A 72,089-nucleotide genomic window follows, 5' to 3' on the forward strand; every position below is an offset into this window, starting at 1 on the left:
GAATGTAATTTATCATTTAAATCAGTTTCTGTACCAGTTGACTGGAGGATAGCTAATGTGACACCAATTTGTTTTAAAGGCTCCAGAGGTGATTCTGGCAATTACAGGTCAGTAAACCGAACTTCAGTACCAGGCAAATTCATTGAAATTATAATAAAGAACAGAATTATCAGACACATAGATGAACACAATTTTTTGGGGAACAGTCAACATGGTTTTTGTAAAGGGAAATTATGCCTTACCAATCTACGAGAACTCTTTGAGGGGGTCAACAAACGTGTGGACAAGGGTGATCCAGTGGATATAGCAGACTTTCAAAAAGCCTTTGACAAGGTCCCTCATCAAAGGCTTTTAAGCAAAGTAAGCAGTCATGTGATAATAAGGAAGGTCCTCTCATGGATCAGTAACTGGTTAAAAGATAAGAAACTAAGGGTAGGAATAAATGGTCAGTTTTCAGGATGGAGCGAGGTAAATAACGATGTCTCATAGATACTCATGGGGTCGTGGGAGTTTGCTAATCTGGTTTTGTAGACTTGGAGAAGGCATATGACCACATTCCCTGACATGCTTTGTGGGAAGTGCTGCAGGAGCATGAGATTCCGGTGTCTCTTTTTCCTGCTTTCCAGTCCCTCTATTCTTAAAGTGAGAGTTGCATTCGTATTCTTGGCATTAAGTTGAGTTCATTCAAGTTGGGTGTTGGACTCCGTCAAGGGTGTGTCTTGTCCCCACCCCTGTTTGTGATTTTCATGGACAGGCTATCTAGGCGCAGCTGAGATTTGGAGTGCATACGGTATGGGGACTCGGAGGTGGCATCTCTGCTGTTTGCAGATGATGTCCTTGCTTCTTCAGACTGCAATCTCCGACATACAGTCAAGGTCATGCGCCTCTCCTGGAAGAAAGTGGACTGCTCTCTCCAAGTGAGGGGGGAGCAGCTGCCCTTAGTGGATGAGTTCAAGTATCTAGGGGTCTTGTTCAAGAGTGATGACAAGTGGGCGCGTGAGATCAATGATGCAGGCACGGTACTGATCCGTGGTGGTGAAGCGGGAGCTGAGTTTTCAGACGAAGCTCTCTGTTTACAGGTCGCTATACATCCCCATCCTCATATGTCATGAACTTTGGGTAATGACCAAAAGTGTTGTACTTAAAGTACTGCACAGGATCTTTTCAGGGGGATAAGACAAAGTGCCACATTTATTGTTAATACATATATCAATCAACACTGTATCATATGCATATGATATATTACACTCAGGCACTCACATACATACATACACACACACACACACGCACACTCCATCTTGTTGTTGTTACCAACTAATTGCTCCCCTTAACTTCGCTGGCCAGGTGAGTTAGATGTGGGAGGGGTGGAGCTGGGCTTCTGTTGATCCGGATCGATGCTCTGATGTTGACAAGACAAGACCAGGGGTTAGGGTGACCAGATCGCAAGAGTGAAATATCAGGACAGATTGGGCAAGCGGGGCGGGGGGAGGGGAGAGGACGACAATGACAGACACAGGTGCACAGAGCCATGAGAGGGGGCCCTAGGAAGCTGCGAGAGGGGTTGTACAGCCCCTGCTGCAGCCCGCACCACAAGCCACAGGGCAAGGACACCTATTGAATTCAATGAGAATTTTGCATGTGAATTGATGTACCTAGTTCTGAGATTATAAAGCCAGAAGGGATACGGTAATCACCTGATCTCACCGCCTGTATAGCACAGACATAGAACTTTCCGAAAATAATTCTTAGAGGACAGCTTTTAGAAAAAGCTTTTAGAAAAACACCATGACCCTTAGTATATTGTTAATCGTTAATTACTCTTACCACTGAAAAGGTATGCCTTATATCCAGTCTGAATTTGTCTAGCTGCAACTTCCAACCGTTGGCTCATGCTCTACCTTTCTCTGCTAGACTGAAGTGCCCATTATTAACTATTTGTTCCCCATGTAGATACTTACAGTCTATGACCAAGTCTCTTCTTAACCTTCTTTTTGTTAAGCTAAATAGATCCAGGTCCTTGAGTCGATCTCTATAAGGCATGTTTTATAATCCTTTAATCAGTCTTGTGACTCTTCTCTGAACACTCTTCAATTTATCAATATCTTTCTTAAATTGTGCATACCAGAACTGGACACAGTATTCCAACAGTGGTTGCACCAGTGTCAAATACAGAGATAAAATAACCTCTCTACTCCTGCTTGAGATTCCCCTATTTAGGCATCTGGTCACCCTGTTTCTGTATGCATTTCCCCAGGTTTTTTTTGTAAAAATCAAAACTGAACTGCCCCAGAAATTCTGGCATGTGGAATCATCGTGAAACTGCTGATGAACCTTTAGATCCACTGCACAGACTTCTGCCACTTGAGCTAATGGAGTAAGTGATGGCAGAGGCAGTAGGTTGTCATCCTATATGTGATAGATCAGCTCTATAGGGGGATGAGACACTTTTTTTGCCACTGCGTTTCACAGATATCTGCTGACAGAAGAGGAACTGTGAAACTCAGGAATCCTGGGTCTATCCCAGGCTTCTGAATGGAGTGGTCTCTAGTAGTCAAAGACCCTTCTTACCTGTCCCCTCCAGTCTGTCTATCCTATTGCTGTCTAACCCGCCCCAGCTCCTCATCTGATTTCAACTGCCCCCCACTACCGCTCTGGATTCCTTGTTCCAGTTTCCTGGTCCTGTCTCACTCTCCTCTCTCCCCGCCCCCATCCCTCAGATGGGATGTTCATTCCAGACTGGCAAAATTATAAGGCTTCCCAACATTTCAACACTTCCCACTCTAAATTTTCGGTTGCTTAACTATAGGCTAGCTCTGCCTACAACAAAGCATATTCAGAACCTCTGATTAAGGGGATTATAAGTGTAGCAACCTCCATCACAGCTAGTCACCAAAGATTGAACCTGAGCCATCCAGACTTAAAAGCATGAGCTTCTACTACTTGAGTTCAAGTTATAACTCTCTTAGCTGGTAGCTATACAGTTATCCTCTAAAAATCCACCAGAGGAGGGCACAAAACACATGTTGGACAGTGAATTACAAAAGTGCCAAATATTATTATTAGACCTGCAATACTTTTCACAATGAACATCAGCAGGGGATAAACTGGGAGTTTAAGAATATTTGGAAAACAATTTTAGAATAACATTCAGTGCTGTGGTTTAAAAGAAAAAAAAAAACCTGTTAAAACTCATAACTTAGCAGTATTCAGTGTTTGAAAAAAAAACAACTTTTAGGAGCTATGGGATACAAGTTAAGAATGTTGAAACAGGAAGATGTTATGCTTAGTTACCACTTGGGCAAGGCGGCGTGCTATGTAATACTTGCAAGATTTCTCTGTAATGTTTTACAATATATAGCAGCGCAATGCTGATTCCATTGATATTGTTGAGCAATTCATGCTGATTTTATTTCAGCCCACATCTTAATAGTTTTGAATAGTGTAGATCACAATTTTCAGCTCAGTTGGTCTGAACATGCAGAGCTTTAAAACTGCTATGCTCTAAACTGTATATTAACTACAATTTTATAAACCTGCTTGTCAGAGAACTGTGTGCCACTACTACAAGACAGTGGCACAAGGCAATTCAGTGTGAATCACAGCAATGTAGGACTGGAAGGGACATCAACAGGTCATCTAGTCAAACCCCTGCACTGAGGCAGGACTGAGTAATAACAACACCAGACCATCCTTGACAGGTGTTTGTCTAACCTCTTAAAAAACTCCAATGACTGCTATTCCATAACCTCTCTAGATAATTTGTCCAGTGCTTAACTACCTTTATAGTTAGGAAGTTTTTCCTAATGTCTAACCTAAATCTCCCTTGCTACAATTTAAGCCCATTGCTTCTTTTTCCTGCATGTCCTGAGTGGGACAGGGGTGAGTCCAGGCAGTGGGATTGGGAGGAGGGAGGTCAAGGAAGTCGGTGGGTGTGTGGGGATGGACCAGGGGAAGCAGGGTGGAGGAACTGAGGGGGACAGGACTGGGAGAGTTGGGGGGGCTGAGGGGGATGGGACAGGAGTGGGATGGGGGGAGTAGGGTGGGGCTGAGGGGAGCATGAATGGGACAGGGTAGAGAGCTGTGTAGGGTGGGGCGGGGGAGACAATGGGGCTGGGCTGAGGAGGGTCGGGGGTTGGGGAAAGGGACAGGGTCTGGAGGCGATGAGACAGAGGGGAGCAGGACTGGAATGGGGGGAAGTTGAGGGGGTGGGACAGCAGGGGGAGCGATGGGGGTGGGATGATGGGGGGAGGCTGAAGAAGAGATTTGGGGTAGGGCAAGGCTGAGGGCAGTGGGTTGGGGGGAGCAGGGGGACTGTGGGGGAGGCTGTTGGAACGGGGGCAGGGACTGAGGGCAGTGAGTTCAGGGTGGGAGGTACAGAGGGGACTGCGGGGGAGGCTGAGGGAACAGGGTCAGGGTGGGGGCTGAGGGCAGTGGGTCGGGTCTACACTGGCACCTCTCAGCATTGCTGTGCTGGGAGGCAGACCTGCACCAGCGCTACCCTGGCAATGGAAGAGTCCTCAGTGGAAATGCAGACTTCATGACACAGACCCTCCTCGTCACTTCAAACCTGGTGCTGCTCTGGTCAGTCGCTAGGCTCTTGTCACTTTCAAACCCATGCAGGGTATCCGGCAATTTTTCAGTTCTCAGGTTAAGAAAAGCCTCTGCATTTTGTGAGGGCTTCAGCATTCACATTCCTACTTCACAAACTGTCTGCCTGACACATTGCTCCCAAGGCATTCATCTTTATTCATTATCGGCAGGTCCATCAGACTAACGAGCAACACAGTGGGAGGCAACACAATGGTGTCAAGGATTTTTAATTTTTCAAACCACTTTGGCCTCAACAGGGATAACAGCAAATCTGGACAGAGCAGATGGGTGTCAGGATGGGTTTGGGTATTTATTTATTTATTTTTTAAGTGAAAATGTTTGGGTCTGAGCAAAGGCTGCAAACTTCCCTTTGGAAACCTCTGCTGATCTTTTGCCCCAGGGGCTAACGACAGCCTGGAATCCGGGACAGATTTCCACATCCATGCAGGGTGAGATGATCAGGGGCGGGGGGGGGGGGAGGCTGTTGGAACAGGGTCAGGGGGCTGAGGTCAGTGGATTGAGGGTGGGGGGCACAAGGGGGACACTGCGGGGGAAGCTGAGGGAACAGGGTCAAGGTGGGGGCTGAAGGCAGTGAGTCGGGTGAGATGATCGGGGGGAGGGACTGTGGGGGAGGCAGAGGGAACAGGGTCGGGGGGCTGAGGGCAGTGGATTGAGGGTGGGGGGCACAAGGGGCACACTGCGGGGGAGGCTGAGGGAACAGGGTCAGGGTGGGGCCTGAGGGCAGTGGGTCTGAGGGGAGCCCCCCCCAGAGGGACCTGCCAGGGGGCCAGGTGAGCCCAGCAGTGCTTACCTGGAGCAGCTCCCAGGAAGCATCCAGCAGGCAGGTCCCTCCCAGTCCCTCTGGCCCCTTCCTAGGGTCGGGTCAAGGGGAGGGGGGCAGGGGTGGGGGGGGCTCTCTGCCCGGCAGTCGCTGCCTGCTGCCGGAGTCTACAGGCCCCGCCCCGCTGCAGCACGCAGGGGAGTGAGACCTCCCTGTGTGCCGGGGCAGGGGCAGGGCTGTGCTCTGCAGGCTCCTGCCGGCCAGGCGGGGGGCCCCGTGGGCTGGCGCCGCTGCACCGGGAGCTCAGCTGCGCGCTGCCCCAGGGCTCGGGGTGGGAAGGTGAGTGGCGCCAGTGGCGCTGGCTTGCCGCGGTCCCCCTCATATAGGGCGACCAGATGTCCCGACCAATGTAAGGTCGGGACACAGGACAAGTCCCCTAAAATCGGGACTGTCCCGATAAAATCGGGACATCTGGTCGCCCTACCCGGGGTCCTCTGCAAGACATCTCACATTTATAGCAGCTTCCGTCTCATGCCAATCTATATCAGATGCAAAATCTGTGTCTGTGTCAGTTGGTCATCTGTGGCGCTTCCTTCTGGGTGTTGTCTTAATGCTGCCACATTTATTTTCAAAGAGGGTGTTTTCAAAAGAAGGTGCTCGCTTCTAACTCCCAGGGTCATCAATGTCTGATCTTCTTTAGTGAGCCCACTTGACAAGTTTTATTGTTCTTGGGTCTGGCTTCCATCCCATCTCCAACTGTTGCAGCTGTCTAGAGGTGCTTGCCTTCCATGCCTTACTCATTCACACCTCAGGGCAATTGATTAAAAGGGGCGGAGATCTTGTTCTACTCCTAGGGAAAAGACTTTTTTCTTCTACCTTAATTATCCTTAGGGGCTATAACTTTATACCAAGGCTCAATACAAAGTTTCTATATAAGGATTTGAAACAAAGTTCCCATATCAAAGGACTTTACACAAAGTTGCATGAAAACAGAGGTCACACATGGATAGACCCAATACAAGGTTATATGAAGAGGCATAATACAAAGTCATATGAAAGTTATTTGAAGATGCTTAATGCAGAAATTTATCTATAAAAGGATGAGATCACAGTTACAAGCAGCGGAAATGAGGTTTCTCCGCAGGGTGGCTGGGCTTACTCTTCAAGATAGGGTGAAGAGCTCAGCTTTTCGGGAGGGCCTCAGAGTAGAGCCGCTACTCCTCTGGACCGACAGGAGCCAGTTGAAGTGGTTCGAGCACCTGATAAGTATGACCCCTGGGAGGCTTCCATTGGAACTCTCCTGGGCAGTCCCACTGGGCGTAGGCACCAAGGCCAACCCAGAACATGCTGGAGGGATTATATCTCACGGCTGGCCTGGGAACGCTAGGGAATCCCCCAGGAGGAGCTCGAATGTGTTGCGGAGGAAAAGGAGGTCTGGTCCTCCCTACTCTCCATGCTGCTGCCATGACACCTACCAGGAAAAGTGGCATAAAGGAAGAAGAAAAAGAAACACAAAGTAATGCACATTAGAAAACATAATCCCAACTATACATTCAAAATGATGGGGTCTAAATTAAAGGAATAGACAACAAGACAGAAAAATATCATAATGCCTCTATATAAATCCATGGTACACTCACAAGTGGAATACTATGTGCAGATCTGGTTGCCCCATCTCAAAAAAGATATATTTTAATTGGAAAAGATACAGAGACGGGCAACTAAAATGATTAGGGGTATGGAACAGCTTCCATATGAGATGAGATTAATAAGACTGAGACTTTCCAGCTTGGAAAAGAGACAACTAAGGGTGTATGGGGAGATCTTGGCAAACAAGTGACAATGCCTGAACCACTATTGCTTATTGCTAAAAGCAGCCAAGTCAGCAGGCCATAAAATGGCCATACAGCAGCCTTAGTATAACCAAGGCAGGAGGGAAGGGGGTTTTGGATGCCACAGAAAGGGCAGCTTGACCTTCCTGCTAAGAATGTTGAAATTGCTGATATATGTATTTTAGAAAAACAGGAAGTTTGTCTATATGTGCACTCAAGAGCCACACTCAGCTTCGGTAATTATCGAGTGTTGGGGGTGTTTTACTAACCTGTTGTGGACGTAAGTGCTTGAGACTAAGTAAAATTTAGCTTTTAGTGAAAGCACTCTTGTGTTGTCCTGTTTGTGCCAGCCATCTATCAGTCGGATGGCCATGTCTCCCATGATTTATTTCCTGTCACCACCTTGCACAGAGTAAAAGTTACCAAGAGCTTTGGGTTGAAAGAACTCCGGGTAACAGAATTTGGAGGCCCCAGTGAGGATGGTGGAGAGGAAGGAGATGGATGGTACAAACAGTGTGTAGTTTGTCCATTGCAATAGGAGGTAAAAGATGGCAGGGTAGGGTCGCTCCCTACAAGTTCCCATTTTGCAGTTCATGAGTTAATTTATGGATACATTCCATTACTGGGACTCAGAACTCAGGCTAATTGCCTGCTCGAGTGGAGAAATTATGTCGTGAGAAAGGGAAACAATTGGAAAGAAAGAACAGTTGAAAATGATGTTGGGGAAACAGCGTGACAGATTTTGTACAAGAGTATGGGGGTAATGGACCCTGGAAGTCTGGTGCCTTCATTGGCCCTGGAGCCTTCCTGCAACTCCACAAGTGCTGGGATATCTGGGTTAGTGCAGGGAGGTGGGGAGGTCCAAATGTTAGGGCAAAGAAAAAGGCTGTTTTGCAGGGATTGTGGATGGTTGCAACAACACTGGATCAGAAGATAGATTGGCTAAAAGACCAGGTGCAGAAATTGGAAAGAATCAGAGCTGAAAAGGAAAATGAAGTGATTAATTTGAAAGCAGAATCTGATGCTCTCAGAGCTACATCTCTGAAACCAAGCAGCACAGATTGTAGGAATGCAGAAGCAAGTATGTGACAGTGACAGGGTCAGTGGCAAGTTGTGGGAGGAAGTGTCTGAGTTGAAACAGCAGACCACAGATAGACCACAGCTGCAGTCAGAGCTCTTTTGAAAGATTCTCAAAGCAGAACCCAGACAGACCATGGGGAATGCTGGAGACAGATTTGTGCCCTTAAGGCTCAGTTGGGAGAGCAAAGGGGTGTCGGAGAATAACAGAGTTCTCATTTTTTGTTTGGGTACAGCAAGTCAGATACTTTATTTTCTCAAGCAATTGCGTAGAGGGAGAGAGCTAAACAGGTCTCTCAACAGGTAAACAATTACAGCAAGCATTTATACCTTTTGTTACAGACAATAATGAGCAACAGCTGCATTTTGTTTATACATAGGTCATTCTGATATCTTGTTTTACTCACTAATGTAGACTCTTAGTCTATATTCCATATTATATTATCTACACAAGTCGCAACAACTTCTCACACAGTTCTTTCCCACTCGCCTCACACATTCCTCGCTTCTACAAATCTTGCGTTATTAGGGTTACAGTTAGCTTAGCCTGACTTTTGCTAATGAACTGTCATGCATTGCATCCCCTTCCTGTCAGTTCTTTCTCTGCTTCCACAACCCCCCCTTTTGTACTACTAGTACAACAAACATTTTCAAATCTCTATTTGCATTAAGTCTTGGAATTCAGATTCTACTTCAGATGCTTCAACCTTAGGGGGTTTGATTGGATGTAATGACAATGCATAATGAGCATGGACACGAAAGGTATTACTATTATTACGTCCTTTACAACAACAATAACATACTCCTACACTAACTAACACCAACACAAACAATAATATTCCCATAGCAATAATATGATGGGGTTTTTGTACAGTCTTAGTCATAAAGCACAATACATCATACTTAGTACATAAAATAGACACTCTATAAGCTGTATGAAGGGCAAATTCACATGCTTCAAAATATATATCAAGTTGAAAAGTATGCCTTTCATACAGCTTATAGGGCAAATTTTGAAATCGATCAGGTACTAAACTAGTCCAATTAAAGGGTATCTGGAACCTAAGGGCTACTTGCAAAATTCTATCTGCAGGCCAGTAAATAATATGATTGCCTGCAGTGGTCATGAGATTAAAATGTATGTCTTGCAATGTGGTGGTTTTAACATACACACAGCTATCATTAGCTTGAAAAAGTAAGTGTCCTGTCAGGGTAGTTCCTTGTCCTCTACCCTCCCAGCAAACATAGTCATGAAGAGTGACAACTGCTCCTGGCTTCAGTTTACGGATACACTGAAGCTGTGGGGGTTCTAATGGCCAAGATGTCCATTGACTCCCTAATCCCATCCAAATGTCAGATGTAATCCCAGGATCACTGACTAAAAATCGATTGGGCATACCAGGTGGTCTAATTTCCCAGATGTCTCGGTGAATTACCCAATCCCACATGCATCCTCCCCATGGACCTGGCAGGATTCGGTATGTGGGAGCCCACAACCCCATAACCGGTCCATATGCTTGGAAGGAGCATTGAGAACATCAGCACTTCCACCCAGAAAGTCTCCAAGTATGTCTCCATGGCCACAGATCAGATGATACTCCTGATGTGTCTGTAAGGGCAGTGGGCCAAGCCTGATGCTCTAGATCATTCCAAATGGCCATTAGCTGGTCATTCAGGAAATTCTGAATTTCTGAACATGGTAGATCCCACTGCAATGCCTTCCTAGCCTCAGTGGTATTCAATACATCTCTGTCAGCAACTTCTGGGTCATTGAACTAAGGGTGGAAATAACATGTAACTCACCAACTCCAGCCTGTACCTGGGTTAGTTGTGCCCCAGAAACAAGGCCAATGGCCTTCTCTAGTTGCCCCAATTTCTCATCATGTTCTTGGTTCTTAAAAATATTCCAAACTGCTGCAGCACTATTGACCCCATCCCAAAGGGATCCGGTCAAGTCTCTCTTCTTTTTAGAGGAAATAACCTCTATTGTGTTAATCTAATGGCAGCCCCCTTTGAACAATTTGGTTATGTAGAGGTAATCTGGAAACTGGATAAGGGCAATGAAAATTTAACAGTCCCTAGTGTAGTGTTAATCACAGTCCATTGATATCCTAATACATCTCTCTTTGGTGTAGTATTATACCACATCTGTTGGTTGGACACTTTTATGTACTTCCAAGAGGCATTGATATTAATGGCATAAGAAGGGGTGTATTGCAATAAGGTACAGGTCACATTATTAGTCACTGGAATAATTTCTATGCAGGTAAAATTTCCAGTGGCAAAACAAACTCTTTGGGTATTTGTTTGATTATTCACTAATTGGGTGACCAAATACCAATAAGGGCCTCTCTCATTTAACACAGTGCAAATTTCAGGAACAGCCATCATATCTACTTCGCTATATACCTTTTGTTACAGACAATAATGAGCAACAGCTGCATTTTGTTTATACATAGGTCATTCTGATATCTTGTTTTGCTCACTAATGTAGACTCTTAGTCTACATTCTATATTATCTACACATTATCTACACAAGGTCGCAACAACTTCTCACACAGTTCTTTCCCACTCGCCTCACACATTCCTCGCTTCTACAAATCTCGCGTTATTAGGGTTACAGTTAGCCTGACTCTTGCTAACAAACTGTCATGCATTGCAATCCCCTTCCTGTCAGTTCTTTCTCTGCTTCCACAGGGGGATCGTGGCAGTGATCAGAGGGAATTGTACTGGGAGGAAGACATAGAATCAGAGGAGGATCCCAATGCCTATCCCCCTTATTGCAATTATGAGCTGAAGGACTCTGGTGAGTTCACCCTGGATCCCATCGGGCAGTCTCCATATAGTCCCCTACAGGAATCACTGGAAGAGCTGCAAAGATCTCCTCCAATGACCCCCATAGTCAATACCTCTGTCACAAAAAGGGGACCTCAGGGAGGTTAGAGAGGAACAGAGGAGCAGGTAGAGACTAGACACTTTACCCCTGACCAGGTTAGGGCAGTAGGGAAATCAGTTGGCCTGCTGAATAGGAGTACAGCCTTGAGGTGGATGGAAAGAATATCTGGCATGGCTGGATTCACTCCAGCTGTTGTGGCAGCTGTGTGCAGGGAGTGTATGTCCCCCAAGGACTTTACAGGGCTCCCTTATGATATCCAGATGCCACCCCTTACCCCTCCCCCCACCACGGCAGATGACACAGAGAAGCACATAAATGTGCAGAGGGAAGTAATACACACCCTCTTCCCGGGAGAAAGTCCCACCGTTATATTTCATCAAAAGAAGCAACAGGCTGGGGAGAGAGTAGAGAGTTATATAGCCAGAAAGAGATTGGCATGGAAACATTCTGGGCTGACAAATGTCATTAACCCAGACTTTGCAGTCCTCCCTTTCAAACATAAGAACGGCCGTACAGGGTCAGACCAAAGGTCTATCTAGCCCAGTATCCTATCTACCGACAGTGGCCAATGCCAGGTGCCCCAGAGAGAGTGAACCTAACAGGTAATGATCAAGTGATCTCTCTCCTGCCATCCATCTCCACCCTCTGACAAACAGAGGCTAGGGACACCATTCCTTACCCATCCTGGCGAATAGCCATTAATGGATTTAACCTCCATGAATTTATCCAGTTCTCTTTTAAACCCTGTTATAGTCCTAGCCTTCACAACCTCCTCAGGTAAGGAGTTCCACAAGTTGACTGTGCACTATGTGAAGAAGAACTTCCTTTTATTTGTTTTAAACATGCTGCTTATTAATTTAATTTGGTGACCCCTAGTTCTTATATTATGGGAATAAGTAAATAACTTTTCCTTATCTACTTTCTACACATCACTCATAATTTTATATACTTCTATCATATCCCACTTAGTCTCCTCTTTTCCAAGCTGAAAAGTCCTAGCCTCTTTAATCTCTCCTCATGTGGGACCCTCTCCAACCCCTAATCATTTTAGTTGTCCTTTTCTGAACCTTTTCTAGTGCCAGTATATCTTTTTTGAGATGAGGAGATCACATCTGTATGCAGTATTCAAGATGTGGCCGTACCATCGATTTATATAAGGGCATTTATATTCTCTGTATATGCATCCGAAGAAGTGGGCTGTAGTCCACGAAAGCTTATGCTCTAATAAATTTGTTAAGGTGCCACAAGTACTCTTGTTCTTATATTCTCTGTCTTATTCTCTATCCCCTTTTTAATGATTCCTAACGTCCTGTTTGCTTTTTTGACTGCCTCTGCACACTGCATGGATGTCTTCAGAGAACTATTCATGATGACTCCAAGATCTTTTCCTGATTCGTTGTAGCTAAATTAGTCCCCATCATATTATATGTATAGTTGGGGTTATTTTTTCCAATGTGCATTACTTTACATTTATCCACATTAAATTTCATTTGCCAATTTTTGTTACCCAACTTAGTTTTGTGAGATCTTTTTGAAGTTCTTCGCAGTCTGCTTTGGTCTTAACTATCTTGAGCAGTTTAGTATCATCTGCAAACTTTGCAACCTTACTTTTTACCCCTTTCTCCAGATCATTTATGAATAAGTTGAATAGGATTGGTCCTAGGACTGCCACTTGGGGAACCCACTAGTTACCCCTCTCCATTCTGGGAATTTACCATTTATTCCTACCCTTTGTTCCCTGTCTTTTAACCAATTCTCAACCCATGAAAGGACCTTCCCTTTTATCCTATGACAACTTAATTTAGGTAAGAGCCTTTGGTGAGGGACTTTGTCAAAGGCTTTCTGGAAATCTAAGTATACTATGTCCATTGGATCCCCCTTGTCCACATGTTTGTTGACCCCTTCAAAGAACTCTAATAGATTAGTAAGACACAATTTCCCTTTACAGAAACCATGTTGACTTTTGCCCAACAATTTATGTTCTTCTATGTGTCTGACAATTTTATTCTTTACGATTGTTTCAACTAATTTGCCCAGTACTGATGTTAGACTTACTGGTCTCTAATTGCCGGGATCACCTCTAGAGCCCTTTTTAAATATTGGCATTACATTAGCTATCTTACAGTCATTGGGTACAGAAGCCGATTGAAAGGACAGGTTACAAACCATAGTTAATAGTTCTTCAGCTTCACATTTGAGTTCTTTCAGAACTCTTGGGTGAATGCCATCTGGTCCTGGTGACTTGTTAAGTTTATCAATTAATTCCAAAACCTCTCCTAGTGACACTTCAATCTGTGACAGTTCCTCAGATTTGTCACCTACAAAAACCAGCTCAGCTTTGGGAATCTCCTAAAGAGTTCTCCCATCTCTCCCATCTCCCCATACCAACACCCAGTTAGGTGTAAGCTGAGTCTGTGCTCTGTGCAGGAGGAATTGTGCTGTGTCAACCTGATCACAGGACGAAGGATCCCGAGTGCTAGTTCCTGCTCTGCCTCCTGGGTGGAGCCCACCCACAGCCTGGAGAGCCAGTGCAACCCCCACCCTGCCTTAACACCCAAACTGGCGCTGCAGGGAGAGGAAGCAGCCCCAGTGCACCATGGAAAGGGAATCCAGTAGAATGAAGTGGTGCAGAGGGCTTCAACCAGCGCTCCAGTGCACAGGCTGGTGGAGAGACTGGTTAGGGTGGACGGGCTATGCTGTGCTGGAGTCCTATGTCCTTGCCCCAGGATGGGGGTGGATTTTGCCTCCATAACACCCCTCTACTCAGATTACATTTCCTCCCCTCACAATAAACAAACCTATCATAGCAGATTGAAGCAAGATCCATCCCCCTTTTAATTTCCAATTTGTGCTCGGGGTTGGATTTGAGCTCATAGTGTCTACCTGATACTCAGATTCAGTGGCCAGTGCAGTCCCTCAGAGGCACCCAGAGCCTATGAGACACAGCTGGCTTTCAACACTCTAGGGCTCTCTGCACATGCTCAGTGTGAACCCTTTGGTGTGGCAGTCATGGGAATCTCAGAGCTGATCTTGTCAAGCGAAGCCACCAGTGATCAGAATAGTGCTATGATGTCTGCTCCCCAGAAAGGGCTAGTGGGTTTCATGGGGGTAACCATCCAGTGAATGAGATGCTGGACTTTTCCCTATCCGGGAGCACAAAAACATTGGTAGAAGCCTCCACTTTTAGAAAAGCTGTTTTACTCAGGGAGCTGTATCTTGAGAACCCTTCATCAACTGGTCTCAAATTTGGAACACTAGCCGGACCCTGCTTCTCCACAAGGCACTGCAAATGTCAAGGCAATCAGAGGAATTGTGTAGATTTTAGAGCACTTAAAATAGTCAAGTTTTAAACAGAAAGCTGATCTCAACTGTAACTCTACTCAGCCAGGTGGTCCACTACAATAAGGGAGGTGAAAGCACCCCCACCTCTTCCTCCAGACATTGGGTGTGCAGCTAAGCAGGTGCCTAACTCCGTGCACGGAGGCCTTAGCACATACTCCTCTCATTGGCATCTCCCATTGGCTAGCTTAGGTGGCTTCCCAACTAGAGTGCTGTTTTTTGTAGATTGCAGTCTAAGGGTGTGTCTAAGACGCTGTAGCACTGTAGTGTAGACACTTCCTACATCGATAGAAGGGGTTTTTCCCTCAATGCAGTTAGTCCACTTCTGGAGAGGCAGTAGTTAGGGTGACAAAGAATTCTTCTATTGACCTAGCTGTGTCTACATCAGGGGTTAGATAGATGTAACTACATCACAGAAGGTGTAAAATATTTCACCGCTCTGAGAGATGTAGTTAGGCCGACCTAAGTTTTAGGTGTAGACCAGGCCTTAGGAAGAATAAGGGAACGTCTACACTACAGCAGCACAGCTAGAGTGCTACAGCTGTGTGGCTGAAGCACCGTACTGTACATGCTTCCTATATTGACGGAAGTGGTTTTTCCATCGCTCTAATTAATCCCCCTTTCTGAGAGGTGATAGCCAGGTCAATGGAAGAATTCCATTGTCTACACTGGGGGTTAGGTCAATCTAGCTGTGGTACTCAGGGCACACAATTTCTCACAGCCCTGAGGGACGTAACTAGGCTGATCTATGTTTTAAGTGTAGACCAGGACTAAGAGGGGTTTCCCTGGAGCTAGCTGGAAACACAGGGGCTGAGGGACTGGCTGACAGCTTTATGTGTGTGTGTGTGAGGCAGAGAGAAAGAGAAGCAGTCATGAGTGTGATCCTGGCAGGAAACTGAGAGACAGAGCTTGCTTCAGGCACAGGAGTCCCTAGAAAGGCAGACGTGGAGTTCTGAGTAAGGAAACTGGCTGTAGTTTTTTGTTTCTACTATGTCAGGGCACAGGAATGTGTGACTTTGTAAATAATAACAACTCCACCAAAGAAATACCTGACTCCTATAATTAATTTTTCCTGCCAATGGAAGAACCTAGAAGTCCCCAAATACTGGCTAAATGCTGAGGTCAAAGAAGCAATGGTACACCCTGAGTCAGAATCTAGACCTATGTGTTGGTGGGAAATATTTGCGGGGAGCTCCCACAGCAAAGAGCCTGTGCAGAGGAGTAGATTGCTCCTAATTGTGGACTTCAGCATATCCATCTTTGTATGCTGTGCAGTCCTCATTGTCCCTACTCTCCAAGCTGACACTTCTCTTCCTGAGTCCAACAAAACCAAAACTAGGATCCCTGGCTTGTATTTTCCCGCATCAGAACCAGTCCACACAGTGATTATGAGCTCAGTATTGGCCCAAGGAGAAAAAATGATTGGAAGAGACTGGGGCAGCTGGAATGCGGCAGCAGTGGGGATGGTAGGATTGTTCCTTTCCCTTCTGTGTTACAAAGATTAAACCTAAAATCTTTCCAGCTCTTAGCTGGTGTTTTGAAGGGGCTGGGCTGTAACCTTTAGACTGCAAAGCCATAATGCTTAGAGGATTTACCATAATATCACTCTTCAGCTCAAGGGTTGCTGCTGATTAGTGACTTGCTGCCATTTTCATGCCTTGTCACTAGCACACACCAGCTGCCTCTGACCTTAACCCAGGGAGCTCCTGTAGCCTGGCTGGTCCCAGGCTGGGGGTTACATGTTCAGCAAGACACAGCCAAGCCAAGGCTCCTCTGCACACACATTGTCACTGAAATAACTCAATGGGATTTAGTTCCCACCTAGTTTTGTTTCAGTGCAAGTCTGCATGTGGCTGTGGACACCCTCGTTGTGAATTAAGAATGTCCTAGTTCAATTGAGGACACATCTACACAGCACCTGGGAGGTGTGATTCCCAGCCCGCGTAGACGTACACATGTTGAATCTGCTGGAGCTAGCACACTGCCAATAGCAGTGCAGCCGTGGCGGCTTGGGCTAGCCACTAGAGGACAATCCAGCCCAACTCCCATCTGGATGCATACTGTGTAGACATACCCTGAGTTTAAGCATTTGTCGTCTTGTTTGTTTCTTTCCTCCCCCCTCCCCCTTTTCCTTTCATTGCCTTTTTGCTTCTTTACACCCTTCTGCTCTGGTTCCTTATCTATGTAGTTCCAGCTTCCTTCTTTTCTTATCTTTCTCCTGCTCCTTCTCCCCACCTCTCCTTTTTCTTCACTTCATTCTGCACCTGTGCAGCTGATATGAGGTGGGACAGGGAGCTCCCATTATCAGCAAAACTGTTCTCTCTGCATCAGAAATAGAAGACCAGAGATCCCAGCAGCCATGGCCTCAGTGACTCCTGTACAGGAAATCCAAGAGGAAACCAAATGTCCCATCTGTCTGGAATATCTGACAGACCCAGTGACCATAGACTGTGGGCACAACTTCTCCCGAGGCTGCATCACTCAGCACTGTAAGTCATGGGCAGAGGGGGACTATGACCATTTGTGCTACCCCAGTTGCAGAGCCCTGATCCGGAAAGGGACTCTCCGGAATAACTATCAGCTAGCAAATATAGTGGAAAAAAATAAAACAACTGCCTTTAGGAACAGGAAATAAGAATCTGTATGTGAGACACCAGGAGAAACTTAACCTGTTCTGTGAAGAGGACTGGGAAGCCGTGTGTGTGGTTTGTGAGAGATCCCTGGAGCACAGATCTCACACAGTGCTTCTCATGGAGGAGGCTGCCCAGAAATACACGGTAGGAAACACTCTGGATCCTGGTTAATTCAATCCTTTTCATTTTCAGACTAAATCTCTCAGATCCACAGACTCTCCCAGTTTACCACACTTTCTCCCTTGATCTCTGGCTCCACCTAAATCTCTCTCTATCAGGCTCCTTCCTCTGGGCAAGTGCAGGGAGCCCTGGCTACTGATGCTGCCCCAGCTTGTCACCCCACACTGTTTATTAGGGGGAGGTGGGTACTAGAGCTCTGTGTGAGCTTTCCTTGCACACAGGATTGAAGCAAAATGGGTCCGTGCTGATGCCAGGCCAGGAATGGAGGGAATGAGCTGCTCCCACCACACCCCTGACGGCCCAGGCACTGCCAGCAGGACATTCACATTAATCATGAACATAGCAGCCTTCGCTCTGCTGCATTGAACATATATGCAGGAGAGGGTTTAATCACAGATACTATGGGCTTTTCCCTAGGGTCCCATCTTTTGAGTCAGATGATTAAAACAGATTCTCGGATTTCATAAAAAGAAAATCAGCAACCCAAAAGTAACGCTCTAGCCCATATGATTGAAAATAAAAGTTTGAAAACGTGGCCCAAGCATAACTGATATGGTGATGTGTGCCTGAATCTGCAGAGAGCCTGGGCTGATAGCTCTGAGAGGAGGGAACTGCCCCATGGAACTGAATGGGATGTTCCCTCCAAGATCTACTGTTCTGGGGTCCTCATGCACCTCTCCCCAGCTGTGCACTCTGTGTGTGCAGCAGGCAGGTAGGAAGGCTGTGGGCCCAGCTCCCCACTGGAAAATACACGTGACAGGATCCAAGATGTACAATCTAGAACTGGGGTACTGCTGTGCCCCCTTAAATCTACAATGTGGGCTGTCTCTCATAATGCTTTGCTAGTGTCAAGCAGCAAATCCCTCCAGGTGCTGTCATCACTCAGGAGAACAGCATGTGGAGCCCCAAACCCAGCTAGATTGCATGAACGCTCCCAGAGCCACTCACGAATCACACAGAGACAGGCACCAGCCAATTCCTCCCAGATCCCAGCCTTGCAACCCACAGCTGTACCACCTTGCCCTGGTCAGAAGCCTGATCAGTTTAAATTTATTACCCAGTCCGTCTCTCCCTTGATGTGGAGAGGACACACACTAGCCCTTGTAACCTGAGCTGAGATTTCCCAACCACATCAACCAAAACACACTGTTTTAGGTGAAATATAAAACATATTTATTAACTACAGAAAGATACATTTTAAGTGATTATAAGTGGTAAGCACAAAAGGTCAGAGATAGTTAACAAAGGAAATAAAAGATAAGCACACAGTCTAAATCTTAAACTTTATTACACTAGGCAGTATTTAGATCAAGCAGTTTTCTCACCCCACTGGATGTTACAGTTCGTAATACACAGGCGTACCTTTTTAAGCCTGGGGCCAGTCTCTTCAGTTGAAGTCTTTGTATTCCCAGCATTCTTGTTGCTTTCAGCATAGGTGAGGGAGGAGAAAGACCCAGGCATGATGCCACTGTCCCTTATTTTATTCTCTTAGTTCACGTGCCTGGAAAATACTAGCCCAGACATGTCCTGGTGGGCTTTGCTGAGCCACAGAGTTGAGTAATCTCCCACTGTGTGATGCTTGTGTGACTGAGTCATGGAGTTGTAAATCCACTGTTTACTATTCCCCTGCTGGTCAATGTCTGGTGATGATCATTCAGTGCCCACCTGGGTGTTGGTCACCTTATTTGTCATTGTCACTGGATAAATAGCATTAGAGACTCTCAATCTTACAACATATTTCAGTAACAACCATACAGCAAAATCTCATAACTTCATACACACTAGCAATATACATATTTGGACAGAACAAGGGGTTTCAGAATATCACAATCTTTCATATGATATCCTATATGACATGCATTGTATGAAATATATCATAATTATATGATGGGGTCAATATGGGGATTCTAGGGTGCTGCTTTGAGGTACAGAGTGCCACAGCACTATACACAAATTTTCTGCTGTGCTCAGATTGCACATCCTTTTGACAGAGGCAGAGTGTACCACTATCCCCTTTCTACAATAAATTATGATTTCTACGTAGGGCTGCATTTGAACTCATGCTGCCTGTGTATTACTCAGGTTCAATGGCTGAAAAATTGCCCCTTGAGCCTCTCAAGTCCATGATTTGCTGCAAGCAAGCTAGCTTTCCACTCCCTAACCCTCCCTCTCTCTGCACCTACTCAGTGTTGTTCCTTGGTGCCTGACCCTTAGTCAAGAACCTAACAGTACAACCAAACTCTTTTGCTAATCACATTCTGAATTTTGCTCCCCCACAGGGCTAGTGGGTGCCATGCACTCTCCAAGGGCAACCCTCAAGAAAAAGAGACCATTGTGCCAGGGTCAGAACTATGGTTTGATCCTCAGCTCTGGACAAATATATATGTAACTCTTCTGCCCATCTAAGTTGGCAGCAACAAGGGCCGGGTTCTGTATCTAGGGGTTCCGTTTCAATAACGCAATGCAAAACTGGCTCGAGCCCCCACCCAGTGACCTGGGACAATTAGAGGCACCCAGGGGGTGGTATGTAAGAGGCAATATTTCCCCTCTCACAAGCACGGAGTCTGAGTGTAACAGAAAATGTTTAATAACATGAGGTAAACGACATCAGCATTAAATTGGAAAAACACCACAAACAGGATTCATAACACAAACCATGAGCAAAAAACCCACCCCAGCAAATTGGGCTGTGTCCTTTCCCTTTGGTTCTTGAATCCAGCAACCCAAAAATCACCCAGAGTCCCCAAAGTCCAACACCCCCAAAGTCTCTTGGGTCCAGCAACCACCCAAAGTCCCAAAAGTCCAACAGACCCCAAAGTCTCTGTCCCTGGTCAGTGCAGCCCCAGAGTAAAAGGGGGGGGGCACGCAGGGTGTTAAGGGGGACCTTACGTGATCCGAGGCCGGCTGGCCATTTCTCCGTGGGGTTCCACCACAGCCTTCACCACGAGCCAGTCCACTTCCTGCCATCCCACAAACTGCTCCGCTCTACAAGCTGCTCCGCTCCGCTCCCCAACCTGTGAGCCGCTCCAGCCGTCCCCACAAACAGCTCCGCTCACCATTCCTTGGGCCACTCCAACTGGCCCCACAAGGCTCCCCACCACTCACTGCTCCTCCAGTCATCCCCACAAATTGCTCTGCCAGCTGCTTAGCAATATAGCTTCAGGCTCCTCCACTAATTAACACAGCACCCAGTGATCTCAGCTCTTAATAACTTCAGCTTGGGGAGCAAGTGCACTATTGGCCCAAAGTGAATTCAGCTCAGCAGCCTGTAACGAGACTCCTAAGTGAACCAAATTTAGCTCTGACATTCAACAGTGGAGAGAGGCAAAAGATTTATACAATCTGAAGAGAAACTAGTACAATGGCATTTCAAACCCTCAGAGAGGGGGCCTATCCCATCAGTTACAAATCCCTCTCCCCATCCTTTCTCAGTTCACTGGGTTTTGTAACCCATGCCCCTTGTCAAGCAAGTGCTACTTAGGTAATGGTGAAGGACTCACTCAGTCCTTCTGTCATACAACAGTTCCACTGGCCTCGATTCACAGAATCAGGGTAACAAAACTTTATTCTTCCTGCCCCAATAACAGAGAAAACTGGGGATCCCACACCAGCCAAAGTAACCACTTTCAGTTGCTGTTGTTTCATGCCAGGCGAGTGGGTGTGCCTATGCAAACAAGATCAGCCCCTGGAGTTCTTTTCCACACTCGCCATAATTCACCACCAGATGTCAGGGTAGAGCTCATCCTGACTCTGCTTACATATAGTTCCAAACCATGGCAACCTTTGGAGAAGATATGGGGGGCCTTATCCTCAGGAACCCCTAGGACATATGATCCCAAACTTGGATTACTGATAGAGCATCACATCCCCATAATGCACAGCAAATTTCCAGGCAATCTGAGTAACTATGTGGATTTTACAGCACTTAGAAGAGTCCAGCTTTAAACAGAAAACTGCCTTAATCTGAACTATCACAGAGCTAGCACTCCGTTATGTTAAGGGAGGTGGCAGCACCTCTCACTCCTCCTCCTGCATTTCCTGAAAAACACAGCTTAGGTGCCTAACCTACTGGACTCCAAGGGGAGGGTTCCCAGTTGTGGGTCTCTAGCAGAGTCAAACACTTCCCTGCAGCCCAGACTTAGGTGCCAAACACCTTGAGGGGGGTAGATTTTAGGACACAAACGTTTATCTTCATGCCTGATAGCTCCCCGCCTAACTTGTCTTTCATGGATCACATTCTGAGGCTCCTGTCTCTCCCCATGCATTGTATAGGGACCCTAGGTGTCTCTGGCTTTGTGGATCACAGTGTTGTTCCAGTGATTTTTCTAAGCACCAGAACTCACAGTACAGCAATGCCCAAGTCCCATTTTGGATCTGGGCCTTGGTGCTGGCAGTATTGCATTGGCATCGATCAATTTATGTTTTCAGGCCAGTCTTCTCCAGCTAAGACTCTAATGCCCTTTAAAAATATAGATCCCTTATCCTTTTACTTCTCCCCCAATTCATGGAGGCTAGGTCCATTTGCTGTTTGGGGCCTCACAGCTCCATCCTCATTCCCATACCTTTCTTTCCCTACTTCCCTTTCTAGTGAATGTTTTCTTTAGATAATGATGGTCTTCCTTTGGGCTAACTAACAGAGTTAAAAGCTGAATACTCAGTGTCATGGTATTGCCAAACTAAAGTGTTCAAGAATCATGAGTCTGATCTCTCCCAGGTGTTGGATATTGCTATTATGAGATTCAATAATAATAATCAAAATACTAAATGTTGGGCTCTTTTCATTTGCCTTTCCGGTTCTAAGCCTTTTGGATGCACTTGGGTCACATTTTTCTGGTTTTTCTTTGCAGCCAGAAGATTGAGGAACTTCCTTGTTTTAGAAAATGAAAGTTGAGACCATAGGTGCCTACTCCATGGGTGCTCAGGGTCTCAAGCACCCACGGCGAAAAAATAGGGGCTGCTCAGCACCCAGGGGGCTGGCCAGGGCTGCTGCTGTGGTGGCCCTGGGGCTGCCCCACCCATCAGCTGTTGAGTGGGGCTGCCCCTCCACTTGCTTCTCTCTGCCTCTTCCCCTCCTCACTAACCTTAAGGCAGGATGGGGCAGAAAGTAGCAAGTGGCTGGCGGGAGGCGCTCGGTGGAGGGGGCAGAGTGGGAGAGGGGCCTCAGGACAGGCCTCAGGAGAGGGGGAAGAGCTGGTGTGGGGCACCCACCAGCTAAATGAGAAGTCAGTGCCTATGGTTGAAACTCTCCTAATCACATACTTGCAGGAGCTGAGGTGTTAACAGTCACGTCAATTATTGGGAGAGACAGCTAGCATCAAGAGCCCTCTCCATTGCCAGAGCAGCCTTCGTGTAAATCAGAATAAGGCCTTTCAAACACTGATTCCAGCTTTGCCACATTTTTAGCCTGTGAATTAAATATCACTCCTGAGACACACCGACTCTGCTCCTGCAAGCTCATCATCACAGCTGATGCTGATGCCCCCATGAAGCTCCATGATCGAACACAATGGGCTGATTGCAGGATCAGAGCCCTAGTGATACATATTTCACAAAAGTAGGGTGACCATGTTTCCCAAAGAGAAACCTGAGCCCCCTGCCCCATGTGAGGCTGTTGCCAGTCGCTGGAACCATGTGGGGTCCCCCTCAGGAGGCCATTGCCTGTCACTGGAACCCTGCTTCTTCCGCCCCCATGCTGGAACACTGCCTCCCCCAGCTCTGCTTTCCCCCCCTGCAGGGGGCTGGCATCTCCGCTTCCCCACCCCCGGCATGTTCCTCTGCAGCACACCCCACTTTTTGGACAAAAGTGGGCATTTGTGCCATTTGCTCTTGCCAACTGATCAAGTCAGCAAGAGCAAACAGGACAAATGCCTCCTTTTTTTAAAAAAAGTCAGGACTGCCAGGACAGGGCAAAAAAGGGACTGTCCTGGTCAAAAGGGGACGTATGGTCACCCTACACAAAAGCCTCAACAGTGTAATGTTACCAGTGGGATCATTCCAGCTGAGAAGAGTCAGTTTCAGGAAGGGAAACATCAAGTTGGTGCAGATGGGGCATGTTTCTGAGCTCATGATAGTGAACCTTACCCTGTTATACTGCCCAGAGGAAGCACGGCCAGAGAACTGTGTGGAAAGTCTCCAGGATAAAGCTAAATCTGTCTGGACTACTTCAGAGAACCTGTCACTCTGCAGTGTGGGCACAATTTCTGCCAAGCCTGCATCACCTAGGGCTGGGAGGAATAATATACAATATCTTCTGCCCTCAGTACAGAGAAACTATGCAACAGGGAAACCTCAGGCCAAACAGGCAGCTGGCAACATATATCAAAACCACCAAACAGCTATTTTACAGGCAGAAAAGGGATCAGGACGGGAGAGGGTGTGTGGGGTTCACAGCAGCCTCTCAAACTGTTCTGGGAAGAGGCTCAAACTTCTATCTGTGTGGTTTGCCATCTCTCCTGGGCTCCCCAAGCTCACATTGTGGTTCGTATAGCGCAGTCTACCTAGCAGTACAAGGTAAGGAATTGCTGTCAAGTTTTATGAGTAATAACTTTGGACTTTAATTACAGATTAATTTCATTGCAAGTTGCCTATCACAGCTATTGGTGTAACTGCATCATAGAATCATCGAAGTGTAGGACTGGAAGGGGCCTTCAAAGGTCACAGGACTGTGGAGGCCCCTTGCAGTTAAGGCAGGACTAAGTAAAAACTAGACCGTTCCTGACAGGTGTTTGTCTAACATGTTCTTAAAAACCTCCAATGATGGAGATTCAAAAACCTCCCCTGGCAATTTGTTCTAATGCTTAACTACCCAGATCATTTCTCCAGTTTTTCCAGATCATTTTGAATTTTGGATTTTTAATCCTATCCTCCAAAGCACTTGCAATCCCCACAAATGGTCTATGCCATTATCTAAACCAGTCCCCCCTTACCAACAATAGAATCTGTCTGCACCCCACCCCACCCCCATTATGGAACAGTCAAAGCTTCCTGTGATTGGTGTCCTATGGGGGGCGGGACACACTGAGATGGATCAATCAGGCGAACTGCAAAGAATGGAGCAGGAGGATCCCCAAAATGGATGGTTATCCTAATAATTAGATTCATCAAGCCAACAACAAAACAGCTTCTACAATACCTTACTGGTTACCCAGAAGCCAAAAACACAGTTACCTTAAAGAATCCAGCCTTGGGCTCTGACCCAGAGATCCAAGTCAAATATGATGAGGATTACTGAAAATCTTGTTCGTCATATAAAAAGTTATACCAGTCGCAAAGTATTGGACACATTACCCACCAGGTCAATGAATACTTCAGATCTTACCCAAATACACGCTTACCGCCAATTCTTATTAACTAAACTAAAATGTATTCAAAAACTAGAGAGATTATAGGTTAAAAGATAATGATATATACAGACTTGAGTAAAGTTCTTAGGTCAGTTCATAGTAGAAATGGTGAGCTTTAGAGTTGCCAAGTGTTCTTTCAGAATTAGTTCCATAGGTTATAGTCCAATGTCCAATATCAAGGTGATCTAGACTGTAACTGGAGACCTCAGTCTTGCAACTCAAACGTCCCCTGATGAAGCTTACGCAGATCTGAGATAACAGATCAGGGCCCAAGAGTTCTTAGTATAGTTCTCTGGCAGCCTCTTGACAGCAGGCATTCCTTGGGTGATGCATTGTGGCTTTGAAGTAGACCTCCTATTTACTAAGCACCACCTGTAATTAGCTGCATGGATTAGCCTAAGGCAACTGCCCATCTCCCGCCATTTACAGGTAGTTTGCTACATACTTCAAAGAGAAATAAAGACAATGATATTACTACATTCATTGTTCATCTAAATGTTAACATCTCCTTTTGATCTCTGAATTAACAGAATACAGCGCCAGACAGGAACAGTTTGGTTACATTGTTAACCTCTAACAATATATATGCAAAAGCACACAAATATACAATCATTATCTCCTAATATGTCTCTAACAGTTGAATCTAGATTAGTTAGTCTGCTAGTGCTTAACCCCTTCTTGGCTCAGTGCCACACTTCCTCAGCAGTGGATCTTGGGCTGAAGGTGGAGCTGGGGGCAGAAATGGGGATATGGAAGGAGCTGAGGCTAGAAGTGGAGCTGGTCTTGGGGTGTGTTGACACCAGGAGGCATTACTACCCCTGAAATGGACCTTTACTGGCTCCCGGTGGAGTGCATTACTGTCATATCAGTGAAAAAGGTCCACAGTAATTATCTTCAATACACAGCAGTTTATTGAGAAGGAATTATACAAGTGGTAAAGGATTATATCAAGCACATAACTCCTATGTTAGACATTAAGAGCTATACATTCCCCTTAACGATTCTCTCTTTCACAAACATACACAAACAGGCCCTCCACTAGCCTCACACAGTTCCTGCTTGGCAAACAGAGAAGGTGGTTACCAATTTTATAAATGGTTTCTTCTCTCGTTGTCTGTTCTTCTCAGCTCTCTGGTCTGTTTCAGCTTCCCTCAAGGCAAGGCCTTGGTTCACAGTCCTACTCGAGCCCACAGAGCAGAGTTTTGGCTACTCTGTCTAGTAGCATTGCTTCTTCAAGTGTCAATTAAGGAATCCCAAGCACAGTAATTTACTTTGCTTGATTCTTATACTCTTTTTCCTCAAGGAGTCACATGTCTTAAAAGCATGCCCAGTGGCCATGTGGTTACTAATTTTTACTTGATAAGTAATTTAGAAGGGGCTGGTGGGGGAGGGCGGTACCCAACAAAGATCATCCCACGTTTTCTCACTCGTCAGTCATTCACTCTATTTCTCTGTGTGACCTTCTTGCTGTAAGGTCACTATAATCAGACCAACCTGTGCTCCATGCTTGAACTTTATACAATGTGATATTTATTTTTGCATGGGCCCATATTTGTCGACTAATAGGTTCAGTATCAATCGGACACACAGACTTTTCCAGTTCTTTATCAAATTTGCTTCTGCTTAAAGGGAACCTGCTCCCAGGATTCTCTGCTGCCATTCATCCATGTTTATGTCATGTCAATTTATGCTCTCACCATTCATTCAGTATGGCCACACCAATTTGGCACCATCCCAACACGGTGGAGAGGGAATGAGGACAGAGCTGGGCTGGGGGTGGAGTGAAGCTGTGGCTGAAGTTGGATCTGGTCTGAGGTTGGAGAGGGAGTGAGGGTGAAGCTGGGCCTGGAGGTGGAGCAAGACTGCTTGCCCCCACAAATGTTCCTCTGTGACCCCATAGAGTGGCATGCCACACACTTAGAGAACCACTGATCTAAATAATTTATGAAGATATTGAACAGAACCGAACCCAGGACCAATCCCCTCAATATGCCCTTCCAGGCTTTACTGTGAAACACTGGTAACTACTCTCTGGGAATGGTTTTCCAACCAGTTGTGTACTAGCCTTATAGTTGCTCAATCTAGGCTATATTGCCCTAGTTTGTTTATGAGAGGATCATGTGAGACAGTATCAAAAAATCTTACTAAAATCAAGATATACCACATCTACCACTTCCCCCTTGCACAAGGCTTGTTACCCTCTTAAAGAAAGTTATTAGGTTGGTTTGACATGATTTGTTGATGATAACTCTATGTTGACTGACTGTTACTTATCACCCTTATTATCGTATAGGTGTTTTCAAATTGACTGACTATTTGCCCCATTATCTTTCTGGTACTGAAGTTTAACTGACTCCTATGTAATTCTCCAGGTTATCCTTATTCCCGCTTTTATAGATTGGCACTATATTTGCTCTCTTCCTGTCCTCTGGAAACTCTCCTATCTTCCATGAGTTTTCAAAGATAATCACTAATGTCTCAGATATTTCCTCAGTCCTTGAATATTCTAGAACATATTTCATCAGGCCCTGTTGACTTGAAGACATCTAACTCATCTTAGGTTTTGTCTATACTACCACTTTTGTAAGTAAAATTTTTGTCAGTCAGGGTGTGAAAAAACACACCCCTGACCGATGTAAGTTTCACTGGCAAAAGTGCTGGTGTGGACAGCGCTATGTTGGCAGGGGACATAGCTAATGCCACTTGTTATGGGTGGTTTAATTATGCTGGCAAGAGAGTTCTCTCTTGGAGGCAAAGACAGGCTACACAGGAGACCTTACAGTGGCACAGCTGTACTGCTACATGGTTCGTAGTGTAAACATAGCCTTAGTAATTTTTAACTTGTTCTTTCCCTATTTTAGCTGCAGATTCTACCTTATTTTCACTGGTTTTTCATTATGTTAGATGTCCAGTTGCTACCAAGTTTTTTGGTGAAAACTAAAACAGAAAGTCATTTAGCACTTCTGCTATTTCTACATTTTCTGTTATTGTCTTTGCCCTCTCCTTGAGTAATTGGCCTACCCTGTCCTTGGTCTTCATCTTGCTTCTAAAGTATTTGTAGAACGTTTTATTGTTACTGTTTATTTCTCTAGCTAGTTTAATCTCATTTGTGCCTTGGCCTTTCTAATTTTGTCCCAACATGCTGTGTCATTTTTTTTATATTCATCCTTTGTAATATGAGCTATGTGAAGCCTTCATTGTATGAAACATGATATAAAAAGTAAATTAAAAGTAAATTATGCAGTATGAAGACTTTAAAAATGCCTAATATGGGGGGGGGGGGGGATTTCAAAAAAGCTGAATCCTTTTCAAACTCAGCTCCCACTGGTGAAATAAGGGAACTTTCTACAGAACAGAAGCTGTTAATGATCATTGAGGTTTAAATCACAGGACCTGCAGTCCAAGTTATGTGAGAATGTTTCCTTCAGGCTGGAAATTTCAAGCTGTTGTTGTTATTGCTTTGTATTATTATATTTATGAGTGTTATTTGCATCACTGTAGCCCCCAAAGAGCCCATATGAGATTACCTCAATTTGTGCTGGGCTCTGCACAAAACACAGCGAGGGACAATCCTGCCCTCAGCAATCTAACTAGATGAGAGAAAGGGTGGGAGAGGAAATGGAAGCATTGAGAGAGGGCCTGCCTGGTCCCCCAGCAGATTGGTGGCAGAACTAGGAATAGAATTTAGGTCACTGAAGGGCCAGTCCAGGGCCTTAACCACTAAGCTATGCTGCTTATATTGCCTTTTTGTTTGGTAACCACTCTGACTTTTTGCCTATCACTTATAATCACTTAAAATCTATATTTTGTAGTCAATAAACTTGTTTTACTGTTTATCTTTACCAGTGAGTTTGCCTGAAGTGTCTGGTAAATAGCTCAGGTTTGCAAAGGCTGCTGTATATTGACTTTCCATTGATGAAGTGGTGAACCAATTAATACATTTGCACTGCTCATCTTGAGCAGTGGAAGACGGTATATTCCTGAAGTGCAGTGCTGGGAGCTGGGAGGATTTGGCTGGTGCCTTTCTCTGTGTGATTCATGAGTGGCTTGGGGAGCATTCATGCAATCTAGCTGGGGGTGGGGCTCCACATGCTGTTGTGCTGAGTGATGTCAGCACCTGGAGGGGTTTGCTGCTTGTCACTAGCAAAGCATTGTGAGAGACATCCAAGACTAGAGAGTTAAGGGGGCACAGCGGTCCCACAGTCCCAGGCTCTACCCTGGGGATCCCGTCACACCTACCAATCAAGCTTGGGTAATTGAGGTCTCTCTTTAATTCCTGAAAAGATTGAACCTTAATTGGTAACATGTCTGAATATTGGAGCATAAGCTTTCGTGGGTGAATGCCCACTTCATCAGACGCAAGACTGATGTTGCTTTTTACAGATTCAGACTAACACAGCTACCCCTCTGATGTCGGAATATGACACACTCCCAGTCTGCATTAATAAGATCTCATTTCTTTGGTTTCCCTGGTGCCATAAACCTAGTAGGACTGGCAGTGATCTACAGAGTCTTGGGGCTTGGGTGTAAAATCAACCCCTAGACACATGCACTGTTAATCTCAAAATAAACCAGCCAAATCATTTCTGTTTCTTCAGGAAAAAAATCAGGCCCACCTGAAGACACTGAGAGAAGAGAGAGAAAAGCTGCTGGGATTTAAAATGGCTGGAGAGTGGAAGAGCCAGGAGTATTTGGTAGCTGCCCATTGTAATTAGCCGGCAAGGACTTGCAGTTAGTAGTCAGATTCCTCTCTGGCCTTGGTGAAGGTGGACTTGTGTGAATTTCTCCATGATCATGGATTGCTTAGGGTTACCATATTTCCACAATCAAAAAAGAGCCCCACCCTAGCCCTGCCCCATCCACTCCCTCCCACTTCCCATCCCCTGACTGCCCCCTCAGAACCCCCAACCCCCCTGCTTCTTGTCCCCTGACTGCCCTCTCCTGAGAACCCCCCACCCTAACTGCCCCCCTAGGACCCTACCTGTCCCCTGACTGCCCTGACCAATGGGTAGCAGGTTTGTAGAAATTTTGGCGGTGCCCAGAACCCACCCCCACCACCTGCCTTAGGGAGGAGGGTTGGGTGGGGGGAGGAGGTCTGGGGTGCAGGTCCTGGGCTGGGGATTAGGGTGCAGGAGGGGTGCAGGGTGCAGGCTCTGGGATAGAGTTTGGGTGCTGGGTGCAGGCTCCGGGCTGGGGCAGGGGGTGGGTGTGCAGGAGTGAATTCCTGCAGGTGAGACTGAGTTAGAAATATTCCAGATACCAACACAGGGACAGGGAAGCTCCTGCATCAGGAGCACTGGGGTCCAGCAGTCAGAGAGCTCAGTGTAACTCAGTGTGTGCATTCCTGAAAGGTGAATAACTATTTCTCTTTGCAGCATTACAGACACATTGATATTAGAGATGGAAAAGCCCCACTAGCTCAGTGAATCCATGGTCCTGGGGACAGGCTAGGGCCTCTTTTCCCCATATTTGCAGTACTCCTTCCCTTGGATCCCTGGTGTGTGTCAGGTGATACTGAGATTCTTTTTCTCTCTCTCTCCTCTCTAGGATGTCAGAAGCACCTTGAGCAGGTACGGGGCTCCTTCTCACTCCCCTCACACTTCACAATGCTGGGAAAAAGTTTGGAAACCATTGTAGGCACTGACTCCATGGGTGGTCCAGGGCTGGAGCACTCACAGAGAAAAATTAGCAGGTGCTCAGCACCCACCAGCAGCCATGCTCCCCTCTCTCTTGCCCTCCCTCCAGCTCCTCCTGGCTGCCATGATCAAATGTTTCGTGGCATTCAGCAGGCTCCAGTAGGGAGGGGGAGGAGTGGGGATGGGGCATGCTCGGGGGAGGGGACAGAAAGTGGCGGGGAAGAGGAGGGGTGGGGCAGAGTTGGGGCGGGAAGAAGTGAGGTGGAGGTGGGGACTTGGGGGAAAGTTTAGAGTGGGGGCAGGGGTGGACTGGAGGTGGGGGGGCGGGTTGAGCACCCCTCGGCTAGCGGGGAAGTTGGCACCTATGAAAACCATGTTAGCACTGCATCTCCCCAGGGCCATACAGCTAAATGTGTGGGGGAGGTTATATTTTGGATACAAATATCTCTGATCAAACTTCATCCTGAAGACTTTGGGATGATACTTTCAGTGGGAAAGAGTGACCTAAAGTATTTCCTAGTTATGTTACATCCCTGGGGGACTGGCTGCCTCGAGATTACGGGGATGGAATATGGGCCTTTCTCTACTGGGGCACTATTTACCATTCAACCTAGGCCAGCAGTGATTAAGAGTCTTTCCCATCTGAGGATTGTTTGGAGACCTGTGTGGAATGAGCTGGGGAGAGGGGAGCTGGTGTATCAGCTAGCTCCTCCTAGACAGATTTCTACAACACTTAACATGGGAACTTCCTGTCCATCAGAAAATGGAGGCCACCGAGTGAATTGACCATTGAGAATCAACTCCCCTTTTATCCCCAGAGCTGGTCTCGCCAGACCAGAGTTAAAGAATATGAATGAGACCTTTGGGGGGAAGGTTGCACAGCCATGGCCTGTGCTGCACCTGCTCTGAGGATGGGAAAAGTGGAGGAATTCTAACTCCAGGCCCATTAGAGCAGCAACTCACTAGCAAGAAATTATGAGTCACTAAATGAAATAGAAAAATGTGAAGTTATTTCTCTCCAGGTGTGAGAAGGGGAAATTCCAGCAACCAGTGGAGATCTCCCAGAAATCTATTGCTCTAATGGAGGCTCTGAGGAAATTCAAAGGTACTGAGTAGGAATCTAGAAGGGGAAATTGGGATGTGGCTCTGAGACTGTAGGAGGGGATGGGCTCTGGCCAATTGGTGCATAATTAGATGACATATCTATTTAATGAGAGGTGGAAAGTAGAGAAATTGAGCAGGCATAACAGGGGCCCAGGTGTCAGGACGTCTCAGATTAATTCATGATTTACAAAGGTCACAACATTGAGGCCCAAATTTAACAAAAGGGCCTAATTTGGAGACCCTGAGTATCTCTCTGTACCACAGAACTTGCATGGGGGTCAGAGAAACAGGGTTGCCATTCTAGATAGATCTTGGGGCATCCCTAGCCTGTGCCAAAGTCTGCACGGGCCTCTGCAGCCACTGAATAGGGGATTCACAAACTACCCCCCTCTATCCCTTTGCCTGGTTAGGGGTGAATCTGGTCCATTGAGACAACCCTTTCCCAGCTCAAATTTCCACATTGATAAGATAATTTATTATTTGTATTTCAGTCTATGGAGGACGAGGGCCCCATTGTTCTGAGCTCTGTAGAGATGCTGAGTAAATAGACCCAAAGAGATTACAACTGAGAGCCCTGACCCTGTAAACTCTCAACATCCCACTAAAGTTGAAGGGACCAAAGTGAGTAAAGTTACGTTCAAGTTAAAGTCTTTGCAGGATCTGGCTCTAGGGTCTGACAAAATGCAGTAGGTGAATGAGACAAACTAGCTGGGGTCTGCAGGGGGGAGGGGATGACAAAGGAAAAACAAACCTCTCTTACAGATCGTATGTCCTAGGATTGTTGTGAGGCTTAGTGGATGTTGAGTCCACTGCTGAGAATTTCCTCAATGAAAGAGGACATAGAAGGTTTCAGATTATCTTATATTTATATTAAAGACTTGAGTGTCTGTTTCTCTGTCAAAATTAAAACACAGTTATAGCAGTTGTGGAGATGTATGGACACCCCATCCCCTTTCGGGGTGTATCGTGGTGCACTGAGACCACGGTTACAGTCTACCCAATGGCCAGAATCAAAGCGGCAACCCTTGAATGCAAGGCAGAGTGGCCTAGCGACCAGAGTCAATATAGCAGCCCTCAAGTGCAGCGGCCCTTCGGTGCAGGGCAGTGTGGCCTAGTGGCCAGAGTCAGTATAGTGGCCCTTGACTGCAAGGCAGCATGGTCTAATGGCCAAATCCAGGGGCCACCACCAAAAATGGGATGATGGCCGGGGTAGGGGACCCAGGGCCACCTGACTACATCAGGTCCCAACCCCACCAGATCCTGACCCAGGGCCCTAACAGTAGTGGAGTAGTCATCCACTGGGTCAGCAGTGAATCCAACCACAGCATGCTGATATTACATGGGTGGGAGATAGCACTCACTCCACCTCCCTGGGTCACTTCCTACCAGTCTTCCGGAAGCTGCAGTCCATGTGACGTCAGGGTCTCTGGGTTCCTCGATTCCCGGGACTCCGACTCCAGCCAGTCATCTGTATTGCAACAGATCTCTGGTCTGGGTCTTGGGATCTCCGTCTCCTGCAGGCGAGGGCTGTAATGGCTCCTGGGCTGGCGCCTCCACCAAGAGTCCTTCCTCTTTGGTGGTCAGCCCAGACTGAGCTGGGCTGCTCTCCTTTATACTAGCACAGCAATCGAAGCATGCCCAGCAGGGTCTGCGGGATGCGACTTCCTCTGCCCATAGCGTGGGATTATCCCTTTCCTGCCTAGTGCAGGGTATGCACACCCTGTCACAGCAGTTAAGAGTGAGAATGCTGTTACCAATATGAAAGCAGGAAATCCCATCTCTTTTATTCTTTTCCCCACCAGACACTCTGCCATCTGAACTGAAAACAAAAAGAGGGGGATCCCTGGGAGCACACATACAGGGTAAGATTTCAGGTGATGATTATCTTTAAATTATGACAAAATTCCATGAAAAAATTGTCATGAAATTGTTGCTAAAGTTACCAACCCAAGCAACACTGGGCATGATGCACACAGCCTTAAAAATAAACACATTAAACAGTAAGGAGACCCCAAGCAATCAAATAATGTGACACCAAAATTATTGCTGAGTTCATGTCCATGCTGATTAACAGAAGCACTCTCATGCACCAGCATCCAAATACCCTTAACTCTGACCTTGGGTCAGACATTCATAAGCCTTTTTAATATTAAATTGAGAGAAATGAGTAAAGAGATCTCTCCCCTGAGGGCTGACACATACCTCTCCTTTACCCCAGTGGAGAGGTCTCCTCTATCACTCTTCTCCAGCCTCTTACCTTTCATTTGGGCAGGGCAGGGCTCTCCCATTAGAGCTGCTCACTGACTGGGGAGATGCTCTCCCTCTCATGCTGGCACATCCTCCATTCTCTACAGGCTGCCGATGGGGCTACCCCCCAATGCCACCTCCTACTCTTTGGTCTTAAGTAGCTTTTCTCCCATGCTCTATCTTCCTCTCTATTCCCTGGTCTGGGAGTGGTGAATGCATTTAGCAGAAGGAGCTTTCCTCAAGGGTTTAAAGCTGTTACCTGCCTCTTCTGCTCCCTCCTCACTAAAAGTTTCTGCTACCTTCCTTGCTGTTTCTCTGCTGCTGGGAATGGACCAGCCCCAGCAGGGGGAGCAGGAAGCAGAAGCAAATGAGAAACTAATAAAGTGATTCACATTAAACAGGCTGAGGAACTGCAGAGACATCTCTGCTGAGTCTCAGGTGCCCAAGACAAAGGCAAATCCTTGGGAACGTCCCAACTAGAACAGGGCTGCTGAGTAGTGTGAGAAATCATCCCAGCCTCTCCCAGGGCTGAGCTCTGCCCCTAACTCTCTGATTCTCTCTCTCTCCTCAGGGAATATGTCTCTGGATCCAGACACGGCTCATCCCGACCTCGTCCTGTCAGAGGATCAGAAAAGTGTGAGATGTGGACATGCACGGCAGGATCTGCTCAACAACCCTGAGAGATTTGACACTGAGCTCTGTGTGCTGGGCTGTGAGGGCTTCACCTCAGGGAGACATTCCTGGGAAGTGGAGGTGGGAGATAGGAGATCCTGGTCTGTGGGGGTGGCCAGAGAGTCTGTGAGGAGGAAGAGATGGATCAGCCTTAATCCTGAGGAGGGGATCTGGGCTGTGGAGTGGTGCTAGTGGGGTCAGTTCTGGGCTCTCACCTCCCCTGTGACCCCCCTGCCCCTGAGCCGGGAGCCCAAGAGGATCCGGGTTTGTCTGGACTGTAAAAGGGGGCAGGTGACATTTTTTGATGCTGGTAACGAGGCCCCAATCTTCACTTTCCCTTTGGCCTCAGTCCCTGGGGAGAGAATCCACCCCTGGCTCCGGGTAGGGGCAGGAGCTCAGCTCAGACTGTGTCCCTGAGGCATGGGCTGGGGGGTGGGGGTTAGAATATCCCACTGGGAACCCTGGAATCAGCCTGTGGAGCCTCAGACACACTCATCTCTATCACCCTGGATGACTGCTGTCATCCTAAAGGCTATATCCTGCAGTCTCTATGACCCTGGATGTATTTTGCATTCTCTAGACTCTCAAACCATAGAGAGCAGGGAGTGACTGAGGTAGAAAAGCCAATCTCATTGCCCCAAGGATTTTGTAGCCTGTTTGTCACTGTCCTCTATGGTCCAGGAGGACTCAGGGATCCCAGCTCAGGAATTGTCATTAAGACATGGCAGGAATAACCCCCTAGGAATTTTTTTAAAAAAGGACTTCTTTAGCTGCAAACATCCTAATCTCTGTGATTCTGAACTGCTCCCATCTACCCACCCTCTAGTTCCTTATCTCTATGACCTCTGGAATCTCCTCCCTCTTCCGTCTCCAGGGATGGGAGGCAGAAGGGGAGTGAAGAACCCCTGGAGCTGCAGCAGGAGCAGAGGGTCCCTGAGGGGCAGATGTGTGGGATGGGCAAGGGGTAGAATTAATTAATTAGGGTTTGGAGAAGCTGGAATCTCCGCAGCAGCAGGGCGTGTTTTGTATAAATCGGTGTCATTAAATCTCATTGTGGTCTTTCTGCCAGAGCTCCTGCTGTAAGGGCCAAAGTCACTTCCCTTCATAGAGATCATGGGCGAGCCGGCAACACTGTAATTGTCTCACACCCAGGGGGATGGGCAGCGGGAGTTCAAAAATCAAACGATAGACAAAAGTCAGTTGTGTTTATATATTTTAAACTCGTGATTTTGGGGTTAGTCTCATGCTTTTGGGGGGGATCTGACATTTTTATTTTTTGGGTTGTCTACTGGGAGAGGCAAAGGTAGGGTGGATATAACCAGAGGAAATAAAAGAAGCAAGAAGAAAAGATAAATGGAAGTAAATCAAGAAGAAATGGAGAATCCTGGAAAAAGGGTGGAAAATAGAAATGAAAAGAATGACAGGAAAACAGCCCTGAGTGGGGAAACAGTACAGGGGAAGCATGAGGGGAAGGGATAAACTCAAGGAAAAGAGTGGAGAATCTGAGGGCAATGCTCTGTGACAGGGACTAGTGTAGAGTAGGGGAGACAAATAAACATGAATGGGAAATGAGTGCTAGAAAAAAATGCTGAGTAAAACAGGACAGAATGGAAGAAAAGGGAAGATCTGAGAGAGAGATTATAAAATGTTACCGAAAGGGAAAATGTAACTCATTAATTCCATTTATTGGTTCCTGCACATCGGTGATAGTTGACAGTGCAGTTAATAAAACTCTTGTCAAAATCTGTGGATCTCTTTTTCATATGTTGTGATATGTCGCTATGCAGCCTGGGCTCTGTCTCTTGTTTCTTTATATAACCAGGTAAATCAGGAATTCCTCAGCTGTGCTCTGTAGAGAGTGGTTGGTCACACGGTGCCGACTGTCCTCTTTGTTTCCAGATGTTCTGAAGTATATTTAAAGGTGGCTACAAACATATGAAATTTGTTGTTCACATTTCTTCTGCCCATCAGCAATTGCTGTGGTAGGTACAGGAGTGTTCATGGGATGGGACCTGCTCCAAGAGACTCTCTCTAAGGGGTTCTCTACAAGAGGAGGCAGCTTCTCACTCTCCCTCTTTGTAAAATCATAATGCAGACAAGGCAAGTAGCAGTTTCACCTCAATGAGGAGCTGCACTATCTGGGTCCAGTGTGGGGTTACACAGTTCCCACCATATAACCAATAACTTGAGGTAGACACTCTTCAGCTTAACCCACTGGGGCTCAGCTCACTTCTGAATCCTCTCACCCTTCCCCCTATGAGATGTGTACAGGATACCAAGGGGGAAGGCTTGTATTTTGCTAAGATTTTCTCTGGTGAAAGTTCATCTCGCATTCTTGCTTCACAGCTATATGTCTGGTTTCAGAGCTATATGTCTGGTGAAGGCTGATATTTTTGTCATCGTGTCAGGTTTAGATCATGAAGGAAATAAAGTTGCTTTAATAAATTTATCACAATCAAAATCATCCTGCTTATCAGTCACCAGTTGCACTAATGCTCTGTAAACAAATAACAATTTGTTTGTTAAAAGGGATCTTGAGTGAGATCATTTCTGTAGAATTTGCTAAGTATAAGAGGATGCACATGACATTGCATTGCTATGACTACTTCGTGTTTTAAAGTTGGAAGTTTATTCACATACTGTCCTCCACTTATCTTGAATATTTGAAATTTTTGCTAAAATTACTTTTTAGTGGATTTGTGTGGGAAGGGGGGGTATGAGGGGTACCATCCAGTCCTTTGCTTTGCTGATGGTGTAGAGTGATGAAGCTACAATTTATCTTCAGTGCATGATACAGGGGAACGCTAAACTGAAAATAGATATTTTTTTCCATAACGTTTCATTAAAAATGTATTTATGTTCCTTTTCCTATTTCTTATTAAAATTATGTGTACTTGTTATGATTTGTTGTTCAATCTTATTGCATCCATACATTAAAAATACTGTGATAAATAGGCAAAGACATTTTGCCATGTGAATACATTAAAATGTCACTAACAATATACTGTATTAAATTTCATGAAGACAATGGAGATGATGTTCATTTTCAGATATCTACAACATGATTGTGTAGTTGAACAAATAGTGAAAGGAATATGAAATGTAAACAATTACCTCATTAATGAAATCAGGACCCTCATCTATCAGCATCCATTGTGGACATCCATGTCAATATATAAATTCCACAGATATTCCTCATCACCTCACATAATGTCATATTCTTAAGTGGAAATTGTGACATTACCCAGGGTACAATCTGGACTGATGAACAGCTGTGTCCCCTCAGTTCCCCAACCTGGGGTGCCTTTTACATCATTTTGCTGTGACAGCCACCACTCCTGGTCTGCTCACACACAGCCTCCAGCATGTAAGTTACTCTCGGCTATACTATATCAGTGCTATAACAGCCACCCTTGAATTACACTGCAGAGCAACACCAGTCAACTCCCAGTCCCAGACTTTCCCCAGAAATGTGAGTCTTGTGCTAGAAGTGCAGCTGTTTCCTGTCCACATCAAATCACAAAACATCACATACCAGATGCAGTTGATTCCTTACCACTGACTGTTCCTTTAGTTCGGGACACTGCCACACCACCATCACAAGAGAATACAATAACGAGCTGTGCACCTGAACTTATTCATTGTTTAGTTACAGTGCTGCTATTCTACAGAAGAATGATCTCTTGCTATTTAAAAGTATGCAGTAGTCCACCTGCATTGTTACTTAGGTTATACAGTGTTTCATGTTAGCCATGTAATTGATAATGTATATGTGTTTGGAAAGTTTTTTAAAGCAGGGTGGGCGAATGTGATGGACTGTTCCTTTAAATGTTTGAGCACTCCACCCTTTCCAGTGCAAAGCCTTGCTTTCATGTTAGTTTCAGATTTGCAGCTGAACAATAAAGCCACCACAGCAGAAACTGTCTATCTGTCAGCTCACTGTGTCTGTCTATTTTCTTCTCTGCTAGTCCAAACATAACATGTCTCTATTTCCCTTCTCCCATTGCCTCAGCTCTCAGGTAATCCTTGTTTGGGGGAAGTCACTCACCTCAGGGCCAAAGCTACTTATGTCCCACACTGACTGGATCCCCCTCCTTTGCCTGCTCCCCACAGGCTCCACTTCCCCTCCATTTGACCCCTCCTCAGACAACTTCATGGATCTCCACAAGCCATACACATATCCTGCCTAGGCTGGGGAAAGCTGCACTGGTACATGCCTGTGTCTCCCTGGGAGACATCCTTGTAATGCAGAATCCATGGTGCCACCTTTCTGATGTTGCAAAGGTGCCAACAAGCCCCAAACCCACTGTCTGAGCCAACCCCTCGGGCCTCACCCACACACGGAAGAGGGAAGGGTACAAGTCCTGGTTTCCCCCCACTCAGGTTCCCTAGGTGGCTGTGGTCACCTGGCACTGGATGCCCAGCCTGGCACAGAGATGGACACGGCTGGCTCCACTCTTCACTACCTGTCTGGCAGGGGGTGGGGGAGGCAGATGGATCCTTCACTGCCCAGTCTGGCAGCACCTGGATCCACCTCCCTTAAGCCATGTGAGTTCCCACTCAGCCGCCAGCAGCTGGCTCTGGGGAGAAACACAATGGAGCCTTTAAGGGGTTCCTTCACCAAGAGCAGCAGTGATTCTCACCTTGTAATCCTGGGCAGCCTCCTCTATGGAGACTACTGTGTGAGGTCAGTGAGCCCAGGATGTCCTGCAAACCACACAGATGGCTTCTCCATCCTCCTCACAGAAAAGTTGGAGCTTCTCCTCATGTCTCTCACAAAGATTCTCCTTCTGTGCATTCCCTGGCTTTAACCCCAATTGTTTGATGTTCTCTACAATATCGGCGAGCTGCCTGTTGGGCCAGAGTTTCCCTTCCTGGAACAGCGCTCGGCACTGGGGACAGGGGATCTTTGCAGGGGTGGCAGTTTTGTAGAAAATTTGATGGTGCCCAGAACCTGCCCTCCCCCCCTCAAACTCCACCCCCCACCTGCCTAAGGCTCTGAGAGGGAGTTTGGGTTGGGGGAGGAGGTCTAAGGTGCAGGCTCTGGGCTGGGGATTGGGGTGCAAGAGGGGGTGAAAGGTGCAGGCTCTGAGATGGAGTTTGGGTGCAGGCTCTGGGCTGGGGGTGCAGGCTCTAGGAGGGAGTTTGGGGATGGGAGGGGGTGCAGAGGGAGGGGGTGCAGGCTCTGGAACAGAGTTGGGGTGTAGGCTCTGGGCTGGGGCAAGGGGTGGAGGTATAGGAGAGGGTGGGGGTGCAGGCTCTGGGAGGGAGTTTGGGGGCAGACGGGGTGTGTGGGAAGGGGGTGAAGGTGTAGGCTCTGGGACAGAGTTTGGATGCTGAGTGCAGGCTCCAGGCTGGGGCAGGGGCTGTGGGTGCAGGCTCTGGGAGGGAGCTTGGTGGCAGGAGGGGGCTGTGGGAAAGGGGTACAAGTGCAGGCTTTTGGAGGGGGTAAGGGGTGCTCTGGGCTCCTAGGCAGGGTGGGCTGGGTGATGCAGTCTCGGCAGAAGTTGTGCCCACAGTCTATGGTCACCGGCTCTGTCAGATACTCCAGGCGGATGAAACAAGTGGCTACTTCTAATGCTTTCCCTAGGAGAGCTGCTGAGGCCATGGCTGTCTGTGTCTTGTTGATGGCCGGTCCCCTTACTGCTTGGTTCAGCTCTTTACATGCACAGAATGAGGTGAGGGAATGTGCTGTGCTCCTACCCCCAGGCACTGCCCCTGCAGCTTCCTATTGGCCACAGGGTGCTTGGGGCAGGACACAGACCCACCCCACCCAGGGGCTGCAAGGAGAGGCTGGCAGCCATGTGGCGCAAGCAGGCAGGAAGCCGCTCAGCTCCGCTGTGCTGCCGGTGGTGGGTGGGCGCCCTGGGCTGTTTTAAATCGCCTGGGGGAGGGGAGCACCTGGGGGCAGAAGGCAGGGCTGAGGGAGAGACCCGGCCTCAAACATTGCTGGAGCCAGGCCAGGAATATTCCTGGTGCCCAGGCACTACGGGTCCATAGAACGCACTGCCCATCATCTTTGTGCCTGATTCAGGCTCCCTTTGCTCACTGTACTGGGTGATGCAGTCTCAGCAGAAGTTGTGCCCACAGTCTATGGTCACCGGCTCTGTCAGATACTCCAGGCGGATGAAACAAGTGGCTTCTTCTAATGCTTTCCCTAGGAGAGCTGCTGAGGCCATGGCTGTCTGTGTCTTGTTGATGGCCGGTCCCCTTACTGCTTGGTTCAGCTCTTTACATGCACAGAATGAGGTGAGGGAATGGGGGTGGGGGGTGTCACAGAGTATGTGGGAAAGTGAAATGGGGTGAGATGGAGAGAACAGGTGAGAAAACTTCATTGACCTTCTGTAGGTTATTGGATATATATATATATATATCTATGGATTTTAGAGCACTTTGTGACAATCAGCTCTTTATTGCTGAGGGAGAGCTATATCTGAGCAATGCCTTCACCAAATGACCACAACTTGCACCACTAACTCTACCTCTGGCTCTCATATGACACAGCAATATTTAAAGGATGCATGTGGATTTTAGAGAACTTTGAAATATCGGCTCTTAAAGAAAAAGCTCTGCCCTTCAGACAAAGTTTCCAACAGAAGCCCATTTCCTGAGGCAGACAGGGTAATAGTGCACAGCAGACAGGCAACCTCAGTACTTCGCTAAGGAAAGGACTCCAAGTTACAGGCTCTAGGTAATTGCTCTTCTCTGATCCCTGCAGCATGTTGCCTTGAGCTACCCAGTGACTAACACCAGCTGTGCTTCTACACACTCTCCTGTGACAGAGCAGCAGCCCTGCAGCACATGTCTCTGCAGCACCAACACCCAGGCTTGAGACAGTTACTAGCTGGAGCTAACTTTAACAGTTATTAACTTTTACAGTATTGCTTCCCCAAAGGGGCACTGGGTGCCAGGCATTAGCTGAGATCAACCCTCAGCAGCTGAGATCAGTTTGGGTAGAATCAGAGCAATAGGCTGAGCCCCAAGTTTGTGCAAAAATTTTATAACCAGAAAATGTTACTGTCACTTGTTTGAGGGGTTGGGGCCCTGCCTCTTGGGAAGCCCTTATTCAGATAACTTTACATTTGAACCATGAACACTAGCCCAGACCTGCCGAAGGCACAGCAGTTTTCAAGACAATCCACAGCAGCATTTAGATTATATAGCACTTAAAAGACCAGCTGTTAAATATAAGCTTGTCTCAACCTTATCGGTAGGGTGCTGTCACCCAGTGGAGGAAACCAGAAACAGAAGATTAGATAAGGGGTGGAGTCAGCAAGATTGTCAGCTCCAAGGAAGGGATTCTTAAACTGAAGTTACACAACTGACCCCAGTCCCTGCCCTCCTCTGGGAGCCACTGGCAGCCTCCTTCCATACTGGGTTTCACTGGCCATGAATCCAAGCACAGATTTTGGAGCAGACTCAGACTGGTGAGTCTGAATCTACTCAGGTTTACTCACAATGGGCCAGTCCCAGGAAAACCAACTTCCACAAAAATTCATAATTGGTCTGGGTATCACGTATATCTAGCCTGATCCCTAATAGGTGTAACCCTTCTGCCCATCTAAGTTGGCAGCAACAAGGGCCGGGTTCTGTATCTAGGGGTTCCGTTTCAATAACGCAATGCAAAACCGTCTCGAACCCCACCCAGTGACCTGGGACAATTACATACCACCCCCTGGGCGCCTCTAGGAGGCAATACTTCCCCTCTCGCAAGCACGGAGTCTGAGTGTAACAGAAAATGTTTAATAACATGAGGTAAACGACATCAGCATTAAATTGGAAAAACAACACAAACAGGCTTCATGAGCAAAAAAACCCACCCCAGCAAATTGGGCTGTGTCCTTTCCCTTTGGTTCTTGAAACCAGCAACCCAAGGATCACCAAAGTCCCAAAAGTCCAACAACCCCCCAAAGTCTCTGTCCCTGGTCAGTGCAGCCCCAGAGTTCAAGCTCGGGGGGGGGGTGGGAGGCATGCAGGGGGTTAAGGGGCACCTTACGTGATCCGAGGCCAACTGGCTGCCTCTCCGTGGGGTTCCGCCGCAGCCTTCTCCACGAGCCGCTCCACTCCACTCCACCAGCTGTCCCGTGAGCCACTCCCACCATCCACGAACAGCTCTGGCAGCTGCTCCACTCTGCTCACCGACCTGTGAGTTGCTCAGCTCCGCTCCAACCATCCCCAGGAGGCTCCACTCTGCTAGCTGCTCTGCCAGCCACTTAGCAATATAGCTTCAGGCTCCCCCACTAGTTAACACAGTTTCAGTGATCTCAGCTCTTAATAACTTTAGCTCTTTTGTGATTTCAGCTCTTAACAATTTCAGCTCATAGTAGGGGAGCCCCAGTGCTAGTGCACCATTGGCCCAAAGTGAATTCAGCTCAGCAGCCTGTAACTAGACTCCTAAGGGAATCAAAGTTAGCTCTGACATTCAACAGTGGAGAGAGAGAAAATAGTGCAATTGGTGTTTCAAACCCTCAAAGAGGGCCCATACCATCAGATATAAACACCTAAATACCTATCCCCATTCTCTCTCAATTCACTGGGTTTTGTAACCCATGCCCTTTTTCAAGCAAGTGCTACTTAGGTAATGGTGAAGGACTCACTCAGTCCTTCTGTCATACAACAGTTCCACTGGCCTTGATTCACAGAATCAGGGTAACAAAACTTTATTCTTCCTGCCCCAATAATAGAGAAACTGGGGATCCCACACCAGCCAAAGTAACCACTTTGAGTTGCTGTTGTTTCATGCCAGGTGAGTGGTGTGCCTATGCAAACCGATCAGTCCCTGGAGTTCTTTTCCACACTCGCCATAATTCACCACCAGATGTCAGGGTAGAGCTCATCCTGACTCTGCTTACATAGGGATCTGCTGAACCCAGTGCTAGCTGAGAGCATCTGTCCCTCCTTGGGCTAGTACTAACCCCAACCCCAATCTTTGAGTGCATGGGGCTGCATCCCCCTTCACTGGCTCCTGGGAACAAGGGAGAGAATCCTGGACTGCCACGTCTGCAATCTGGGGAATCAGCCCCAGTGACTCCAGTGGGTAACTCCTGATTTACACAAGTCCTGTGTGTTTTCCTGCCCCTGCTCCGTGACATGTGTGTAATGTTACCCAAAATACTACGTTTGCGCCACAGGTAAGCTTAGGGAGGACTAATGACCCAGAAGAGTTTGGCAGAAAGCAGCACATTTATTATACTGATAGCTAAGCTCAAAAGAAGCTGGGGGCGGGGAGGGCGGGTCACACTCACACTTGCATACTAACGCTCCTAGGACAGGCACGGCACTGGAGATGTCAGGATCCTTCAAGATAAGTGTCTCACAGCGCAGCGATGAACGGTGCGATGAAGGTAAGTCTTCCCAAGGCATCATGGCCTGCGACTAGAGATGACTTGGCCATGTCTGTTTGGTCACACTCCACCTCCATGCATTGGGAATGTGATTGCTGCCTAATCAGAGTCCCAGACACCTTGTTTACCTGGGAGCTCTTCTGATCTTCCAGCTGCTCAACCAGCCCATTCATCCCACAAGCATTCCAGGAGGTAGGGGGAGGGGAAAAGCCACTTCACAGTTATTCAAAGAGGGAGAGAAGACAAAAAGGGGGGGAATGTGTAACAGACCTTTTGAACCTACAGGTTATACAGAGCATAGTCATACAGAGTATACAGATCACTGCTGCTCCTACAACATCTATCACTCTCCATTTGACATGTGTGGTACAGGTTTTGCTGTTCCTGCTCCTGGTGTTTCAGGCACAGGCAGATCCCTGGATCCCTGCCTGACCTTCCTGAACTGGAGCACCCAGGAAAGTGACTCTGCACAAACGGCCCCTCCTCACCCCACCTCTGCTCGCGGGTGGGGGTCTGCTAGTCCCAGAGCTGCTGCCGTCCCTGACCCCCACAGGCTCTGCTCCCCAGAGTGCCTGCAGGAACCAATCTGGGTCTGGGAGAGCGAACACCCTGGGACTGGGCTAGGGACGGAGTCTCCAGTCTGAGGGGAGAGGAGGGGGGAAGGAGGGAGAAGGCGAGATGGAGACTTAAAAGGGCAGCAGGGGAATGAAGTGGGAAGGGAGGTTCCCAGCTCCCAAGTCTGCCTGGTTCCATGAGTGATGTGATGGGGAACGGGAAGAGAGGTATGCAGTCCCTTTGTGAAGATGCCCCAGGGCCCAAATGAAGAGATAGTGGGAGTGGGACCAGTCAGTCCTTACCGTCTGTCTATGGACTCAATGTCTCCCCAGCTCTGTCTGTCCCTGGGAGCTGCCAGGCCCCCTGTGCTTCCCTCAAGCTCAGTGCCGCTCTGGAGTGAGCAGCCCTGTGTCCTCTCCACCCACAGGCACCACCTTCCACTGGACCTGGGGAGAGAACCGCCCCCAACCACAATAGCCCGGCCCTGTCAGGGTGTGTCCTCTCCCCACCCCCGCTCTGCACGGGGCAGCTGCTGTGCAGACTTGTCAGATGACAAAGGCCAATTGGCAGCTTCCTCACCTTCACTTGACCTGATTCTCCTGCTTGCCCCCGTGTGAACCAGGAATAACAGGTTTAATTTCACTTCCTTGTTCCCATAAAAGTGCTGCCCTAACAGCAACCGGACATTTCCCTTCTGCCAACTGCCTCCTGCTGCGGGGTGAGTTGGTAATAGTCATTGCGACGAGGAGCCATAGACCATCCTCATGTCAGCCAGTTCCTGCAGCTTGGCCTCTTCTCAGCTCCAGCCAGTCACTCCAGCTGCTCTTGGTGTGGACGCTGTACAGGGAACAACTGTGTATATGGGCATCACATCTCTCATGCGTCTGGCTATCCCTGTACACACCTCCTGTGTCTGTCTAGTTACAGAACCCAGTGCCCATCACCGCAGTAGCTCGACTGACGTTACAAAGCAATCACTCAGTCTGAGGATCAGGATTATCCCCTTGCATGCTGAGAAGTGTGAGCACTAACCTCCCCCTCCCTCCATTATTACTGTATTACAGTAGCTCCCACAGGCCCCAGCTCAGACCAGCGCCCCACTATGCTAGGTACTGTAGCCCCAATTTCCATATGGGAGCAGCTGGAGGGACAGTGACTTACCCAAAGTCACAGCACCCGTCAGAGCCAGGGTTGGGAATAGAGCCCAGGACACCTGTGTACTATCCACTAGTGCACACGGCCTGCCCTTTCCTTCAAGGGTCGCTGTGGGGAGCTGCTGTGCAGAGCTGGGCCAGGCAGTTTGCTCTGACAGTGGTTAGGTCTGTGCACATTCTCCAAGGCCGTTGTGTGGGGTGGGGGAGGAAGGGGGTTCCAGAGCTGGGCACCTGTCATTGAGCAGGCCCTGTCCCCAATTCAGTGGTCCCAGCTGCTGCGGCAAGTCGGGTGCATGGGGAGAAAAGGGGGTTCTGAGAATTGGGGCCCAGTTCGTTTGTGGATCCGGCCCCTGCAGTGAGGCTCAGTGGGAGTTGGGCAGGGTGTGGGAATGGCAGGGTGATGGGGTCACATCCCCAGTGTTAGGTAGAAGATGGGCTGCCACATGCTGCATCATCTGAAGTTTTCTCATGGTATTTACTGGTTAGAGCCACCAGAATCAGGGCCTCCTTTCCCACCTCTGATCTGCATTCCCTGCATGCCACAGGCATCTGCTGAATTCCCCTTTGCCCACGGGAAAGCGAGCAGCAGAACCTGGGCCAATGCTCAGGGTCTCTAAGCCTCAGGGCACTGTGCACAGTGTGGATTTTAACTCTCCAGAGAATTACTGGGTAACAGTACAACACAGTGCAATACAATTAATAATTTCCAGGGCTCAGTTTTTCCCATCACTTTTTCCTTTTTTTCCTTTTCCACTTGGTGACTTTTCCAAAGCTGAGGAAGTTGTGGTGTACTGAGGACTGTGCTGGAATTGCAGCTATCATGTTAAGAACAGGGAATGGGGGTCCCCTGGTCCTGCATGCAGGCTAGTGGGTGCTGTTACTCTAGCAAAGCGTGCGATAGAGTCAGTCAGCAGAAGAAGGTGGGGTGAGTTGTGTCCCTTTACCTCAGGGAGCAGCCCAAGTTAACTCTACTGTGAAGATAGACCTCGTTAGGGCAGAATGCAGCAACCTGCTTCGGTATGGGTCGGGGGTTCCTGCCTGTGGGTCCCAATACAGGGACAGGAAGTAAAACTCTTTTCCAACTGCTAGAAAACCCAAAGCAAAGAGGCGACTCCTCTGAGCATTTCAGGTCAGTTGGAGGTATTTACACTGTAGGCTATGAATCAGAAAGCTGCAGATCTCTTCAGATACCTGCTTAAAGGATCCTGACTGTAACCAACAAGCCATTGTTGATGTCTGACTCACAGCCCAGAGAACCGGTCTGAGTGGTTTGTGAAGAATTATAAAGAGGTGAGGAGAAATTCATACAAATAAATATGTCCCCTAAGACTTCAGAGCTCCAAAATGCTTCACTCATAAGTATTTAGCATTATTACCATACCTGAAGCAATCAATTAATTAAAAACACAGAAATTTTGTTTTTAGAAACTTTTTCTATCCATGGACTCTCCTCCCACCCCGTGCATAGATTCCAAGTGCACACACACACACAGGGCAAACAGAACCAAATACGAACAGAGAAAGTTACACACAATTGTGTCCTCTTTCAGATACGGAGGGAAGCCATTCCAAAAGTCATCTGTTGGATCTGTGTGTCCTGCCTTGGTCACCACAATTCTTTGGTAAACCGTCAAATAGTTTCACATTCCAAACTCACAGTGACATTCTGCAGAAAGGCAGCAAGGCCAGGGCCTGATGAATCCCATGATTCCATAGCCAGCAAATTCACCCCAGCCATACCACCGGCATCCAGAATCTGAGCTCTTGGTCCACTGTGGCACTGTACAGGGGCTGTTAAAATCTGTATCTTGTTGGGGAAGAATTTCCCCCATATAGACTCTGTGCAACACAGCAGTAGGCTCTGCATCAAAGGGCCTTTTGGAAGCCCCACCATAAGGGATGTGCTGGGAGTACAGCTGGGGGCTAGTGGGGCTGGGAGGGAATGTGCTGCAGGTAGAGGGAGTAGGTCTATACTGTTAGCACTATGGGCATTTTTCACAGTATGGTCTCCCATAGGTGGCCCACACTGGGCTCCTGTGACTTCGGGTAGTTCCACTGGCTACCTTAAATTACACTGGGGATGCTCTGCTCCCCTCCTGCTCCCAGAGCAGCCTGGAATCCCAAGGATACAAAAGTGGTGTCAAGTGACCTTTGCCGTCCTCCCCCAGAGCTGTGAGTTCGTGCTGCAAGTCGCAGAGGCCCAGCACAGTTTTGCACCCTGTTTCTAGCCCTTGTGGTTGCAGAGATAACCTTGAAAAGGAACAGAGTGTAAGTGATGCAGTGAGACCTGCCTGAGCCTGCACACAGCCTGAAATGATACCACTAGGAAATGGGAATATCTCCATTCCTCACAGCTCGGTGGACTTGCGATGCTATGGAATTCAGCGTGTCTGCCACAGAATTCACAATGTTGCTGGGGCAGGCTGCCCAATGTTTTATCTTCTGTGTCCCTGCCCTGCTGCAAACAGCAGCGGGGGGAGCCACCCCTCACCTAAACAGCCAAGGCTTCAGTCTGAGAAGGAATCTTCCTTCCCTCTTTCAAACATGCAATAGTCCGACCAACACTGAGCAAACACACCCTGGACGCTTCAATTCTAACTAACTATCACCCAGTGTCAGACCTCCTGGAATGCTGGACAATCCTAATGAATATGTGATTGGATCTAATACAGCCTGGACAATACCTGACACCCCTGGTTGTGAGTCTCCTGGGCACAACTGCTGAACAACACCTGCTTCCTGTGTGACAGTTCTGAGCCCCATAGTCAGAAACAAGATCTGCCTAAGGGGTCAAATCAGCAATGGGCATTAACACACTCTATCAATATAACAGAATCAAATAGTAATAATTAATAAATACCAAAGGAGACGGAAATATAATCTGCAAGAAAACACTCTGCCATCTCAGGGAAAGCTGCACACGCTGGGGTCCCTCTCAGCATTGGAGCTGGGAGAAGAATGGCGTTTTTGGTCCTCTGGCAATTCCAAAATGTTTTTTTTAAAATTGGTCGTGGTTGAACCAAAAATGAAGCTGTTCAGAATTTTTGGCAAATTGAAAAAGATTCATCTCAGGTTGAACAACCTGTTTTGTTTAGTTTCTGGGCATTGTAACGGCCTGTATTAAAACGTGAAGGAAAAGAAGGGCTACCATGGCCAGAGGAGGAGGAGGAACCACCTTCCTCCATTTGTCTCCCATTGCCCAGTGGTGAGATCACTCACCTGAAATGTGGGAGATCCAGGTTTAAAGCCCTCCTCTGCCTAATTTAGATCAGGGACTTGACCTTGGGTGTCCCCCATCCCTGGGGAATGGTGTGGTGTTTAATACTCACTCTCAGTCCGTCTACACAGCAGCCACTGGGAGGTGTCATTCCCAGCTCAGGTAGACATGCACACGCTAGCTCTGCTCCAGCTAGTGCCTAAAAATAGCAGTGTGGCCACAGCAGCTCAGACTAACCACCTGCATATGTTCCTAGGTGGTCCGGCAGGATGGGACATGGGCACCTAGCCTGAGCTACTGCCCATGCACCACAACCCCACTGCTACTCTTAGTGAGCTATTTGGAGCAGAGCTACAACATGTATGTCTGCCCGTGCTGGGAACCACACCTCACAGCTGCTGGGTAGATACCCCTGGGAGCAAGGGAGGCTGGCGGAGCGCTGCTCCAGTCAGTGTCTGAGCTCTGGCTGATCAGCATGGCCTGACACAAACCTCTGCATCCCATAACAACAAGTTTCAACTGCCTGAGTCTCTCAAAGGTGCAGTTCCCCCCTCCTCCGGCCTCAGCCAAACTTATCAATGAAAACAGTTAACAATCATCATTAATATAACACAGAATTTCAAATACTTACAGATATAATCCCTGGACATTCTCTTTATTTTTACAGTTTTATGTGTGTGTGTGGGGGGGGGGTTGTGGGCTGGGGGGAATTTTGTGTTATTTCATTGCATCCATGCAGCCGGGGGGCAATGGGGAGGTAGGTCCTGCCCTGGTGGGAGGGAGGCCTGGAGTGCTGTGAAGCGTGCCTCTACTCCACACTCCAGCTGTTGCAAAGTGGCACAAGGGGTCACAGCACCACTCAGGTTGGGCCCAGCTGCCCTTCCATCATGATTAGAGTGGGTGGCCAGGCTAAATATGAGAGAGTGGTGCTGCAAACCTGTTCACCAGGTCACAATGCCACTTACTCAGATCTGACCTGCCCCACTGTCATGATCATGTCTCGGTCGATTGGATGCAAACAACAGAGGTAAGCCTAGTTGAGCTGGCCAGGGTGGGCAACCAGGAAAGGGCATTTCAAAAACATGGGGACTTTTCAAGGTGGAGCCGGGCTTCTGGTTTCTGGGACCCCTGAGCAGGGGAGTTGATGTTTGTGAGTAGACCAGTAACTATTGTGGGGACTGGGGCACTGTGGGGCAGTGGCTGGAGAACTGTTGGGGTTCATGCAGGTCATACAATGTCTACACTCACACTGTCAACCTAAGTAGGTCAACAATAGCTCTGTGCCATTCTGGGAGGTGGTTTAACTGCATCGCCATGGCAGGGTGTGTGTGTCAGCCCCGGACAGATTGTAGTGTAGACACAAACAAACATTGCTCAACACAGAGCAACCTACGTCAATGAAACTTTGCAGTGTAAACCTGGCTTGTGCCTATCGGGGCCGTTTGTGCAGAATGACTTTCATACCCATCCCCAGAATTTTCCCCCAGGTCTCTCCTCACCTGGAGTCTCCAGCTCAGGAGGTGATGTTGGCAGAGTCTGGGGCTGCCCTAGAGCAGTGGTTCTCAACCAGGGTACGTGTCCCCTTGGGGTATGCAGAGGTCTTCCAGGGGTACGTCAACTCATCTAGATATTTGCATAGTTTTACAACAATCTACATAAAAAGCACTAGCAAAGTCAGTATAAACTAACATTTCATACATACTTGTTTATACAGCCCTACATACTAGACCAGTGTTTCTCAACCTGGGATTGTGGTTTCTTTTATAATTATATGATAAAAATGAGAAATTAAGCAATTTTTCAGGAATAGCATGCTGTGACACTCGTCTTTTTATGTCTGATTTTTTAAGCTAGGAGTTTTGTAAGCTAGTTTGAAACTTGGGTACCCAAGACAAACCAGACTCCTGAAAGAGGTACAGTATTCTGGAAAGGTTGAGAACCACTGTCCTAGGGCGCTGGTTCAAGCCACCAGAGGAAGCCTCCCTTGACTTGGTGCAGAGGGCGCTAAAATGAAGCTAGATTCTCCCCAGCACAGACCCCACCACTGAGGAGCAGCAGCTGCTCCGCCCAGGATCCCAGGTTATCTGGAGGCAGCAGCAGCTTGTAAGTGGCTTTATCACTAAGGCTACATCTACACTACAGGCCTTACAGCTGCACAGTTTTACCACTGCAGCTCGCTGCTGTAAGGTCTCCCGTGTAACCACGAGGAAGCGATCATATTATATGCACTGTAGGGTGACCGTATGTCTCGATTAGGCTGGGACAGTCCCTTTTTTAGGCCCTGTCCTGGCCGTCCCAACTTTTTTAGCAAAACTGTGCATTTGTCCTGTTTGCTTTTCCCATCTGACACTCAGTTGGCAAGAGCAAACGGGACAAATGCAGTTTTGCTACAAAAAAGTGGGGTGCGACCCCTAGCAGGGCACAGAGAAACATGTGGGTGGGAGGGGGGATGAGCAGTAATGCCAGCCCTGCACCAGAGGGAGGGCTTGGCAGAGCAGCTGGGACCAGGCCAGCCCTGTGCGGGTGAGTGGCAGGGGGCCTTGGTCTGGCCTTGTGCACAGGGTGTAGAGGGGGGCCTTGGATGGCCCTATGTGTGCAGGCGGCTTGGGGGCTTGGACCAGCCCCATGCGGTGTCCCATTTTCCCTTTGGGAAAATATGGTCAACCTAACTCACTGCAGTGACTCTGGGTCACTGTGGGGAGCCCCAGGCAGCTGCTGCTGGGGACCACAGAGCTCTGGCTGCAGCTGGGAGAAGTGAATATTAAGGCATAATATTCCCACTGCTCCCCAGGAGACTGTCCCAGTGCAGAGACCCCAGCCTGGCCAGGAAACCTCATCCTGGGACCCCAGAACCAGATTTCTTCCATTCTCATTGCAATGACACTGCTGGGCAAAGGAACTTCTGGCCAAACCAGCACCAGGAGCTGGCACAGTGTGGCATCTGGGCCATGCCCTTTATCTGGCCATGCCCCCTGCTACCAGATGCAGGCAGAGCCCGGAGTAATAGGAGCCCTGAGAGAAGAACTCACGTTTACAAAAGCAAGAAGAGCCAGAAGGGAGAGTGTGTGAGACAAGGGCAAGATTTCAAACTGCTCTGTGAGAAGAATCAGATCCCAGCTGTGAGATGTGTGACAGAACCAAGGAGCACAGAGCTCACACTACAGTTCCCATAGAGGAGGCTGCCCAGAGTATTGTGGTAGGAAAGCATTGTCCAGTGTAACATTTCCTAGCTGTTGCTGATTTCTTTGTAAGATGCCTGCACCTCTGAACTTGTTGCTCCTCTGTTGGAATTCATCTTTCTAAGCTGACTACCCATAGTCATTAAATAAATAAAGTATTTGTTGGCCTTTCTCTGTATGCACTGTACAGCCCAGAATGAGAGCAGGGCACCACTGGGTGACACAGGAATTCTGATCTATTGCAGGAACACCACTACGCTGTGCCCCTGAGAGTTAAATTGTAACCCAGGAGCCTCAAACCTTTTGGGTGGGGTTCTGGGAAAGGGTGTGTTTAAGCACAAGGGAGGCTGAGGTGTCACCAATGCACCCAGAGAGTCTAGGCAGTCAGACACTGGGTCCCCATTCTCAAGATGAGGTATTAGACAATAGGTCTTCACCCCAAGAGTGTGGTAGGGAATTAGGGTACAGGCTGGACTAGGTTCAGGTTCTATAACTGTGAAATACCCCAGGGAGCCAGAGCAGCAGAGACTTAGATTCCCCTCACAGCTGTCCTATGGGGTGGCTCACTATCATCTGTGCCACCTGCACACCAAGCAGAAAGGCAAGCTGAGAGTGCTAATATGCACAGCATGCAAATCACCTGAGCAGAGGAATGAACTCCTTGTCCTTGAGCTCAGAGAACGCTACTTATTCCCTCAAACCATCAAGTCAGTGCACGATGCCATGGGTGTTCTTGACAAAGGAGTTTCTGAAGAAACATTTGCTCACAGAGGTACTAAAACTTCGGCAGCTCACTACATTGTGAGATATTCCTAAACTGGTCTTTCATGCCATTGAAAAGCTGATCTTGGGGGCAGTCCAATGGGACCCATTTTTGGATGATCAGAAGCCTAGATTTGTTTCAGAGAATCATAGGGTTAGGAGGGACCACAAGTGTCATCCACTCTAACCGCCTGCCAAGATGCAGGATTTCATGTGTCTAAACCATCTAAGACAGATGGCTATCCAGCCTCCTTTTGAAAACCTCCAGTGAAGAAGCTTCCACAACCTCCTTAGGTGTCTGTTCCATTGTCCTACTGTTCTTACAGTTTGCAAGTTTTTCCTGAGATTTAATCTAAATCTGCTATACCTAATTCTAAAACAAAATGTTATAAAAATCTGAAAATGATAAAAGCAGAGTATTTGGGGATATATCTTGGGAACCCCTTGACCAAATAACCCCAAAATAGCCTCACAAGCTCTATTTCAGACTCTTTTAAAGAGTACCATTTTTAGAAGGAAGATACATATCCACATGGGTTTCAATATACTTCAAAGTTCATAAGTAGGTCATTTTATGGAGGATGGTAGCTCTACAGCCCCTTAATTAAACCACTCAACTTCCACCATAAAGTGTATCCCCCCTTAGTCCTAATTTGTGTTTTGGTCAGTGGTGAATCAAATCCTCTGCACCTCCTTGCTCCCTCAAAAGAGTAGAAAACACCAAGCAGAAAAAAACTTTATATTTATTTAAAATGTTCAGTTTACAAAAAAAATGAGGGCTTCAATCACTTAGGGAGTGATTATGTAAGGTCAGAACAGAGAAAAAGTGCAAAATTTGCAGAAATCACTTTTTCAACGCATTAAAATGGCTACAGTGAATTAAATAGATGGATTACGTAATGAATGACACCATCACGTTCAGTAGCATTCCCAGCCTGTCTGTCACCCTGGCTCATGTCTCTCCTTGTCACTTCCTTTCACTTTCATTCTCCTATCTGGCAGTCTCTGACCCCTACAGTCAGCTACACTCCTCAAGGATCACACAGGCCAGTGACAAACAGGCTGCACAATTCTTGGAGCAATGTGGTTGGTTTCTCCATTTCAGTAGCACCCAGGGCCGGCTCCAGGCACCAGCTTCTCAAGCAGGTGCTTGGAGCGGCCGGTCGGGAGAGGGGCGGCAGGTCCAGGTATTCGGCGGCAATTCGGCGGACGGTCCCTCACTCCGGCTCGGAGTGAAGGACCTCCCGCCGAATTGCCGCCGCAGATTGCGATTGCGGCCGCGGCTTTTTTTTTTTTTTTTTTGGTTTTGGCTGCTTGGGGCGGCCAAAACCCTGGAGCCGGCCCTGGTAGCACCTTGGTCTTTATAGTTTAACAATTCAGAGGCCCCATCAAGCCTTATGGGTCATACAAACTGATTGTATCGTAGAAGGTTTTCAGGAAGACAAGAGTTCTCCAGGATCATAGAGAAGAGGGTGTCTGAGGCTAGAGAGGTTGATTTCAGGGTCCTTAGAGGGGATGTTTTCCCTAAGTGTCAGGGACACAGTCTGAGCTGTGATTGTTCACTCTGAACCCAAAGCCAGGGGTGGATTCTCTCCCCACTGAAGGAAGCCGGTGGGAAAGTGAAGATTGGGGCATCATTATCAGCATCCAGAAATGTCACCAGCCCCTGTTCATAGTCCAAACAAACCCGGATCCTCCTGGGGACCCAGCTCAGGGGCAGAGGGGTTTTAGGGGAGGTGAGAGCCTGGAACTCACCCCACCACTGCTCCACAGCCCAGATCCCCCACTCAGGGTTAAAGCAGATCAATCCCTTCCTCCTCACAGACTCTCTGGCAACCCCCACAGCCCAGATTATTTCACCTCCCACCTCCACCTCCCAGTAGTATCTCCCAGATGTGAATCCCTCACAGCCCAGCACGCACTCCAGGGTATCAAATCTCTTGGGATTGTTGGGCAGTCTGTGCTATTTGTCTCCCCATCTGACACTTTTCTGACCCTCAGAGAGGAGGAGTTCAGGATGAGCCGTGTCTGGATCCAGCGTCACATTCACTGGGGAGAGAGGAAAGCAGAGTATTAGAGCCAGAGATCATCCCTGAGGTGAGTGGCCTGTCTACTCATTCCTATAAATTTAATATATATAATGTGTATGGATATCTATGAAAATCCCAGGGTCAGAGTTAAGGGTGTTTGGATGATAGTCAGTGAAAATGTTTCTGTTCATTGGTGTGGGCATGAACTCAGAGTTAAGGTTGCTGTTGGATTGTTTGTCTGACTTCAACTTGGGAGCATCTTAGTAATGTTTTTATTTTTAGGGCTGGTTGTGTCATGGTCAGCATTGGTTTGGTTAGTAACTTTAACTACAAGTTCAAGAAAAAATTTTCATGGGAATTTTCTCATAACTGAAAAATAATTTCCACCTTGAAATCTCACCCTGTCTGTGCGATCCTAAAGTATTCTCTTTTTTTCCCTCCAGTTCAACTGGCAGAATGTCTACGGGGGAAAAGATAAAATCAATGAGATTTTATGTTGTCATATTTATAACAACATCCCCACTCTTAACTCACATGACTGTGTTTTAATTGTGGCAGAGAAACAGACAGAGAGGGACAGAGACACATATAGTTCTTTAATACAAACAAGTCTGAAACCTTCCATTTTCTCTTTCATTCAGCCATCTCACAGCAATGGAATCAATATCCATTAAGTCTCTGAACCATCCTAGGAGGTACAATCTCTAAGAGATGTTTACTGTTCTCTCATCATCCCTCTCCAACCCTTGGTTGGTTTGTCTCATTCTCCTATTGCATTTTGTCATGACCTAGACCCAGATCCTGCAAAAACTTTAGCGTGACCATTATGCTCAGCATCTGTATAGAGCTCAGAACAATGTGGCCCTTGTTGTCCATTGACTGAAATACAAACAACAACAAAAATATTGCATAGATTTGGAAATTAAGGCTGGATGAGGTTTGGCTCAATGGGCCAGACTCATGCCTGCTCTGGCAAAGGGATAGAAGGGGACAGTTTTTGATCTCCCTAATCAATGGTTACAGAGGCCAGTATAGGCCTGGCACATGATAGAGAAGTCCTGAGGTCCTGGCACAGTTACACCCTTGTGCCACTAGCCTCTTGTGATATTTCCCAGGTGTACCCAGGGCTGTGAGCACTTCACTGCCACGTGACTTACCAGGAGAAGCCATATCTGTACCTGCCTTGGGCCAGCTCCCAAATCCATTGGCCATAGGCAACACAGGCACTGCCCTCTGGGCTCCACAGGCCCTGCTGTCTCACGTCACATTAGTGATTGGCTCATTCCTACCCTCAAACCCTGCAAGCATCTCCCTGGAGCGTCCATGCCCTGGTTTACTGGACACTCATAGTGTTCACAGATTCGCTGCTTCTAAAGAAACAGTGCACACTAGTTTAGCAGTTACACTTCAGGTCACTGTGCTGCTTGACACATGGAACTTAGCTATTTTTATATTGAAAACAAACACCATATACTTTTATTTAACAAACAATCAAGATTCAAGTCATAGCGAGTAGTATTGGAAACAAATGGTTACATTTAAAATAGGGCTGTCAAATGACTAAAAAGCATTAATCTGTTGATCTGGGGTAAGTGACTGATCTCTTGGGACTAGAAGCAACCTGAATATATTGTGATTTTTAGTGTAAAGCCTTGTCTACACTACATAGTTTTATCGGCAAAAGTCAGGTTTCATTGACAAAACAGTGGAGGTGTACACACTGCAATGTTGCTTCTGCCAACAAAACTCTCCTGCTTTGCCAACAAAATAAAACCACCTCGACGAGAGGCATAGAGCTTTTTGCAACAAAGTTATATCAACAAAGTGTTATTGTAGACACCGTGCTTGGTTATGTTGCTAGAAATGGCCTCCAGGAGGTTACCCAAAATGCCCATCCTGACTGATCTGGTCAGCAGCCCAGTACCCAGGTACACATCTTTTAAAGGCCAGGGAATTTTTGAAATTCCACTTCCTGTTTCCTCGGCATAGAGAGCTCACATCTCATCTTCCCAGCTGACCATGGTGGCTCCATGCAGCAAACATTCTCCCAGTTGGAGTACACCGGAGTTGTTGGATCTGCTGATGCTGTGGGGAGAGGAGGCTGTGCAGTCCCAGCTGCACTCCAGCTGTAGGAACTTCATTACCTATGGGCAGATTTCTCATGGCTTACTGGAAAAGGGTTACGAACAGGACAGTCATCAGTGCTGAGTGAAGATAAAGGAGCTGAGGCAGGTGTACCAGAGGGCAAGGGAGGCAAACCGTTGCTCTGGTGCTATGCCGAAGATCTGCTGCTTCTATAAGGAGCTGGCTGCCATCCTTGGCAGTGACCCCATCTCCACCTCCAAGAGCCTCGTGGATACTTTAGTGAGGCTGCAGGCAGTGGACAGTAGACTCAACCCCAAGGACAAATTTGTGAACGAGGAGTTTGAATTGGAAGACAATGTGGAGCACACGGCAGGGTCGTCCAGTGGCACAGCGAGTCAGGACCTCTTTTCCACTCTGGAGGGGTCTAGCCAGTCCCAGCAGTCTGGCTCTGGCATGCATGATACAGGAGAGGAGAGCTTTGGTAAATGATCTTTTTGAGTTGATACTGCTCGGTTATATGAGGTAAAGCTGTCCTTTTCTCTGTGAATTCTAGAAGTGGGTGAAAGGATAGAAATGTACCAGACTAGCTGTTTTTGCGTGTGCTCCACTTTCCCTTGTGCAGCTAAGCAATGCAGCAGAACTGTGTTCATACACATCGAGATTTCATGGGAATCCTCCACAGAGATCTCTAGGAATTTTCCTGGAGGTACTCGCCAATCCTCTGCCGAAGGTTCCTTGGCAGAGCTGCTTTGTTCCTTCCCCCATTGTAGGAAACTTTCCCATGCCAATTGGCAATCACTTGTGCAGGGACCAAAGCAGCACACAGGCGAGCAGCGTAGGGACCCGGTCTGAAGCCCCTCCTCTGGTCAAACTTACTATGATTAGGGTGCTCACTGAGATGTGTGCTTGCCTGGGGATAGTGAGAAAGTGATTTGTATGTAAAAAGAGGTATTTTACTATAATGATTCAATGCTATGTGTGAACTAACAATCATGCTTCTGTTTATTGTTTGTTGTGCTTCTGCAGATCCAGCCTTCACGGGAACCCCCTACACACCAGCGGAGTGCCTCCCCCAGACAAGGACGCAACCAAGGTGGAGTAAGGAGGACATGTTCCAAGAGACGCTTCAATTCTCAGAGGCTGAAAAAAGAGAACACAGGGACTGGAGAGAGACCCAGAAGGAAAAATGTAAAATAGAGAGGCAGGACAGAAAGGAGAACGAGGAGCACATTATAAAGGGCCAGGAGCGGATGATAAACGTGATGGAGGAGAAAACAGAGATGCTGAAGTCCCTAATCATGCTCCAGGCAGAACCCATGAGTGCTCATCCCGCCCCCCTCTCCCCTTGAAGCTGATACAGAACTGCTTTCCATGCCATCCCAAACTTCCCAACCCATCTTGGTACCCCACTTGTTCCACCCCCTCGGACAGCTTCCAAAATGATAGCTGGACGTACACACAGCTATGAGAGCCTACACTGCCATGCGCTATTATCTCCCTTCCCACAAAGCCTTTTGTGTGTGTTGTTAATAGGTATTTAATAAAAACAAACTCTCTGAAAGATAACCAATCTTTATTTGTTTCCTAGACATGGTGTTTGCTGCTGGTAGTAATATGCAGTGGCAATCTGATCATTTGCTGAGTAAAAATCCGAATCAGGAATCATTGCTATTTTCATGCAAGGTGGCAAGTTAGCAAAGCATGGCAGAGTGCTATATAGACAGACATATTACTGGTGCTCATTGTCAGAATGTTGTCTCAAAGCCTCCTGGATTCGAATAGCCCCCTGTTGTGCCCCTCTAAGAACCCTGGTATCTGGTTGCTCAAAATCAGTCACCAGGCAATCTGCCTCTGTGCTCCATCACTGGGGAAACTTTTCATCCTTAGCCTTGCAAATATTATGAAGCACGCAGCAGGCTGCTATGATCATGTGAATATTTTCCTCATTTAGGTCTAACCTGCCATAAAGGCAGGGCTAGTGCACTTTTAATTTACCAAATGCACATTCTACAGTCATTCTGCACCTGCTCAGCCTATTATTGAAGTGCTCCTTGCTGCTGTCCAGGTTTCCCATGTAAGACTTCATGAGCCATAGGAATTAGAGGAACGCTGGGTCTCCCAGGATCACTATGGGCATTTCAACATCCCCCACTGATTGCAAATTTCTGTACAGGCCAGTGTTCCTGAAGATGCATGTGTCACGCACCTTCCCGGACCACCCCGCATTGATGTCAGTGAAATACCCATGGTGATCCACAAGCGTCTGCAACACCATAAAGAAGTGCAATACCCCTTTCTATTGATGTACTCTGTCACAAGATGGTCCAGCGCCAAAATTGGAATATGTGTGCCATCTATCACCCCACCGCAGTTAGGGAATCCCATTGCCGCAAAGCCATTCACTATTTCACTTGCATTGCCAAGAGTCACAGTCCTTTGAACCAGGATGTAATTAATGGCCCTGCACACTTGCGTTAATGCAGCCCCGGTGGTGGACTTCCCGACTCCAAACTGATTCACGACTGACCAGTAGCAGTCTGGAGTTGCCAGCTTCCACACAGCGATTGCCATGCGCTTCTCCACCAAGATGGCAACTCTCATTTTGGTGTCCTTGCACTGCAGTACTGGGGTGAGCTCCACACACAGTTCCAGGAAGGTGGCTTTCTACATCTGAAAGTTCTGCAGCCACTGCTCATCATCCCAGACCTGCATAATGATGCGACCCCACCACTCTGTGTTTGTTTCCCAAGCCCAAATGTGATGGTCCACTGTGCGCAGCTATTCTGTGAATGCAAAAGTAATCTGGTGTTGTTTCCTTCCATGGCACACAGCAGGTCAAGCAATTCTGATTCCTATTCAGACTGGGAGTTCGTGATATACTGCATGACCATCCGTGATATGTCCATAAAAGTGACCACAACAATACACAGCAGGGCAGGATCCATCTTTTCTGACAGACATGGCGGGCACACAGTAAACAGCGGCCATTAAAAAGTGCAGCAACACACAGCTGGAATCCCATGGAATGATGGGAAGGAAAAAACTACGTCATAGGACGTTGATCCTGCCCCCATGATGCACTGTGATCCACTCCACCTTCCCACAACTTCTGGCTGCAGAAAGTGGTGAGTAGCACAGTGGGATAGCTATCCACAGTGCACTCCTTCCACTGTCAATGCTACAGCATCAAGTGTGGACATGCTCCGCTGACAGAAGGAGCATTGTGTGAACGTGCAGAAGCAATGTAATTATACCAGTTTTTGACTGTTGGCATAAATTGGTTGACAAAACTGTGTAGTGTAGACAAACCCTAAATGACCATTTATCCCTAAATCCAGCATACTCTCTACTTCATTATTCAAGTAATTAATGAAAATATTGACTAGTACCACACCCAGTTCTGATCTCTGTGGTACCCCACTAGATGCACCCTTACAGTTCGGCAGTGAATCACTGATAACTACTATTTGATTATGGATTTCAAACCAGGTTTGCACCCATTTTATAGTAATTTCATCTAGATCCCATTTCCCTAGTTTGCTTATGAGAACATAATGTAGGACTGTGTCAAAAAGCTGACTAAAAGCATGATACAACACATCTAAAGCTTTCCCCCAGCCCTGGACCAGTAACACTGTTGTAGCCCATACAGCCAGCTTTAGCAATGTGACATATGGGATCTGTGACACCACACACCAGTCAAGGCACTCATTATTTAACTAGTATTGTTCCATAGCAGAGTCCTTATACATCTCATTCACAGTCTCCTTGCCTGTGCTTGACCCAGATAAGGATTTGTACAGCCAATTGGCTGTTGTCCATCCCTTAAGTCATTTCATAAGAACATAAGAGAACATAAGAGCAGCCATACTGGGTCAGACCAAAGGTCCATCTAGCCCAGTATCCTGTCTTCTGACAATGGCCAGTGCCAGGTGCCCCAGAGAGAATGAACAGAACAGGCAATCAAGTGATCCATCCCCTGTTGCCCATTCCCAGCTTATGGCAAATAGAGGTTTGGGACACCATCTCTGCCCATCCTGGCAACATCTCAAAGACAACATCTATAAGGAACACATCAACATTCCTCCTTTGGTGGGCGATCACACAGAAAGCCAAACCTGGAAAATCCCACAGATGGCCTGTTGCTCAGAAAAGGGCCATCACTGCATTTGTAGATGGGATATGTTTGAGGCGGATACTGTCCTGTGTGGCCTGCAGGGAGAGGATCAGCTATAGAACCTATCACATCTTTGTGCCAGGTCATACTGACCAAATGGAAGACATGGATGGAGAGGGTGACCTATGATGAAAATGGCCAGTATTGTGTAGTAACCAGCCATCAAAAGTATTTATGTGATCAATTGGAGTGTCAGGTCACAGAGCCAAATTTCTGTTTTACCCCAAAACAACATACATTAATAAGACACATAGTGATTTCTCCTGTCCCTGCATTTGAAAGCACCACTATTATCATATCTGACCCAACCTATCAAGACCTAATTGTCCAAAGCACACCAACATTTCTTGTTTATATTCCTCCACTGAATTTACACTTGAAACATTTAGTGGATCAGAAAGACACACACCTCATACAAATTACCAATAATGTCCATGAGGCTGACCAATCTTTTACATCACCTGTATTAATCAAGTGGGAAGTCCTAGCAGCACCATTAATTGAGTTAAAAGGATGGGTTATCACTCAAGGCATTGCAATAGGATTATATTCATTGTATTCGGATGCATGCAGTGTAAAATCAGGAGATTAAGTACAAAGGGTCAAGTAACCCAACAACAACCTAGGGGGATGAAAGAGGATAAAACTAGCCAAAGTGTAAGCATGGGACCTACAACAGGGACATATCTGGTATCGGAGCATCCATATGCTGCATTTATAACTACACAGCCAGAATCAATCCCTCAGGTCCCTTACCCTCAGTAACAGGAGACTGAGACTGGCACCAGAACCTCTCCCTCAGGTAATCAACCATCTACATCATAATATATGTGATAGGGTTCATTTGCAATCACCCCATCAAAGGGGGGGACTTATAGCAGATAGCCAGCTTCAGCATTTTATTTTTACTTTGCAGTAATGCAAGGAACCTACAGGCCTGTATCCTGTAAGATATTGGCTTAAGCAGTTAGCATATGGCATAAGTAAGTTAGCCTGAGGCTTTGAGGCCTATAACCTTAGCACTAGATTCCCAAAGATGAGACTATGTGAGTAAATGAGCATTTGTGTGAGGAATCATACAAGATTTCATCTTATCTCTGTATTTTGCTGTCTTTGTATGTGGTATAGATGTCTTTGTCTTTACTAATTGTGCTTATAGAAGTAGTTAAAGCTTTGCTTTGCCCTCACTGTGAGCATCTCCATTGTGCACACCGGGGTTTCCAACCAGACTTAATAACTTTAAATTCTGTTGTGCCTGATTCTGGGACTAGAACCCTACTGCAATCCCCCAGCTCTTTAAATTAGAATTAATAGGAAATATAAGCAGTTACTACTAAAGAATTGAGCTATACTGTCAAAGAAGGAAATTAGGTTGGTTTGGCATAGTTTATTCTTGACAAATCCATGCTGACTATTCCTTATAACCCTATTATTCTCTAGATGTTTACAAATTAATTCCTAGTATAGGTCTACCTTACAATATGTATTAAATAGCTACATAATCTAATTATGAACCATTGGACTGAGACCATCTCTCCCCACATGCTCAGAGACTCATCCTGATTTCCTCTCCTTGATCTCATCTCAGTACCTTTGACCTTCCTCAACGTCTCCATTAGAGCAATAGTTTTCTGGGCGAAATCACTCAGACTTTTTTCCAGTTCAAGAGAAATCTCTGCCGGCTGCTGGAACTTCCCCTTCTCACACCTGGAGAAAAACAATCTCTTGTTATATTTAATTTAGTAACTCATAATTTTGGCTTGTAAAAGCTGCTGCTCTAATGGGCCTGGCATTAAAATTCCTCTACTTCTGCTAGCCACAGAGCAGGTGCAGGATAGGCCATGGCAGTGCAACCTTCTCCCCAAAAGTCCTATGAATGTTGTCCAACTCTGGCCTGGAGACACCAACTTTAAGGTTAAAAGGGGAGTTGAATCTCCATGGCCAATTTGCTCCTTGGCATCCAGCCTGGTAGTCGTAGTATTGTAGACATCTGTCAAGTGGAAACTAGATGGACTCACCAACTCCCCCCACCCTATCTCACGGCACACAACAGGTCTCCACAGGGGCCTTCAGGTAGGAAAGACCCTTGATCACTGCTGACCTGGGTGGGATTGTTGCCAGTGCCCTAGAGATGAAAGGCCCAGATTCCACCCCATAATCCAGAGACAGCCAGTCCCCCAGGGAGCTGACATCTCTAGGAAATATTTTAGGTTAATACTCTTTTACATAGGGTGGACAATGCCAGATTCTTCTATACAACGGTGAAAACCTCAGGATTAAATTCATCAGAGAGATTTGTATCCAAAATGTGACCTGCCCCACACATTTTGCTGTGGAGCCCTGCGAAGATGAGGTTTTAACATGATCTCCAAGCACTTTCCCAGCATTGTGAAGTGTGAAGGGAAGTGAGAAGGAGCTGCAGTACATGCTCAAGGTGCTTCTGACATCCTAGAGGGGAGAGAATGAGAAAAAGAATCTTAGACCTATGTGGCAGATGCTGGGGATCCCAGGAATAGGATTTTGTACACATGGGAAAAGGAGACCCTGCCCTGGCCTCAGAGCCATTCCATTAGCTGAGCTAATGGGGCTTTTCCATCTCTTACATCTGAATCTGTAACTCTTCAAAGAGCAATAAATACTGACATTTCTGCACTGCACGCACCGAGTAATACTGAGGTCTCTGATTGCTGGACTCTAGTACCCATGATTCAAGAGCTGTCCTGTCCCAGTATTGGGATCTGGGATATACGTAACTCAGTCTCACCTGCAGGAATTCACTCCCTGGCTTCTGACACTTCCCCTCCATCTCACTAATCAGCTCACTGAGACGGGAAATTTCCTCAGAGCATTTGGTGGTACTTTCATTCTGTATCTTTACAACCTTCTTGTCCAGCTTTTCTAGCTGGGCCAGCAGGAGTCGCTCTTGTTCCTCCAGGAACTGCCGCAGTTGCTGAAATTCAGACACAATCTTATGCCTCTTGGTTTGTGTTTGTTTCTGTAAAAAAAAAAAAAAAAAGGCAGGGCAGGTACATGGAGAGTCTGGGGTCCTGCGTGTGCAGGAGAGAGACTTTATTTGCAATCTCTAAGATTTCTGACATTTGACTATATCCTGTGGTTACTAGGCAGAGGATTTTCTAACACCTTCCCATTTGGCCCCAATCTCTCTTAAAGGGTCATTTCTCTGTCTGACAAGTCAGGATATTGAGCAACCAGTGTTCTCGGAGTATCCAGATTCAGGGCAGCACGAGGCAGGACTCAGCACTGTAGCTGGGCAACATTTTTCACACTAAAAATTTTTGAGGTCAAATGTAGATTTGGTGACACAAACATTCATGAATTATGCCAATTTCACCAAATGTTTTGATTTAAAAAACCTGAAAAAAATCAGAACATTTCATTTCCACATTTTCAGAAGAAAGTGAAATCTCCTTGGTTTTAATACAATTAAACAATTTTTTAAAATGCATATAATCAAAAAAAGCATTTGGATTTTGTTGAAATGAAACATTTAATTGCCCCAAAATGACAACAAATCAGCCTTTGATTTACTGAAAATTTAGGAAAAAAATGTATTTGGTATCCCCCAAAGTAATACTTTTCCTTAAATGTCCAGTGAATGAAAAGATTTGTTGTTCAAACAACTGTATTGAGAACTACATTGACAGAGATGATGGGGAGAAAAAAAAAGAGCCAAACAATTACCGTAAATAATTCAACAAAGAACTGCAGGCTTAGACAGACAGCATTGAATTGGGCACATTCAGTTCACCTTTGGAAGCTTTCCATCCAAGGCACAAAGGCTAGTAATTAATTTATTCATTGAAATAAAGCTTTGATTCTGAAGAGGAAGATGATGGCCTTCTCTAGGGAGAGTTTTCAGGTCCTCTGTCGAAATGTGTGCGCACACACCCACCCACACACGGTATCCTATGATCATGGAACAACATACAAAAGCTCACATTCACCAGGACCATGGAGACCTCTCAGATCATGTCCCTGCAGATTAATAACAATGGGAACCTACCAGATATTCCTGGATTCTATTCTTTACAATCACATTCAGTCTCAGGAGCTTTTCTCTCTCTTTCCTCAGAGTCTTCAAATGGGTCTGAATTTTCTTCTGAAGAAACAAATGTTTTGGTTGGTTTGATTTTACAGGTGAGAGTGGGGTGATCTTTTCCCGCCAAACAAATATAAATGAATAAACAAACAATACAACACTCTGCTGATGACTGGAGAACCTAGTAGGTTTGTGTTATCAGAGATACCAAGAAATGAAACCTCCTTAATAGATCCTGGGAGTAGCTTATATTTGTACTTTGGGGAATTATTTGGCCCAGTTTCTCCATTGAATTAAACCAGCATGAAACTGGGGTCACATCCTTGGATTTTTCTTTCACCACGTGAAATAACCTATTTTTTGAGTTTTCACTAACAAAGTGATATGAATCCCAGAAGCTACCAGGGCCTGAAATATGGGCTGGATTCCCAAATCCCATTCAGCTTCAGTCCTGAACCCCTGGGGATGGTGCTGACTGGACAAAACTGGTCTAAGGGCAAGTGCAAACCCCCTTAGAGGTGCTGATTTGTGTTAGGAATGGTTGAGTTTTGCCTTAGTGCTGTCCTGAACCCTTTTGATGGGAATGCCCTCTGGGTAGCTACCCCTTAGTTCCTACCATAGAGCCCAGAAACAGTGGATTGTAGGATATTTGAAAACGCTGCATTGTGTGACTAATGGAACCACTTTAGCTGGTCCTTGCCCACATACACAATAGAACAGGTCAGACCGACACAGGTCAGCACTGCCAAGGAGTTAGTTTTGCTGCAATCCAGTCTAATCCCAATGGTATTTGGCATGGACCTGCGCTATCTAAAGCCCTCAAAGTGCTTGGGGTCCACACAGTGTTTAGCTCAGTGACCTTGTCTAGTGCAGGCTGGCATCGGAGTTTAACCCCTCATGGAGAAACACAGGAATTCCAAATCCCAGTGAGAAACCCCATCTCCCTGCTAGGCCTGGGACCCTTACAAAGGAGCCTTTCCCACCTAATGGCCACACTTCATCACTACATAGTGCTGCTGGGGAGGCAGCATGGACTAGTGGTTAGTGCCCTGGTCTGAGGCTTGGGAGATGTAGATTTTACTCCCAGCTCTGTCACTGAGCTGCCAGGTGAGTTTGGGTAAGTCATGTCCCCTGTCTCAGCCTCTGTTTCCCCTCCCACCCATTGTCTGTTTTGTCTAGTTAGATTGTAAACCGCTCAGAACAGCGATTGTCCCTTGTTGTGTTTTGTGCTGGGCCCAGCACAATGGAGGTCAGATCTCATTTGAGGTCTGTAGAGACTACTGGGATGAAAATAATAATAAAAATAAATATTGTGATATAAATCAGTAATAACAACAGCTTGTAACATCCCCTTCTCCAGTCTGAAGGCAGCACTCGCACATAGATTGGCCTGCAGCTCTTGTGACTTAAACCTCACTGAAGTTTAACAGCTTCAGATGAGTTGAAAGGTCCCTTATCTCACCAGTTATCTTTAATGCCTTCATTTTTGCCTTTTTCCACATTCCCCTAAACATTTCCTTTTATATCGTTTTTCATACAGTGAATGACACAGTTACATCAGTAGCTGTAGAAGGGAGCAATCAAATAAAACCAGCAAGTTATGATGACATTAACCTGTAATGAAAATTCAGAATGATTTACATGAGGCAATGATTCCTACCTTGTACTCCTGGGCAGCCTCCTCTATGAGAACCACAGTGTGAGCTCTGTGAGCCTGTGATCTGTCACATAACATACAAATGGGGGTTTGATCTTCTTCACAGAACAGTTTGAGAGGCTCCTGGTGTTCCCCACACACACCATCCCCTCCCGCTCCTTTTGCTTTGTGTAAATTCAGCTGTTTGACTATTTCTAGGACATTTGCCAGCTGCCTGTTCAGCTTGAGGTTTCTCTGTTGCACAGTTTCTCTGCACTGAGGGCAGGAGAAGTCTGTATCTGATCCCTGCCAGCACTTGGTGACACAGGCTCGGCAGAAATTGTCCCCACACTCCAGAGTGACAGGTTCTGTGAGATACTCCAGACAGATGGGACAAGTCACTTCTTCCTGGAGACTTTCCATGGGGTTCTCTGCAGCCATGGCTCCCTCCCAGCAGTGAAACTAGATTAGTTTCACTTTCCTGAGTTCAGAGACTCACCCCGCCTGCAGCAGCAACTGGGCGTTTCTCTTCCTGTCACTGACTTTTGCTGTTTGCTGAGCTGGATGGAGCCAGTTGTTGACATTACAGCCCAGGAGGCCTTTGTGGAAAATATGCCAATAAGGCTCTGACTGTCCCCTTACTAAAACTCAGTGGGGGTGTTTTGATTGGCTAACTCCCAGTGCCAAAAGAAAGGGGAAGGGTCGATGGGTAATCAGAACCCTGAATTGACAGTCCCGAGGAACAATGGGGAGAGGTCAATGCTCCAGGCCAGCCTGATTGACAGGGCGGGCAGGCTAATCAGGGAGTCAAGGAGGGGTCCGGTCCTCCCTGAATTGCCTAGGTCAGACAGAGCTAAGAAGAAAGCAGGGGTCTGAGCTGAGGAGCAGAGCTGTGCCAGATCCAGAGGGGCCAGAAAAGCAGCTCAGGAAACAGGTCAGTATGGGGAGCAGAGTCACAGAAGCAGCCCACAGAGCAGACCTGTGCTGGGAGGAGAGCTCCAGCAACCAGAGCCGGAGGGGCCAGAGAAGCAGCCCAGGGAGCTGGAGGTAGAGCAGCAGCAGCAGCAGTAGCAGTGCTGAGGCAGAGTGGAGCTGGAGCTGAGACAGAGTAGAGCTGGAGCTGGGGCTGGAGCAGTCTGGAGAAAGGTGCAGTGAGGAGCTGGCGAGAGTGAGGGGGACCCTTGCCAGTGGGCCCAGCACAGGGAGATGCCCCAGCCAACACGCCTTCCAGGCCAGACTTGGAGGGGGATCGTAACCCTGATGGGGCAGATGATACTGGGAAGAAGGGTCCTGCCACCTAGAGCCTGAGAGCGTGTGGCCACCACTAGAGCAAGTGTCTGACTCGCAGCATCCCTGCAGCACAGCCAGGGCCTGAGAAGGGGCCTGGGACTTGTGAGGAACAGACTGAACTTTGCTGACATTCCAGAGATGCTGGTTGTGACGTCCCCGTGCCACAGAGCGGGGTGATGTGTTTTCCTTTATCCTTTCCCATTTTTTCCTTATTTTTTTTAATCGATTGTTGTTTAATAAATTGTATTTGCTTTGAACTATATGTAATGATCAATGGGTCAGGGAAGCATCCAGTGCAGAGAGAGTACCCCGGAGTGGGGACACCCTAGCCCCTGCCCTAAGTGACCACAACAAGTTTGGGGGTTGAGCCCCCCAGGAATCCTGGGCCCAGCCTTGTTGGGGTTACGAGGACTCTGCCACAGGGGAAAGTGGAGGGAGAGCTCTCGAGGTCAGGCAGGCTTCTGGGTAAAGGAAATGGGAGCGAGGACTCCGATCCTTTTGCTAGCCCACTTCACCGGGGTAGTATATAAGCCAGGAAAGTTCCCCACAATAGCGGGACCATTCCCCCGCTTACATTTGCAAGCCCCTGAGCTGATGGGTCACTGGGGCTTCACCCAGGTGTCAGTGCCCAGCTGGGATGCTGAACTTGCAGGACCAGGGTTTGTTTGTCTAAGGAGTGATATTAAAGTCACACAAGCTAAAAATTGGGTTAAACTGGAAGGCCTGATTCTCATTTACACTAAGGCTTCTCTGGCAGTGTGCCTGGGCCTTAATGCTAGCAGTGTAATCAACTCTCATGCTTTCATCATGTGGTTCATGATATTTCATATGTTTCCTAAAGCCCCAGCTCCTGAAATCAAGTGATAAGGGGAGACTCCTGCCTTGCATTTTCTAAACAAAAATTTCTAGACCTTGTGGCTGCAGAGAAAAAATTAAAAATATGGCTGAAGTTCAGCCTAAAAGTCTGAGAAATGAGAAGGAAAATAAAAAGAACCCAACACTTATTATGAACTAGTATTTTGGTTTTTAAATTTAATTATTTTAAGGTAATTTCATCATTTTCAGGGGTCTGTCTCAGTGACTCCTGATTTTTAAATGATTGACAGTGGGGTGCCAATGAGAATTGAGGCCTTATATTTCTATCAGCTACCCATGGTAAGCCCCCTAAAGAAGTGCCATCATTTGTCTAAAACAGCACAGGCAATAGAAAGGGAAATAGAGAGGCCAAGCCATGGGAATGCACTTGGAGCTAGGCTGTGGACCCAAGCAACAAATGAGCACAGCCCCCCTGAACTTGGGCTGAACTCAAAAGATAAAGGAGAATGTTCACTTTTATATTTAGGTCCTTAGAGCCTTAGCTGGAGAAGACAGGCTTGAATACACAAACTGACCAATGCCAATGCAGGATTGCCAGCACCAAGGGCTCAGAACTCTTGAGACTGGCTGTAGGCATCAAGAGAATTATTTTCCTAAAACCATCACACATTGAACTTTTTGTTTGTTTGAATGCGAGGGATGAGTTTCACTCTGATCATGTGAGTTTGTCTGTTCATTTGTTTGTTGTGTGCTTGCTGCTTACCGTGTACCTGCATGATTGAAGTTTATAAAAATATAAGAACGGCCAGATAGGGTCAGACCAAAGGTCCATCTGGCCCAGTATCCTGTCTTCTGACAGTGGCCAATGCCAAGTGCTTCAGAGGGAATGAACAGAAGAGGTAATTATCAAGTGATCCACCCCCGGTCGCCCATTCCCAGCGTCTGGCAAACAGAGGCTAGGGACACCATCCCTGCCCATAGTATAGTGTTGTCTGTTTGGGGGGCTGTGTGCTGAGCCTAGTGACCTGCTAGGCCAGGCTGGGGCTTCTTAATGAGGCTCTAGCCTGCCATCCTTTGATCCCTAATTCCTTTAGCATTCCTTAACAAAAGGGAAAGGCTAACTCAGGGAGAACAGGGGTTTAAAAAGCCAGCTCTTAAGTGACCAGAGGAGCTAGTGAACAGGAGTTTAGTGAGGGAATGTGAGAGCCATTTTCTAAACTCATTCTCTACACTTAGGCCAATAAACAACCCCCATAAAACAAAACAAAAAACCAAAAAGCTACAGGAGTAAAAAGAATTCAGGCAGCCATCCAGCAGCAGAGAGGGGGCTGTCCAGTTGATTGAACTGAATGCAGCATGTGTGATTACCAACGTTGTGGTGTATATGCACATTGGGTGCAAGCAGCTCATGGCCCTCAGAGACCGAGTACCGGCACTTTAGGCCAGAGTTTGGTTGCCAATTTTAGTTGGACATATTCCTGGAGGTTCCATCACATGACATCATCTTTAATTAAAGATTTATCTTTAATTCCTGGAGACTCCAGGACAACTTTGGAGGGTTGGCAGCCCTAGGCCAGAGTGGTTGAACTGGAGGAGCTAAGGGAGACAGAGAGGTGCAGAGAAAAGACTTCCTGGGACAAAGTGGAGCAGTCCCACCCCTAGTCTGACAGCCTCTGTGCTGTTGTGGAGGAGGAAACTCGTGGGGAAGTAGGACATCAAGCTGGAGCTGAGGGAAACCGATGATGTCAGGGTATCCTCTCGCACTGAAGATACTCCTCCAGGAAATGGAATCCCAGTTATTAGGAAGAGACGGGAAATAGTAATGGGGGATTCTATCATTAGAAACATAGATAGCTGGGTGTGTGATGACTGGGAGAGCCACAATGTGAACTGCCTGCCAGGTGAGAAGGTTGCTGATCTCTCAAGACCTCTAGACAGATGTATATGAGATGTTGGGGAGGAGCCTGTGGTTGTCGTACATGTCGATGCCACTGGCATAGGGAAAGGTAGGAGAAACATCCTGGAAGCCAAATCTAGGCTGCTAAGAAAATCCAGAACCTCTATGGTAGTGTTGTAAGGTCTGAGGGGAGACCTTCTTTTGCAGTTAAAACAACAGCTATGAGCTAAGTTGCAGAGAGTCACATCCTCACATTCCATCTATTGCACCAAAACAATGTAATATCTGACTGTTAAGAAGGCACTCCTGTCCTAATAGTACTCACCATCACCAGATAAAGAAAGAGATCTTAAGATGTTTAAAGAAAACTTTGTTTGATAGCATTCTGTCTGGCAAGAAACCACTTATCAATATTGTGACTGTGAAATCTGTTCTTCTTTTTGTTTTGCCTTTATGGCCCCTACTTCTCTATTGTTTATCTGTCTGGGCTCTGTCTGATTCTTTAATTGTTTCTGTCTGCTGTGTAATTGGTTTCACAACACTTGAATTAACTCTTGTATGTAAAAGGTGGTAGGCTAGGGTTTGTGAAAAATACTGTTTTGTAGTACTTTATTTTAAAATGATTGGTTATGGTACAGCTAAGTAGGACCTAGATTTTACTATATAAACTGCAGTCCAAAAAGAAGTTCTTTGGCAATCTAACTCCATTACACAGTCCAAGACCAAAGCCACCAGAACTTGATAAACTGAATGACCATTCCATGCAGAAGCCAAAGACGGAGCTCCAAGGCGATTCAATCCTGACTGGACATCAGGAGAAGCTCATCTGCCTTAGTGGGAATGGTGAGAATTGTATGCTCAGCGTTTGTTTTCCTGTTAATCAATTGTTAATAAATAGAGTTTAAGTATATTACTGTGTAAGCTTCTTTCACTGGTAAGAGGCCCTGCAGACCCATAGAGCTCTGAGTCCACAGAGGGGTAAAGTTCGATCACATACTTCCTGAGTACCTAAAAGAGAGGGTAGGGGAGTGGAGCCCTAACTTGTGCAGTTAACTGCATTCTCTGAAATGCTTCCAATTCCATGTGCAGGGCCAGTTACACAGGCAGAACGGCAGGGTCTCAGAGCATGGATGAGATAACATTGTAGGGAGCAGAGTTTACAGTTTATCAGGAACTGGGGAACATTTTGGGAATGGAGGAGTCTATACAGGAAGGAAATAGAACCAGATTGCTAGCATGTAAAATTAAAAGGTTCATAGAGAAGTGTAATAGGATCCCCGGGGTGCAGCCTGGGACCGTGGGACCGCTGTGCCCCCTTAACTCTCTGCAGGTTGGGCTCTCTCTCACAATGCCTTGTTAGTGACGAGCAGCAAACCCCTCCGGGGGCTGTTATCACTCAGCACAATCGCATGTGGAGACCCAACACCCAGCTAGATTGCATGAATGCTCCCAGAGCCACTCATGAATCACACAGAGAAAGGCACTGGCTTTCCCCTCGCTCCCAGCACAGTACCTCAGGAATATACCATTTTGCACTGCTCAAGATGATCAATACAG

At 47.0% G+C, this 72,089-nt stretch overlaps 1 protein-coding gene, 1 long non-coding RNA gene and 2 pseudogenes across 4 annotated transcripts in view; 2 read left to right on the top strand and 2 right to left on the bottom strand.

Annotated features, from left to right (window-relative positions):
• The first annotated feature begins 878 nt into the window (after nt 1-878).
• Nucleotides 879-34,747, top strand: LOC128847883 (zinc finger protein RFP-like; annotated as a pseudogene).
• A 4,271-nt stretch (nt 34,748-39,018) lies between these two features.
• Nucleotides 39,019-40,509, bottom strand: LOC128847884 (E3 ubiquitin-protein ligase TRIM22-like). The gene is given in 2 exon segments (XM_054047618.1): nt 39,019-39,222; nt 40,321-40,509. Coding segments are annotated over 2 exon segments (393 nt in total).
• A 12,757-nt stretch (nt 40,510-53,266) lies between these two features.
• LOC128848276 (zinc finger protein RFP-like) lies at nt 53,267-67,021 on the bottom strand (annotated as a pseudogene).
• A 234-nt stretch (nt 67,022-67,255) lies between these two features.
• The window catches only part of LOC128848369 (uncharacterized), a 10,284-nt gene continuing 5,450 nt past the window's right edge, over nt 67,256-72,089 (top strand). Inside the window, exons 1-2 of one of the 3 annotated variants that reach the window (XR_008447008.1) lie at nt 67,256-67,463; nt 71,248-71,375. This is a non-coding gene — a long non-coding RNA (uncharacterized LOC128848369). Of the gene's footprint in view, nt 67,464-67,485; nt 71,376-72,089 lie in introns of those variants that run through there. The other 2 variants (XR_008447009.1, XR_008447007.1) reach the window with 2 other exon arrangements.

This window comes from Malaclemys terrapin, chromosome 13 (genome assembly GCF_027887155.1).
Source record: "Malaclemys terrapin pileata isolate rMalTer1 chromosome 13, rMalTer1.hap1, whole genome shotgun sequence".
NCBI lineage: Eukaryota > Metazoa > Chordata > Testudines > Emydidae > Malaclemys > Malaclemys terrapin.